The sequence below is a fragment of the Heterodontus francisci genome, chromosome 46 (genome assembly GCF_036365525.1).
Source record: "Heterodontus francisci isolate sHetFra1 chromosome 46, sHetFra1.hap1, whole genome shotgun sequence".
NCBI classification, from domain to species: Eukaryota; Metazoa; Chordata; class Chondrichthyes; order Heterodontiformes; family Heterodontidae; genus Heterodontus; species Heterodontus francisci.
The window spans coordinates 8,511,059-8,580,112 of NC_090416.1; positions in this window are offsets into that span (position 1 = coordinate 8,511,059).

Below are 69,054 nucleotides of genomic sequence, written 5' to 3' on the forward strand. Positions count from 1 at the left end.
GTGTCAGTCGTCCCTCTGTTTGGTGTCACAGCGTCAGTGGTCCCTGAATTTGGTGTCACAGCGTCAGTGGTCCCTGAATTTGGTGTGACAGTGTCAGTGGTCCCTGGATTTGGTGTGACAGTGTCAATGGTCCCTAGATTTGGTGCGTCAGCGTCAGTGGTCCCTGGAGTTGGTGTGACAGCGTCACTGGTCCCTGGATTTGGTATGACAGTGTCAGTGGTCCCTAGATTTGGTGTGTCAGTGTCAGTGGTCCCTGGATTTGGTGTGACAGTGTCAGTGGTCCCTGAATTTGATGTGACAGCGTTAGTGGTACCTAGATTTGGTGCGTCAGCGTCAGTAGTCCCTGGATTTGGTGTGAAAGCGTTAGTGGTCCCTAGATTTGGTGTGTCAGTGTCAGTGGTCCCTGGATTTGGTGTGACAGTGTCACTGGTCCCTGGATTAGGTGTGTCAGAGTCAGTGGTCCCTGGATTTGGTGTGTCCGCCTCCGTGGTCCCTGGATTTGGTGTGTCAGCATCAGTGGTCCCTGGATTTGGTGTGACAGCGTCAGTGGTGCCGGGATTTAGTGTCACAGCGTCATTGGGCCCTGAATTTGATGTGACAGTTTCAGTGGTCCCTGAATTTGGTGTGACAGCGTTAGTGGTCCCGAGATTTGGTGTGACAGTTTCAGTGGTCCCTGTGTTTGGTGTCACAGTGTCAGTGGTCCCTGAATTTGGTGTGACAGTGTCAGTGTTCCCTGGATTTGGTGTGTCAGTGGTCCCTAGATTTGGTGTGACAGCGTCAGTGTCCCTGGATTTGGTGTGACAGCGTCAGTGGTCCCTGGATTTGGTGTGACAGTTTCAGTGGTCCCTGTGTTTGGTGTCACAGTGTCAGTGGTCCCTGAATTTGATGTGACAGCGTTAGTGGTCCCGTGATTTGGTGTGACTGTTTCAGTGGTCCCTGTGTTTGGTGTCACAGTGTCAGTGGTCCCTGAATTTGGTGTGGCAGCGTCTGTGGTCCCTGGATTTGGTGTGTCAGCGTCAGTGGTCCCTGAATTTGATGAGACAGCGTCAGTGGTCCCTGAATTTGATGTGACAGTGTCAGTGGTCCCTGAATTTGGTGTGACAGCGTCAGTGGTCCCTGGATTTGGTGTGACATTTTCAGTGGTCCCTGTGTTTGGTGTCACAGTGTCAGTGGTCCCTGAATTTGATGTGACAGCGTTAGTGGTCCCGTGATTTGGTGTGACTGTTTCAGTGGTCCCTGTGTTTGGTGTCACAGTGTCAGTGGTCCCTGAATTTGGTGTGGCAGCGTCTGTGGTCCCTGGATTTGGTGTGTCAGCGTCAGTGGTCCCTGAATTTGATGAGACAGCGTCAGTGGTCCCTGAATTTGATGTGACAGTGTCAGTGGTCCCTGAATTTGGTGTGACAGCGTCAGTGGTCCCTGGATTTGGTGTGACATTTTCAGTGGTCCCTGTGTTTGGTGTCACAGTGTCAGTGGTCCCTGAATTTGATGTGACAGCGTCAGTGGTCCCTAGATTTGGTGTGTCAGGGTCAGTGGTCCCTGGATTTGGTGTGACAGCGTCAGTGGTCCCTGAATTTGGTGTCACACCGTCAGTGGTCTCTGATTTAGTGTGACACCGTCAGTGGTCTCTGGATTTAGTGTGACAGCGTCAGTGGTCCCTGGATTTGGTGTGACAGCATCAGTGGTCCCTAGATTTGGTGTGTCAGTGTCAATGGTCCATAGATTTGGTGTGTCAGCATCAGTGGTCCCTGAATTTGGTGTCACACCGTCAGTGGTCCCTAAATTTGGTGTGTCAGCGTCAGTGGTCCCTGGATTTGGTGTGACAGTGTCAATGGTCCCTGGATTTGGTGTGTCAGCATCAGTGGTCCCTGGATTTGGTGTGACAGTGTCATTGGTCCCTAGATTTGGTGTGTCAGCGTCAGTGGTCCCTGGATTTGGTGTGACAATGTCAGTGGTCCCTAGATTTGGTGTGTGTCAGTGGTCCCTGGATTTGGTGTGACAGTGTCAGTGGTCCCTGGATTTGATGTGACAGCGTTAGTGCTCCCTGGATTTGGTGTCACAGTGTCACTGGTCCCTGTGTTTGGTGTCACAGTGTCAGTGGTCCCTAGAATTGGTGTGTCTGTGTTAGCGGTCCATGCATTTGGTGTGACAGTGTCAGTGGTCCCTGAATTTGGTGTGAAAGCATCAGTAGTCCCTGGATTTGGTGTGGAAGCGTTAGTGGTCCCGAGATTTGGTGTGACAGCGTCAGTGGTCCCTGTGTTTGGTGTCACAGTGTCAGTGGTCCCTGGATTTGGTGTGACAGTGTCAATGGTCCCTAGATTTGGTGTGTCAGCGTCAGTGATCCCTGGATTTGGTGTGACAGCGTTAGTGGTCCCTCGATTTAGTGTGACAGTGTCAGTCGTCCCTCTGTTTGGTGTCACAGCGTCAGTGGTCCCTGAATTTGGTGTCACAGCGTCAGTGGTCCCTGAATTTGGTGTGACAGTGTCAGTGGTCCCTGGATTTGGTGTGACAGTGTCAATGGTCCCTAGATTTGGTGCGTCAGCGTCAGTGGTCCCTGGAGTTGGTGTGACAGCGTCACTGGTCCCTGGATTTGGTATGACAGTGTCAGTGGTCCCTAGATTTGGTGTGTCAGTGTCAGTGGTCCCTGGATTTGGTGTGACAGTGTCAGTGGTCCCTGAATTTGATGTGACAGCGTTAATGGTACCTAGATTTGGTGCGTCAGCGTCAGTAGTCCCTGGATTTGGTGTGAAAGCGTTAGTGGTCCCTAGATTTGGTGTGTCAGTGTCAGTGGTCCCTGGATTTGGTGTGACAGTGTCACTGGTCCCTGGATTAGGTGTGTCAGAGTCAGTGGTCCCTGGATTTGGTGTGTCCGCCTCCGTGGTCCCTGGATTTGGTGTGTCAGCATCAGTGGTCCCTGGATTTGGTGTGACAGCGTCAGTGGTGCCGGGATTTAGTGTCACAGCGTCATTGGGCCCTGAATTTGATGTGACAGTTTCAGTGGTCCCTGAATTTGGTGTGACAGCGTTAGTGGTCCCGAGATTTGGTGTGACAGTTTCAGTGGTCCCTGTGTTTGGTGTCACAGTGTCAGTGGTCCCTGAATTTGGTGTGACAGTGTCAGTGTTCCCTGGATTTGGTGTGTCAGTGGTCCCTAGATTTGGTGTGACAGCGTCAGTGTCCCTGGATTTGGTGTGACAGCGTCAGTGGTCCCTGGATTTGGTGTGACAGTTTCAGTGGTCCCTGTGTTTGGTGTCACAGTGTCAGTGGTCCCTGAATTTGATGTGACAGCGTTAGTGGTCCCGTGATTTGGTGTGACTGTTTCAGTGGTCCCTGTGTTTGGTGTCACAGTGTCAGTGGTCCCTGAATTTGGTGTGGCAGCGTCTGTGGTCCCTGGATTTGGTGTGTCAGCGTCAGTGGTCCCTGAATTTGATGAGACAGCGTCAGTGGTCCCTGAATTTGATGTGACAGTGTCAGTGGTCCCTGAATTTGGTGTGACAGCGTCAGTGGTCCCTGGATTTGGTGTGACATTTTCAGTGGTCCCTGTGTTTGGTGTCACAGTGTCAGTGGTCCCTGAATTTGATGTGACAGCGTTAGTGGTCCCGTGATTTGGTGTGACAGTTTCAGTGGTCCCTGTGTTTGGTGTCACAGTGTCAGTGGTCCCTGAATTTGGTGTGGCAGCGTCTGTGGTCCCTGGATTTGGTGTGTCAGGGTCAGTGGTCCCTGAATTTGATGAGACAGCGTCAGTGGTCCCTGAATTTGATGTGACAGTGTCAGTGGTCCCTGAATTTGGTGTGACAGCGTTAGTGGTCCCGAGATTTGGTGTGACAGTTTCAGTGGTCCCTGTGTTTGGTGTCACAGTGTCAGTGGTCCCTGAATTTGGTGTGACAGTGTCAGTGTTCCCTGGATTTGGTGTGTCAGTGGTCCCTAGATTTGGTGTGTCAGTGCCAGTGGTCCCTGAATTTGGTGTGACAGCGTCAGTGGTCCCTGGATTTGGTGTGACAGCGTCAGTGGTCCCTAGATTTGGTGTGTCAGTGTCAGTGGTCCCTGGATTTGGTGTGACAGTGTCAGTGGTCCCTGAATTTGATGTGACAGCGTCAGTGGTCCCTGGATTTGGTGTGACAGTTTCAGTGGTCCCTGTATTTGGTGTCACAGTGTCAGTGGTCCCTGAATTTGATGTGACAGCGTTAGTGGTCCCGTGATTTGGTGTGACAGTTTCAGTGGTCCCTGTGTTTGGTGTCACAGTGTCAGTGGTCCCTGAATTTGATGTAGCAGCGTCTGTGGTCCCTGGATTTGGTGTGTCAGCGTCAGTGGTCCCTGGATTTGGTGTGTCAGTGTCAGTGCTCCCGGGATTTGGTGTCACTGCGTTAGTGGCCCCGAGATTTGGTATGACAGCGTCAGTGGTCCCTGGATTTGGTGTGTCAGCGTCAGTGGTCCCTGGATTTGGTGTGACATCGTCAGTGGTCCCTGGATTTGGTGTGTCAGCGTCAGTGGTCCCTGGATTTGGTGTGACATCGTCAGTGTTCCCTGGATTTGGTGTGTCAGTGGTCCCTAGATTTGGTGTGTCAGTGTCAGTGGTCCCTGGATTTGGTGTGACAGCGTCAGTGGTCCCTGGATTTGGTGTGACAGCGTCAGTGGTCCCTAGATTTGGTCTGTCAGTGTCAGTGGTCCCTGGATTTGGTGTGGCAGCGTCAGTGGTCCCTGGATTTGGTGTGACAGCGTCAGTGGTCCCGAGATTTGGTGTGTCAGGGTCAGTGGTCCCTGGATTTGGTGTGACAGCGTCAGTGGTCCCTGAATTTGGTGTCACACCGTCAGTGCTCTCTGGATTTAGTGTGACACCGTCAGTGGTCTCTGGATTTAGTGTGACAGCGTCAGTGGTCCCTGGATTTGGTGTGACAGCATCAGTGGTCCCTAGATTTGGTGTGTCAGTGTCAATGGTCCATAGATTTGGTGTGTCAGCATCAGTGGTCCCTGGAATTGGTGTGTCAGCGTCAGTGGTCCCTGGATTTGGTGTGACAGTGTCATTGGTCCCTTGATTTGGTGTGTCAGCGTCAGTGGTCCCTGGATTTGGTGTGAAAATGTCAGTGGTCCCTAGATTTGGTGTGTGTCAGTGGTCCCTGGATTTGGTGTGACAGTGTCAGTGGTCCCTGGATTTGATGTGACAGCGTTAGTGCTCCCTAGATTTGGTGTCACAGTGTCACTGGTCCGTGTGTTTGGTGTCACAGTGTCAGTGGTCCCGAGAATTGGTGTGTCTGTGTTAGCGGTCCATGCATTTGGTGTGACAGTGTCAGTGGTCCCTGAATTTGGTGTGAAAGCATCAGTAGTCCCTGGATTTGGTGTGGAAGCGTTAGTGGTCCCGAGATTTGGTGTGACAGCGTCAGTGGTCCCTGTGTTTGGTGTCACAGTGTCAGTGGTCCCTGGATTTGGTGTGACAGTGTCAATGGTCCCTAGATTTGGTGTGTCAGCGTCAGTGATCCCTGGATTTGGTGTGACAGCGTCAGTGGTCCCTGGATTTGGTGTGTCAGCGTCAGTGTTCCCTGGATTTGGTGTGTCAGTGGTCCCTAGATTTGGTGTGTCAGTGTCAGTGGTCCCTGGATTTGGTGTGACAGCGTCAGTGGTCCCTGGATTTGGTGTGACAGCATCAGTGGTCCCTAGATTTGGTCTGTCAGTGGCAGTGGTCCCTGGATTTGGTGTGACAGCGTCAGTGGTCCCTGGATTTGGTGTGACAGCGTCAGTGGTCCCTAGATTTGGTGTGTCAGGGTCAGTGGTCCCTGGATTTGGTATGACAGCGTCCGTGGTCCCTGAATTTGATGTCACACCGTCAGTGGTCTCTGGATTTAGTGTGACACCATCAGTGGTCTCTGGATTTAGTGTGACAGCGTCAGTGGTCCCTGGATTTGGTGTGACAGCATCAGTGGTCCCTAGATTTGGTGTGTCATTGTCAATGGTCCCTAGATTTGGTGTGTCAGCATCAGTGGTCCCTGAATTTGATGTCACACCGTCAGTGGTCCCTAAATTTGGTTTGTCAGCATCAGTGGTCCCTGAAATTGATGTGTCAGCGTCAGTGGTCCCTGGATTTGGTGTGACAGTGTCAATGGTCCCTGGATTTGGTGTGTCAGCATCAGTGGTCCCTGGATTTGGTGTGACAGTGTCATTGGTCCCTAGATTTGGTGTGTCAGCGTCAGTGGTCCCTGGATTTGGTGTGACAATGTCAGTGGTCCCTAGATTTGGTGTGTGTCAGTGGTCCCTGGATTTGGTGTGACAGTGTCAGTGGTCCCTGGATTTGATGTGACAGCGTTAGTGCTCCCTAGATTTGGTGTCACAGTGTCACTGGTTCCTGTGTTTGGTGTCACAGTGTCAGTGGTCCCTAGAATTGGTGTGTCTGTGTTAGCGGTCCATGCATTTTGTGTGACAGTGTCAGTGGTCCCTGAATTTGGTGTGAAAGCATCAGTAGTCCCTGGATTTGGTGTGGAAGCGTTAGTGGTCCCGAGATATGGTGTGACAGCGTCAGTGGTCCCTGTGTTTGGTGTCACAGTTTCAGTGGTCCCTGTATTTGGTGTCACAGTGTCAGTGGTCCCTGAATATGATGTGACAGCGTTAGTGGTCCCGTGATTTGGTGTGACAGTTTCAGTGGTCCCTGTGTTTGGTGTCACAGTGTCAGTGGTCCCTGAATTTGGTGTAGCAGCGTCTGTGGTCCCTGGATTTGGTGTGTCAGCGTCAGTGGTCCCTGGATTTGGTGTGTCAGTGTCAGTGGTCCCGGGATTTGGTGTCACAGCGTTAGTGGCCCCGAGATTTGGTATGACAGCGTCAGTGGTCCCTGGATTTAGTGTGTCAGCGTCAGTGGTCCCTGGATTTGGTGTGACATCGTCAGTGGTCCCTGGATTTGGTGTGTCAGCGTCAGTGTTCCCTGGATGTGGTGTGTCAGTGGTCCCTAGATTTGGTGTGTCAGTGTCAGTGGTCCCTGGATTTGGTGTGACAGCGTCAGTGGTCCCTAGATTTGGTCTGTCAGTGTCAGTGGTCCCTGGATTTGGTGTGACAGCGTCAGTGGTCCCTGGATTTGGTGTGACAGCGTCAGTGGTCCCGAGATTTGGTGTGTCAGGGTCAGTGGTCCCTGGATTTGGTGTGACAGCGTCAGTGGTCCCTGAATTTGGTGTCACACCGTCAGTGCTCTCTGGATTTAGTGTGACACCGTCAGTGGTCTCTGGAATTAGTGTGACAGCGTCAGTGGTCCCTGGATTTGGTGTGACAGCATCAGTGGTCCCTAGATTTGGTGTGTCAGTGTCAATGGTCCATAGATTTGGTGTGTCAGCATCAGTGGTCCCTGAATTTGGTGTCACACCGTCAGTGGTCCCTAAATTTGGTTTGTCAGCATCAGTGGTCCCTGGAATTGGTGTGTCAGCGTCAGTGGTCCCTGGATTTGGTGTGACAGTGTCATTGGTCCCTGGATTTGGTGTGTCAGCGTCAGTGGTCCCTGGATTTGGTGTGACAATGTCAGTGGTCCCGAGATTTGGTGTGTGTCAGTGGTCCCTGGATTTGGTGTGACAGTGTCAGTGGTCCCTGGATTTGATGTGACAGCGTTAGTGCTCCCTAGATTTGGTGTCACAGTGTCACTGGTCCCTGTGTTTGGTGTCACAGTGTCAGTGGTCCCTAGAATTGGTGAGTCTGTGTTAGCGGTCCATGCATTTGGTGTGACAGTGTCAGTGGTCCCTGAATTTGGTGTGAAAGCATCAGTAGTCCCTGGATTTGGTGTGGAAGCGTTAGTGGTCCCGAGATTTGGTGTGACAGCGTCAGTGGTCCCTGTGTTTGGTGTCACAGTGTCAGTGGTCCCTGGATTTGGTGTGACAGTGTCAATGGTCCCTAGATTTGGTGTGTCAGCGTCAGTGATCCCTGGATTTGGTGTGACAGCGTTAGTGGTCCCTGACTTTGGTGTGACAGTGTCAGTGGTCCCTGGATTTGGTGTCACAGCGTCAGTGGTCCCTGAATTTGGTGTGACAGTGTCAGTGGTCCCTGGATTTGGTGTGACAGTGTCAATGGTTCCTAGATTTGGTGCGTCAGCGTCAGTGGTCCCTGGAGTTGGTGTGACAGCGTCACTGGTCCCTGGATTTGGTATGACAGTGTCAGTGGTCCCTAGATTTGGTGTGTCAGTGTCAGTGGTCCCTGGATTTGGTGTGACAGTGTCAGTGGTCCCTGAATTTGATGTGACAGCGTTAGTGGTACCTAGATTTGGTGCGTCAGCGTCAGTGGTCCCTGGATTTGGTGTGAAAGCGTTAGTGGTCCCTAGATTTGGTGTGTCAGTGTCAGTGGTCCCTGGATTTGGTGTGACAGTGTCACTGGTCCCTGGATTAGGTGTGTCAGAGTCAGTGGTCCCTGGATTTGGTGTGTCCGCCTCCGTGGTCCCTGGATTTGGTGTGTCAGCGTCAGTGGTCCCTGGATTTAGTGTGACAGCGTCAGTGGTGCCGGGATTTAGTGTCACAACGTCATTGGGCCCTGAATTTGATGTGACAGTTTCAGTGGTCCCTGAATTTGGTGTGACAGCGTTAGTGGTCCCGAGATTTGGTGTGACAGTTTCAGTGGTCCCTGTGTTTGGTGTCACAGTGTCAGTGGTCCCTGAATTTGGTGTGACAGTGTCAGTGTTCCCTGGATTTGGTGTGTCAGTGGTCCCTAGATTTGGTGTGACAGCGTCAGTGTCCCTGGATTTGGTGTGACAGCGTCAGTGGTCCCTAGATTTGGTGTGTCAGTGTCAGTGGTCCCTGGATTTGGTGTCACAGTGTCAGTGGTCCCTGAATTTGATGTGACAGCGTCAGTGGTCCCTGGATTTGGTGTGACAGTTTCAGTGGTCCCTGTGTTTGGTGTCACAGTGTCAGTGGTCCCTGAATTTGGTGTGGCAGCGTCTGTGGTCCCTGGATTTGGTGTGTCAGCGTCAGTGTCCCTGAATTTGATGAGACAGCGTCAGTGGTCCCTGAATTTGATGTGACAGTGTCAGTGGTCCCTGAATTTGGTGTGACTGCGTTAGTGGTCCCGAGATTTGGTGTGACAGTTTCAGTGGTCCCTGTGTTTGGTGTCACAGTGTCAGTGGTCCCTGAATTTGGTGTGACAGTGTCAGTGTTCCCTGGATTTGGTGTGTCAGTGGTCCCTAGATTTGGTGTGTCAGTGCCAGTGGTCCCTGAATTTGGCGTGACAGCGTCAGTGGTCCCTGGATTTGGTGTGACAGCGTCAGTGGTCCCTAGATTTGGTGTGTCAGTGTCAGTGGTCCCTGGATTTGGTGTGACAGTGTCAGTGGTCCCTGAATTTGATGTGACAGCGTCAGTGGTCCCTGCATTTGGTGTGACAGTTTCAGTGGTCCCTGTATTTGGTGTCACAGTGTCAGTGGTCCCTGAATATGATGTGACAGCGTTAGTGGTCCCGTGATTTAGTGTGACAGTTTCAGTGGTCCCTGTGTTTGGTGTCACTTTGTCAGTGGTTGCTGAATTTGGTGTAGCAGCGTCTGTGGTCCCTGGATTTGGTGCGTCAGCGTCAGTGGTCCCTGGATTTGGTGTGTCCGTGTCAGTGGTCCCGGGATTTGGTGTCACAGCGTTAGTGGCCCCGAGATTTGGTATGACAGCGTCAGTGGTCACTGGATTTGGTGTGTCAGCGTCAGTGGTCCCTGGATTTGGTGTGACATCGTCAGTGGTCCCTGGATTTGGTGTGTCAGAGTCAGTGTTCCCTGGATTTGGTGTGTCAGTGGTCCCTAGTTTTGGTGTGTCAGTGTCAGTGGTCCCTGGATTTGGTGTGACAGCGTCAGTGGTCCCTGGATTTGGTGTGACAGCGTCAGTGGTCCCTAGATTTGGTCTGTCTGTGTCAGTGGTCCCTGGATTTGGCGTGACAGCGTCAGTGGTCCCTGGATTTGGTGTGACAGCGTCAGTGGTCCCGAGATTTGGTGTGTCAGGGTCAGTGGTCCCTGGATTTGGTGTGACAGCGTCAGTGGTCCCTGAATTTGGTGTCACACCGTCCGTGCTCTCTGGATTTAGTGTGATACCGTCAGTGGTCTCTGGATTTAGTGTGACAGCGTCAGTGGTCCCTGGATGTGGTGTGTCAGTGGTCCCTAGATTTGGTGTGTCAGTGTCAGTGGTCCCTGGATTTGGTGTGACAGCGTCAGTGGTCCCTAGATTTGGTCTGTCAGTGTCAGTGGTCCCTGGATTTGGTGTGACAGCGTCAGTGGTCCCTGGATTTGGTGTGACAGCGTCAGTGGTCCCGAGATTTGGTGTGTCAGGGTCAGTGGTCCCTGGATTTGGTGTGACAGCGTCAGTGGTCCCTGAATTTGGTGTCACACCGTCAGTGCTCTCTGGATTTAGTGTGACACCGTCAGTGGTCTCTGGAATTAGTGTGACAGCGTCAGTGGTCCCTGGATTTGGTGTGACAGCATCAGTGGTCCCTAGATTTGGTGTGTCAGTGTCAATGGTCCATAGATTTGGTGTGTCAGCATCAGTGGTCCCTGAATTTGGTGTCACACCGTCAGTGGTCCCTAAATTTGGTTTGTCAGCATCAGTGGTCCCTGGAATTGGTGTGTCAGCGTCAGTGGTCCCTGGATTTGGTGTGACAGTGTCATTGGTCCCTGGATTTGGTGTGTCAGCGTCAGTGGTCCCTGGATTTGGTGTGACAATGTCAGTGGTCCCGAGATTTGGTGTGTGTCAGTGGTCCCTGGATTTGGTGTGACAGTGTCAGTGGTCCCTGGATTTGATGTGACAGCGTTAGTGCTCCCTAGATTTGGTGTCACAGTGTCACTGGTCCCTGTGTTTGGTGTCACAGTGTCAGTGGTCCCTAGAATTGGTGAGTCTGTGTTAGCGGTCCATGCATTTGGTGTGACAGTGTCAGTGGTCCCTGAATTTGGTGTGAAAGCATCAGTAGTCCCTGGATTTGGTGTGGAAGCGTTAGTGGTCCCGAGATTTGGTGTGACAGCGTCAGTGGTCCCTGTGTTTGGTGTCACAGTGTCAGTGGTCCCTGGATTTGGTGTGACAGTGTCAATGGTCCCTAGATTTGGTGTGTCAGCGTCAGTGATCCCTGGATTTGGTGTGACAGCGTTAGTGGTCCCTGACTTTGGTGTGACAGTGTCAGTGGTCCCTGGATTTGGTGTCACAGCGTCAGTGGTCCCTGAATTTGGTGTGACAGTGTCAGTGGTCCCTGGATTTGGTGTGACAGTGTCAATGGTTCCTAGATTTGGTGCGTCAGCGTCAGTGGTCCCTGGAGTTGGTGTGACAGCGTCACTGGTCCCTGGATTTGGTATGACAGTGTCAGTGGTCCCTAGATTTGGTGTGTCAGTGTCAGTGGTCCCTGGATTTGGTGTGACAGTGTCAGTGGTCCCTGAATTTGATGTGACAGCGTTAGTGGTACCTAGATTTGGTGCGTCAGCGTCAGTGGTCCCTGGATTTGGTGTGAAAGCGTTAGTGGTCCCTAGATTTGGTGTGTCAGTGTCAGTGGTCCCTGGATTTGGTGTGACAGTGTCACTGGTCCCTGGATTAGGTGTGTCAGAGTCAGTGGTCCCTGGATTTGGTGTGTCCGCCTCCGTGGTCCCTGGATTTGGTGTGTCAGCGTCAGTGGTCCCTGGATTTAGTGTGACAGCGTCAGTGGTGCCGGGATTTAGTGTCACAACGTCATTGGGCCCTGAATTTGATGTGACAGTTTCAGTGGTCCCTGAATTTGGTGTGACAGCGTTAGTGGTCCCGAGATTTGGTGTGACAGTTTCAGTGGTCCCTGTGTTTGGTGTCACAGTGTCAGTGGTCCCTGAATTTGGTGTGACAGTGTCAGTGTTCCCTGGATTTGGTGTGTCAGTGGTCCCTAGATTTGGTGTGACAGCGTCAGTGTCCCTGGATTTGGTGTGACAGCGTCAGTGGTCCCTAGATTTGGTGTGTCAGTGTCAGTGGTCCCTGGATTTGGTGTCACAGTGTCAGTGGTCCCTGAATTTGATGTGACAGCGTCAGTGGTCCCTGGATTTGGTGTGACAGTTTCAGTGGTCCCTGTGTTTGGTGTCACAGTGTCAGTGGTCCCTGAATTTGGTGTGGCAGCGTCTGTGGTCCCTGGATTTGGTGTGTCAGCGTCAGTGTCCCTGAATTTGATGAGACAGCGTCAGTGGTCCCTGAATTTGATGTGACAGTGTCAGTGGTCCCTGAATTTGGTGTGACTGCGTTAGTGGTCCCGAGATTTGGTGTGACAGTTTCAGTGGTCCCTGTGTTTGGTGTCACAGTGTCAGTGGTCCCTGAATTTGGTGTGACAGTGTCAGTGTTCCCTGGATTTGGTGTGTCAGTGGTCCCTAGATTTGGTGTGTCAGTGCCAGTGGTCCCTGAATTTGGCGTGACAGCGTCAGTGGTCCCTGGATTTGGTGTGACAGCGTCAGTGGTCCCTAGATTTGGTGTGTCAGTGTCAGTGGTCCCTGGATTTGGTGTGACAGTGTCAGTGGTCCCTGAATTTGATGTGACAGCGTCAGTGGTCCCTGCATTTGGTGTGACAGTTTCAGTGGTCCCTGTATTTGGTGTCACAGTGTCAGTGGTCCCTGAATATGATGTGACAGCGTTAGTGGTCCCGTGATTTAGTGTGACAGTTTCAGTGGTCCCTGTGTTTGGTGTCACTTTGTCAGTGGTTGCTGAATTTGGTGTAGCAGCGTCTGTGGTCCCTGGATTTGGTGCGTCAGCGTCAGTGGTCCCTGGATTTGGTGTGTCCGTGTCAGTGGTCCCGGGATTTGGTGTCACAGCGTTAGTGGCCCCGAGATTTGGTATGACAGCGTCAGTGGTCCCTGGATTTGGTGTGTCAGCGTCAGTGGTCCCTGGATTTGGTGTGACATCGTCAGTGGTCCCTGGATTTGGTGTGTCAGAGTCAGTGTTCCCTGGATTTGGTGTGTCAGTGGTCCCTAGTTTTGGTGTGTCAGTGTCAGTGGTCCCTGGATTTGGTGTGACAGCGTCAGTGGTCCCTGGATTTGGTGTGACAGCGTCAGTGGTCCCTAGATTTGGTCTGTCTGTGTCAGTGGTCCCTGGATTTGGCGTGACAGCGTCAGTGGTCCCTGGATTTGGTGTGACAGCGTCAGTGGTCCCTAGATTTGGTGTGTCAGGGTCAGTGGTCCCTGGATTTGGTGTGACAGCGTCAGTGGTCCCTGAATTTGGTGTCACACCGTCCGTGCTCTCTGGATTTAGTGTGATACCGTCAGTGGTCTCTGGATTTAGTGTGACAGCGTCAGTGGTCCCTGGATTTGGTGTGACAGCATCAGTGGTCCCTAGATTTGGTGTGTCAGTGTCGATGGTCCATAGATTTGGTGTGTCAGCATCAGTGGTCCCTGAATTTGGTGTCACACCGTCAGTGGTCCCTAAATTTGGTTTGTCAGCATCAGTGGTCCCTGGAATTGGTGTGTCAGCGTCAGTGGTCCCTGGATTTGGTGTGACAGTGTCATTGGTCCCTAGATTTGGTGTGTCAGCGTCAGTGGTCCCTGGATTTGGTGTGATAATGTCAGTGGTCCCGAGATTTGGTGTGTGTCAGTGGTCCCTGGATTTGGTGTGACAGTGTCAGTGGTCCCTGGATTTGATGTGACAGCGTTAGTGCTCCCTAGATTTGGTGTCACAGTGTCACTGGTCCCTGTGTTTGGTGTCACAGTGTCAGTGGTCCCTAGAATTGGTGTGTCTGTGTTAGCGGTCCATGCATTTGGTGTGACAGTGTCAGTGGTCCCTGAATTTGGTGTGAAAGCATCAGTAGTCCCTGGATTTGGTGTGGAAGCGTTAGTGGTCCCGAGATTTGGTGTGACAGCGTCAGTGGTCCCTGTGTTTGGTGTCACAGTGTCAGTGGTCCCTGGATTTGGTGTGACAGTGTCAATGGTCCCTAGATTTGGTGTGTCAGCGTCAGTGATCCCTGGATTTGGTGTGACAGCGTTAGTGGTCCCTCGATTTAGTGTGACAGTGTCAGTCGTCCCTCTGTTTGGTGTCACAGCGTCAGTGGTCCCTGAATTTGGTGTCACAGCGTCAGTGGTCCCTGAATTTGGTGTGACAGTGTCAGTGGTCCCTGGATTTGGTGTGACAGCGTCACTGGTCCCTGGATTTGGTATGACAGTGTCAGTGGTCCCTAGATTTGGTGTGTCAGTGTCAGTGGTCCCTGGATTTGGTGTGACAGTGTCAGTGGTCCCTGAATTTGATGTGACAGCGTTAGTGGTACCTAGATTTGGTGCGTCAGCGTCAGTGGTCCCTGGATTTGGTGTGACAGCGTTAGTGGTCCCTAGATTTGGTGTGTCAGTGTCAGTGGTCCCTGGATTTGGTGTGACAGTGTCACTGGTCCCTGGATTTGGTGTGTCAGAGTCAGTGGTCCCTGGATTTGGTGTGTCCGCCTCCGTGGTCCCTGGATTTGGTGTGTCAGCGTCAGTGGTCCCTGGATTTGGTGTGACAGCGTCAGTGGTGCCGGGATTTAGTGTCACAGCGTCATTGGGCCCTGGATTTGGTGTCTCAGCATCAGTGGTCCCTGGATTTGGTGTGACAGTGTCAGTGGTCCCTAGATTTCGTGTTACAGTGGTCAGTGGTCCCTCGATTTGGTGTGTCAGTGTTCCCTGGATTTGGTGTGTCAGTGGTCCCTAGATTTTGTGTGCCAGTGTCAGTCATCCCTGGATTTGGTGTCACAGCGTCAGTGGTCCCTGGATTTGGTGTCACAGCGTCAGTGGTCCCTGGATTTCGTGTGTCAGTGGTCCCTGGATTTGGTGTGCCAGCATCAGTGGTCCCTAGATTTGGTGTGTCAGTGGTCCGTAGATTTGGTGTCACAGTGTCAGTGGTCCCTAGACTTTTTGTGACAGTGTCAGTGGTCCATGGATTTGGTGTGACAGCGTCAGTGGTCCCTAGACTTTTTGTGACAGCGTCAGTGCTCCATGGATTTGGTGTGACAGCGTCAGTGGTCCCTAGACTTTTTGTGACAGCGTCACTGGTCCATAGATTTGGTGTCACAGTGTCAGTGGTCCCTCGGCTTTTTGTGGCAGCGTCAGTGGTCCATGGATTTGGTGTGACAGCGTCAGTGGTCCCTGGATTTGGTGTGTTAGTGGTCACTGGATTTGGTGTGACAGTGTCAGTGGTCACTGGATTTGGTGTGTCAGTGGTCCCTGTATTTGGTGTTACAGTGTCAATGGTCCTTAGATTTGGTGTGTCAGTGTCAGTGGTCCCTAGATTTGGTGTCACAGCGTCAGTGGTCCCTGAATTTGGTGTGACAGCGTCAATGGTCCCTTGATTTGTTGTGACAGCGTCAGTGGTCTCTGGATTTGGTGTCACTGCGTCAGTGGTCCCTGAATTTGGTGTGACAGTGTCAGTGGTCCCTTGATTTGTTGTGACAGTGTCAGTGCTCCCTCGATTTGGTGTCACAGCATCAGTGGTCCCTGGATTTGGTGTGACAGCGTCTGTGGTCCCTCGATTTGGTGTGACAGCGTCATCGTCCCTGGATTTGGTGTATCAGCATCAGTGGTCCCTGGATTTGGTGTGGCAGCGTCAGTGGTCCCGAGATTTGGTGTGACAGCGTCAGTGGTCCCTGTGTTTGGTGTCACAGTGTCAGTGGTCCCTGGATTTGGTGTGACATTGTCAATGGTCCCTAGATTTGGTGTGTCAGTGTCAGTGATCCCTGGATTTGGTGTGACAGCGTTAGTGGTCCCTAGATTTGGTGTGACAGTGTCAGTCGTCCCTCTGTTTGGTGTCACAGCGTCAGTGGTCCCTGAATTTGGTGTGACAGTGTCAGTGGTCCCTGAATTTGGTGTGACAGTGTCACTGGTCCCTAGATTTGGTGCGTCAGCGTCAGTGGTCCCTGGAGTTGGTGTGACAGCGTCACTGGTCCCTGGATTTGGTGTGACACTGTCAGTGGTCCCTCGATTTGGTGTGTCAGTGTCAGTGGTCCCTGGATTTGGTGTGACATTGTCAGTGGTCGCTGAAATTTAATGTGACAGCGTTAGCGGTACCTAGATTTGGTGCGTCAGCGTCAGTGGTCCCTGGATTTGGTGTGACAGCGTTAGTGGTCCCTAGATTTGGTGCGTCAGTGTCAGTGGTCCCTGGATATGGTGTGACAGTGTCACTGGTCCCTGGATTTGGTGTGTCAGAGTCAGTGGTCCCTGGATTTGGTGTGTCCGCCTCCGTGGTCCCTGGATTTGGTGTGTCAGCGTCAGTGGTCCCTGGATTTGGTGTGACAGCGTCAGTGGTGCCGAGATTTAGTGTCACAGCGTCATTGGACCCTGGATTTGGTGTCACAGCATCAGTGGTCCCTGGATGTGGTGTGACAGTGTCAGTGGTCCCTAGATTTCGTGTTGCAGTGTCAGTGGTCCCTCGATTTGGTGTGTCAGTGTTCCCTGGATTTGGTGTGTCAGTGGTCCCTAGATTTTGTGTGCCAGTGTCAGTCATCCCTGGATTTGGTGTCACAGCGTCAGTGGTCCCTGGATTTGCTGTCACAGCGTCAGTGGTCCCTGGATTTAGTGTGTCAGTGGTCCCTTGCTTTGGTGTGTCAGCATCAGTGGTCCCTAGATTTGGTGTGTCAGTGGTCCGTAGATTTGGTGTCACAGTGTCAGTGGTCCCTAGACCTTTTGTGACAGTGTCAGTGGTCCCTGGATTTGGTGTGTCCGCCTCCGTGGTCCCTGGATTTGGTGTGTCAGCGTCAGTGGTCCCTGGATTTGGTGTGACAGCGTCAGTGGTGCCGAGATTTAGTGTCACAGCGTCATTGGACCCTGGATTTGGTGTCACAGCATCAGTGGTCCCTGGATGTGGTGTGACAGTGTCAGTGGTCCCTAGATTTCGTGTTGCAGTGTCAGTGGTCCCTCGATTTGGTGTGTCAGTGTTCCCTGGATTTGGTGTGTCAGTGGTCCCTAGATTTTGTGTGCCAGTGTCAGTCATCCCTGGATTTGGTGTCACAGCGTCAGTGGTCCCTGGGTTTGGTGTCACAGCGTCAGTGGTCCCTGGATTTAGTGTGTCAGTGGTCCCTGGATTTGGTGTGTCAGCATCAGTGGTCCCTAGATTTGGTGTGTCAGTGGTCCGTAGATTTGGTGTCACAGTGTCAGTGGTCCCTAGACCTTTTGTGACAGTGTCAGTGGTCCATGGATTTGGTGTGACAGCGTCAGTGGTCCCTAGACGTTTTGTGACAGTGTCAGTGCTCCATGGATTTGGTGTGACAGCGTCAGTGGTCCCTAGACTTTTTGTGACAGCGTCAGTGGTCCATAGATTTGGTCTCACAGTGTCAGTGCTCCCTAGGCTTTTTGTGGCAGCGTCAGTGGTCCAGGGATTTGGTGTGTTAGTGGTCACTGGATTTGGTGTGACAGTGTCAGTGGTCACTGGATTTGGTGTGTCAGTTGTCCCTGTATTTGCTGTGACAGTGTCAATGGTCCTTAGATTTGGTGTGTCAGTGTCAGTGGTCACAGGATCTGGTGTGACAGCGTCAGTGGTCCCTGGATTTGGTGTGACAGTGTCAGTGGTCCCTAGATTCGGTGTGTCAGCGTCAGTGGTCCCTCCATTTGGTGTGTCAGCGTCAGTGGTCCCTGAATTTGGTGTGACAGTGTCAGTGGTCCCTAGATTTGGTGTGACAGCGTCAGTGGTCCCTAGATTTGGTGTGACAGCGTCAGTGGTCCTTGGATTTGATGTGACAGCGTCAGTGGTCCCTGGATTTGGTGTGACAGCGTCAGTGGTCCCTAGATTTGGTGTGACAGCGTCGGTGCTCCCTAGGCTTTTTGTGACAGCGTCAGTGGTCCATAGACTTGGTGTCACAGTGTCAGTGGTCCCTAGGCTTTTTGTGGCAGCGTCAGTGGTCCATGGATTTGGTGTGACAGCGTCAGTGGTGCCTGGATTTGGTGTGACAGCGTCAGTGGTCCCTGGATTTGGTGTGACAGCGTTAGTGGTCCCTAGATTTGGTGTGTCAGTGTCAGTGGTCCCTGGATTTGGTGTGACAGTGTCACTGGTCCCTGGATTTGGTGTGTCAGAGTCAGTGGTCCCTGGATTTGGTGTGTCCGCCTCCGTGGTCCCTGGATTTGGTGTGTCAGCGTCAGTGGTCCCTGGATTTGGTGTGACAGCGTCAGTGGTGCCGGGATTTAGTGTCACAGCGTCATTGGGCCCTGGATTTGGTGTCTCAGCATCAGTGGTCCCTGGATTTGGTGTGACAGTGTCAGTGGTCCCTAGATTTCGTGTTACAGTGGTCAGTGGTCCCTCGATTTGGTGTGTCAGTGTTCCCTGGATTTGGTGTGTCAGTGGTCCCTAGATTTTGTGTGCCAGTGTCAGTCATCCCTGGATTTGGTGTCACAGTGTCAGTGGTCCCTGGATTTGGTGTCACAGCGTCAGTGGTCCCTGGATTTCGTGTGTCAGTGGTCCCTGGATTTGGTGTGCCAGCATCAGTGGTCCCTAGATTTGGTGTGTCAGTGGTCCGTAGATTTGGTGTCACAGTGTCAGTGGTCCCTAGACTTTTTGTGACAGTGTCAGTGGTCCATGGATTTGGTGTGACAGCGTCAGTGGTCCCTAGACTTTTTGTGACAGCGTCAGTGCTCCATGGATTTGGTGTGACAGCGTCAGTGGTCCCTAGACTTTTTGTGACAGCGTCACTGGTCCATAGATTTGGTGTCACAGTGTCAGTGGTCCCTCGGCTTTTTGTGGCAGCGTCAGTGGTCCATGGATTTGGTGTGACAGCGTCAGTGGTCCCTGGATTTGGTGTGTTAGTGGTCACTGGATTTGGTGTGACAGTGTCAGTGGTCACTGGATTTGGTGTGTCAGTGGTCCCTGTATTTGGTGTTACAGTGTCAATGGTCCTTAGATTTGGTGTGTCAGTGTCAGTGGTCCCTAGATTTGGTGTCACAGCGTCAGTGGTCCCTGAATTTGGTGTGACAGCGTCAATGGTCCCTTGATTTGTTGTGACAGCGTCAGTGGTCTCTGGATTTGGTGTCACTGCGTCAGTGGTCCCTGAATTTGGTGTGACAGTGTCAGTGGTCCCTTGATTTGTTGTGACAGTGTCAGTGCTCCCTCGATTTGGTGTCACAGCATCAGTGGTCCCTGGATTTGGTGTGACAGCGTCTGTGGTCCCTCGATTTGGTGTGACAGCGTCATCGTCCCTGGATTTGGTGTATCAGCATCAGTGGTCCCTGGATTTGGTGTGGCAGCGTCAGTGGTCCCGAGATTTGGTGTGACAGCGTCAGTGGTCCCTGTGTTTGGTGTCACAGTGTCAGTGGTCCCTGGATTTGGTGTGACATTGTCAATGGTCCCTAGATTTGGTGTGTCAGTGTCAGTGATCCCTGGATTTGGTGTGACAGCGTTAGTGGTCCCTAGATTTGGTGTGACAGTGTCAGTCGTCCCTCTGTTTGGTGTCACAGCGTCAGTGGTCCCTGAATTTGGTGTGACAGTGTCAGTGGTCCCTGAATTTGGTGTGACAGTGTCACTGGTCCCTAGATTTGGTGCGTCAGCGTCAGTGGTCCCTGGAGTTGGTGTGACAGCGTCACTGGTCCCTGGATTTGGTGTGACACTGTCAGTGGTCCCTCGATTTGGTGTGTCAGTGTCAGTGGTCCCTGGATTTGGTGTGACATTGTCAGTGGTCGCTGAAATTTAATGTGACAGCGTTAGCGGTACCTAGATTTGGTGCGTCAGCGTCAGTGGTCCCTGGATTTGGTGTGACAGCGTTAGTGGTCCCTAGATTTGGTGCGTCAGTGTCAGTGGTCCCTGGATATGGTGTGACAGTGTCACTGGTCCCTGGATTTGGTGTGTCAGAGTCAGTGGTCCCTGGATTTGGTGTGTCCGCCTCCGTGGTCCCTGGATTTGGTGTGTCAGCGTCAGTGGTCCCTGGATTTGGTGTGACAGCGTCAGTGGTGCCGAGATTTAGTGTCACAGCGTCATTGGACCCGGGATTTGGTGTCACAGCATCAGTGGTCCCTGGATGTGGTGTGACAGTGTCAGTGGTCCCTAGATTTCGTGTTGCAGTGTCAGTGGTCCCTCGATTTGGTGTGTCAGTGTTCCCTGGATTTGGTGTGTCAGTGGTCCCTAGATTTTGTGTGCCAGTGTCAGTCATCCCTGGATTTGGTGTCACAGCGTCAGTGGTCCCTGGATTTGCTGTCACAGCGTCAGTGGTCCCTGGATTTAGTGTGTCAGTGGTCCCTTGCTTTGGTGTGTCAGCATCAGTGGTCCCTAGATTTGGTGTGTCAGTGGTCCGTAGATTTGGTGTCACAGTGTCAGTGGTCCCTAGACCTTTTGTGACAGTGTCAGTGGTCCCTGGATTTGGTGTGTCCGCCTCCGTGGTCCCTGGATTTGGTGTGTCAGCGTCAGTGGTCCCTGGATTTGGTGTGACAGCGTCAGTGGTGCCGAGATTTAGTGTCACAGCGTCATTGGACCCTGGATTTGGTGTCACAGCATCAGTGGTCCCTGGATGTGGTGTGACAGTGTCAGTGGTCCCTAGATTTCGTGTTGCAGTGTCAGTGGTCCCTCGATTTGGTGTGTCAGTGTTCCCTGGATTTGGTGTGTCAGTGGTCCCTAGATTTTGTGTGCCAGTGTCAGTCATCCCTGGATTTGGTGTCACAGCGTCAGTGGTCCCTGGGTTTGGTGTCACAGCGTCAGTGGTCCCTGGATTTAGTGTGTCAGTGGTCCCTGGATTTGGTGTGTCAGCATCAGTGGTCCCTAGATTTGGTGTGTCAGTGGTCCGTAGATTTGGTGTCACAGTGTCAGTGGTCCCTAGACCTTTTGTGACAGTGTCAGTGGTCCATGGATTTGGTGTGACAGCGTCAGTGGTCCCTAGACGTTTTGTGACAGTGTCAGTGCTCCATGGATTTGGTGTGACAGCGTCAGTGGTCCCTAGACTTTTTGTGACAGCGTCAGTGGTCCATAGATTTGGTCTCACAGTGTCAGTGCTCCCTAGGCTTTTTGTGGCAGCGTCAGTGGTCCAGGGATTTGGTGTGTTAGTGGTCACTGGATTTGGTGTGACAGTGTCAGTGGTCACTGGATTTGGTGTGTCAGTTGTCCCTGTATTTGCTGTGACAGTGTCAATGGTCCTTAGATTTGGTGTGTCAGTGTCAGTGGTCACAGGATCTGGTGTGACAGCGTCAGTGGTCCCTGGATTTGGTGTGACAGTGTCAGTGGTCCCTAGATTCGGTGTGTCAGCGTCAGTGGTCCCTCCATTTGGTGTGTCAGCGTCAGTGGTCCCTGAATTTGGTGTGACAGTGTCAGTGGTCCCTAGATTTGGTGTGACAGCGTCAGTGGTCCCTAGATTTGGTGTGACAGCGTCAGTGGTCCTTGGATTTGATGTGACAGCGTCAGTGGTCCCTGGATTTGGTGTGACAGCGTCAGTGGTCCCTAGATTTGGTGTGACAGCGTCGGTGCTCCCTAGGCTTTTTGTGACAGCGTCAGTGGTCCATAGACTTGGTGTCACAGTGTCAGTGGTCCCTAGGCTTTTTGTGGCAGCGTCAGTGGTCCATGGATTTGGTGTGACAGCGTCAGTGGTGCCTGGATTTGGTGTGACAGCGTCAGTGGTCCCTGGATTTGGTGTGACAGCGTTAGTGGTCCCTAGATTTGGTGTGTCAGTGTCAGTGGTCCCTGGATTTGGTGTGACAGTGTCACTGGTCCCTGGATTTGGTGTGTCAGAGTCAGTGGTCCCTGGATTTGGTGTGTCCGCCTCCGTGGTCCCTGGATTTGGTGTGTCAGCGTCAGTGGTCCCTGGATTTGGTGTGACAGCGTCAGTGGTGCCGGGACTTAGTGTCACAGCGTCATTGGGCCCTGGATTTGGTGTCACAGCATCAGTGGTCCCTGGATTTGGTGTGACAGTGTCAGTGGTCCCTAGATTTCGTGTTACAGTGGTCAGTGGTCCCTCGATTTGGTGTGTCAGTGTTCCCTGGATTTGGTGTGTCAGTGGTCCCTAGATTTTGTGTGCCAGTGTCAGTCATCCCTGGATTTGGTGTCACAGCGTCAGTGGTCCCTGGATTTGGTGTCACAGCGTCAGTGGTCCCTGGATTTCGTGTGTCAGTGGTCCCTGGATTTGGTGTGTCAGCATCAGTGGTCCCTAGATTTGGTGTGTCAGTGGTCCGTAGATTTGGTGTCACAGTGTCAGTGGTCCCTAGACTTTTTGTGACAGTGTCAGTGGTCCATGGATTTGGTGTGACAGCGTCAGTGGTCCCTAGACTTTTTGTGACAGCGTCAGTGCTCCATGGATTTGGTGTGACAGTGTCAGTGGTCCCTAGACTTTTTGTGACAGCGTCACTGGTCCATAGATTTGGTGTCACAGTGTCAGTGGTCCCTCGGCTTTTTGTGGCAGCGTCAGTGGTCCATGGATTTGGTGTGACAGCGTCAGTGGTCCCTGGATTTGGTGTGTTAGTGGTCACTGGATTTGGTGTGACAGTGTCAGTGGTCACTGGATTTGGTGTGTCAGTGGTCCCTGTATTTGGTGTTACAGTGTCAATGGTCCTTAGATTTGGTGTGTCAGTGTCAGTGGTCCCTAGATTTGGTGTCACAGCGTCAGTGGTCCCTGAATTTGGTGTGACAGCGTCAATGGTCCCTTGATTTGTTGTGACAGCGTCAGTGGTCTCTGGATTTGGTGTCACTGCGTCAGTGGTCCCTGAATTTGGTGTGACAGTGTCAGTGGTCCCTGGATTTGTTGTGACAGTGTCAGTGCTCCCTCGATTTGGTGTCACAGCATCAGTGGTCCCTGGATTTGGTGTGACAGCGTCTGTGGTCCCTCGATTTGGTGTGACAGCGTCATCGTCCCTGGATTTGGTGTATCAGCATCAGTGGTCCCTGGATTTGGTGTGGCAGCGTCAGTGGTCCCGAGATTTGGTGTGACAGCGTCAGTGGTCCCTGTGTTTGGTGTCACAGTGTCAGTGGTCCCTGGATTTGGTGTGACATTGTCAATGGTCCCTAGATTTGGTGTGTCAGCGTCAGTGATCCCTGGATTTGGTGTGACAGCGTTAGTGGTCCCTAGATTTGGTGTGACAGTGTCAGTCGTCCCTCTGTTTGGTGTCACAGCGTCAGTGGTCCCTGAATTTGGTGTGACAGTGTCAGTGGTCCCTGAATTTGGTGTGACAGTGTCACTGGTCCCTAGATTTGGTGCGTCAGCGTCAGTGGTCCCTGGAGTTGGTGTGACAGCGTCACTGGTCCCTGGATTTGGTGTGACACTGTCAGTGGTCCCTCGATTTGGTGTGTCAGTGTCAGTGGTCCCTGGATTTGGTGTGACATTGTCAGTGGTCGCTGAAATTTAATGTGACAGCGTTAGCGGTACCTAGATTTGGTGCGTCAGCGTCAGTGGTCCCTGGATTTGGTGTGACAGCGTTAGTGGTCCCTAGATTTGGTGCGTCAGTGTCAGTGGTCCCTGGATATGGTGTGACAGTGTCACTGGTCCCTGGATTTGGTGTGTCAGAGTCAGTGGTCCCTGGATTTGGTGTGTCCGCCTCCGTGGTCCCTGGATTTGGTGTGTCAGCGTCAGTGGTCCCTGGATTTGGTGTGACAGCGTCAGTGGTGCCGAGATTTAGTGTCACAGCGTCATTGGACCCTGGATTTGGTGTCACAGCATCAGTGGTCCCTGGATGTGGTGTGACAGTGTCAGTGGTCCCTAGATTTCGTGTTGCAGTGTCAGTGGTCCCTCGATTTGGTGTGTCAGTGTTCCCTGGATTTGGTGTGTCAGTGGTCCCTAGATTTTGTGTGCCAGTGTCAGTCATCCCTGGATTTGGTGTCACAGCGTCAGTGGTCCCTGGATTTGCTGTCACAGCGTCAATGGTCCCTGGATTTAGTGTGTCAGTGGTCCCTTGATTTGGTGTGTCAGCATCAGTGGTCCCTAGATTTGGTGTGTCAGTGGTCCGTAGATTTGGTGTCACAGTGTCAGTGGTCCCTAGACCTTTTGTGACAGTGTCAGTGGTCCCTGGATTTGGTGTGTCCGCCTCCGTGGTTCCTGGATTTGGTGTGTCAGCGTCAGTGGTCCCTGGATTTGGTGTGACAGCGTCAGTGGTGCCGAGATTTAGTGTCACAGCGTCATTGGACCCTGGATTTGGTGTCACAGCATCAGTGGTCCCTGGATGTGGTGTGACAGTGTCAGTGGTCCCTAGATTTCGTGTTGCAGTGTCAGTGGTCCCTCGATTTGGTGTGTCAGTGTTCCCTGGATTTGGTGTGTCAGTGGTCCCTAGATTTTGTGTGCCAGTGTCAGTCATCCCTGGATTTGGTGTCACAGCGTCAGTGGTCCCTGGGTTTGGTGTCACAGCGTCAGTGGTCCCTGGATTTAGTGTGTCAGTGGTCCCTGGATTTGGTGTGTCAGCATCAGTGGTCCCTAGATTTGGTGTGTCAGTGGTCCGTAGATTTGGTGTCACAGTGTCAGTGGTCCCTAGACCTTTTGTGACAGTGTCAGTGGTCCATGGATTTGGTGTGACAGCGTCAGTGGTCCCTAGACGTTTTGTGACAGTGTCAGTGCTCCATGGATTTGGTGTGACAGCGTCAGTGGTCCCTAGACTTTTTGTGACAGCGTCAGTGGTCCATAGATTTGGTCTCACAGTGTCAGTGCTCCCTAGGCTTTTTGTGGCAGCGTCAGTGGTCCATGGATTTGGTGTGACAGCGTCAGTGGTCCCTAGACTTTTTGTGACAGCGTCAGTGGTCCATAGATTTGGTCTCACAGTGTCAGTGCTCCCTAGGCTTTTTGTGACAGCGTCAGTGGTCCATGGATTTGGTGTGTTAGTGGTCACTGGATTTGGTGTGACAGTGTCAGTGGTCACTGGATTTGGTGTGTCAGTTGTCGCTGTATTTGCTGTGACAGTGTCAATGGTCCTTAGATTTGGTGTGTCAGTGTCAGTGGTCACAGGATCTGGTGTGACAGCGTCAGTGGTCCCTGGATTTGGTGTGACAGTGTCAGTGGTCCCTAGATTTGGTGTGTCAGCGTCAGTGGTACCTCCATTTGGTGTGTCAGCGTCAGTGGTCCCTGAATTTGGTGTGACAGTGTCAGTGGTCCCTGAATTTGGTGTGACAGTGTCAGTGGTCCCTGGATTTGTTGTGACAGTGTCAGTGCTCCCTCGATTTGGTGTCACAGCATCAGTGGTCCCTGGATTTGGTGTGACAGCGTCTGTGGTCCCTCGATTTGGTGTGACAGCTTCATCGTCCCTGGATTTGGTGTATCAGCATCAGTGGTCCCTGGATTTGGTGTGGCAGCGTCAGTGGTCCCGAGATTTGGTGTGACAGCGTCAGTGGTCCCTGTGTTTGGTGTCACAGTGTCAGTGGTCCCTGGATTTGGTGTGACATTGTCAATGGTCCCTAGATTTGGTGTGTCAGCGTCAGTGATCCCTGGATTTGGTGTGACAGCGTTAGTGGTCCCTAGATTTGATGTGACAGTGTCAGTCGTCCCTCTGTTTGGTGTCACAGCGTCAGTGGTCCCTGAATTTGGTGTGACAGTGTCAGTGGTCCCTGAATTTGGTGTGACAGTGTCACTGGTCCCTAGATTTGGTGCGTCAGCGTCAGTGGTCCCTGGATTTGGTGTGACATTGTCAGTGGTCGCTGAATTTTAATGTGACAGCGTTAGCGGTACCTAGATTTGGTGCGTCAGCTTCAGTGGTCCCTGGATTTGGTGTGACAGCGTTAGTGGTCCCTAGATTTGGTGCGTCAGTGTCAGTGGTCCCTGGATATGGTGTGACAGTGTCACTGGTCCCTGGATTTGGTGTGTCAGAGTCAGTGGTCCCTGGATTTGGTGTGTCCGCCTCCGTGGTCCTGGATTTGGTGTGTCAGCGTCAGTGGTCCCTGGATTTGGTGTGACAGCGTCAGTGGTGCCGAGATTTAGTGTCACAGCGTCATTGGACCCTGGATTTGGTGTCACAGCATCAGTGGTCCCTGGATGTGGTGTGACAGTGTCAGTGGTCCCTAGATTTCGTGTTGCAGTGTCAGTGGTCCCTCGATTTGGTGTGTCAGTGTTCCCTGGATTTGGTGTGTCAGTGGTCCCTAGATTTTGTGTGCCAGTGTCAGTCATCCCTGGACTTGGTGTCACAGCGTCAGTGGTCCCTGGATTTGGTGTCACAGCGTCAGTGGTCCCTGGATTTAGTGTGTCAGTGGTCCCTTGATTTGGTGTGTCAGCATCAGTGGTCCCTAGATTTGGTGTGTCAGTGGTCCGTAGATTTGGTGTCACAGTGTCAGTGGTCCCTAGACCTTTTGTGACAGTGTCAGTGGTCCCTGGATTTGGTGTGTCCGCCTCCGTGGTCCCTGGATTTGGTGTGTCAGCGTCAGTGGTCCCTGTATTTGGTGTGACAGCGTCAGTGGTGCCGAGATTTAGTGTCACAGCGTCATTGGACCCTGGATTTGGTGTCACAGCATCAGTGGTCCCTGGATGTGGTGTGACAGTGTCAGTGGTCCCTAGATTTCGTGTTGCAGTGTCAGTGGTCCCTCGATTTGGTGTGTCAGTGTTCCCTGGATTTGCTGTGTCAGTGGTCCCTAGATTTTGTGTGCCAGTGTCAGTCATCCCTGGATTTGGTGTCACAGCGTCAGTGGTCCCTGGGTTTGGTGTCACAACGTCAGTGGTCCCTGGATTTAGTGTGTCAGTGGTCCCTGGATTTGGTGTGTCAGCATCAGTGGTCCCTAGATTTGGTGTGTCAGTGGTCCGTAGATTTGGTGTCACAGTGTCAGTGGTCCCTAGACCTTTTGTGACAGTGTCAGTGGTCCATGGAGTTGGTGTGACAGCGTCAGTGGTCCCTAGACGTTTTGTGACAGCGTCAGTGCTCCATGGATTTGGTGTGACAGCGTCAGTGGTCCCTAGACTTTTTGTGACAGCGTCAGTGGTCTATAGATTTGGTCTCACAGTGTCAGTGCTCCCTAGGCTTTTTGTGGCAGCGTCAGTGGTCCATGGATTTGGTGTGTTAGTGGTCACTGGATTTGGTGTGACAGTGTCAGTGGTCACTGGATTTGGTGTGTCAGTTGTCCCTGTATTTGCTGTGACAGTGTCAATGGTCCTTAGATTTGGTGTGTCAGTGTCAGTGGTCACAGGATCTGGTGTGACAGCGTCAGTGGTCCCTGGATTTGGTGTGACAGTGTCAGTGGTCCCTAGATTTGGTGTGTCAGCGTCAGTGGTCCCTCCATTTGGTGTGTCAGCGTCAGTGGTCCCTGAATTTGGTGTGACAGTGTCAGTGGTCCCTAGATTTGGTGTGACAGCGTCAGTGGTCCCTAGATTTGGTGTGACAGCGTCAGTGGTCCTTGGATTTGATGTGACAGCGTCAGTGGTCCCTGGATTTGGTGTGACAGCGTCAGTGGTCCCTAGATTTGGTGTGACAGCGTCAGTGCTCCCTAGGCTTTTTGTGACAGCGTCAGTGGTCCATAGACTTGGTGACACAGTGTCAGTGGTCCCGAGGCTTTTTGTGACAGCGTCAGTGGTCCATAGACTTGGTGTCACAGTGTCAGTGGTCCCTAGGCTTTTTGTGGCAGCGTCAGTGGTCCATGGATTTGGTGTGACAGCGTCAGTGGTGCCTGGATTTGGTGTGACAGCGTCAGTGGTCCCTGGAATTGGTGTGTCAGTTGCACCTGTATTTGGTGTGACAGTGTCAATGGTCCGTGGATTTGGTGTGTTAGCGTCACTGGTCCCTGGATTTGGTGTGACAGTGTCAGTGGTCCCTGAATTTGATGTGACAGTGTCAGTGGTCCCTGAATTTGGTGTGACAGCGTTAGTGGTCCCGAGATTTGGTGTGACAGTTTCAGTGGGCCCTGTGTTTGGTGTCACAGTGTCAGTGGTCCCTGAATTTGGTATGACAGTGTCAGTGTTCCCTGGATTTGGTGTGTCAGTGGTCCCTCGATTTGGTGTGTCAGTGTCATTGGTCCCTGGCTTTGGTGTGACAGCGTCAGTGGTCCCTGGATTTGGTGTGTCAGCATCAGTGGTCCCTGGATGTGGTGTGACAGTGTCATTGGTCCCTAGATTTGGTGTGTCAGCGTCAGTGGTCCCTGGATTTGGTGTGTCAGTGTCAGTGTTCCCTGGATTTGGTGTGTCAGTGGTCCCTCGATTTGGTGTGTCAGTGTCATTGGTCCCTGGCTTTGGTATGACAGCGTCAGTGGTCCCTGGATTTGGTGTGACAGTGTCAATGGTCCCTGAATTTGGTGTGTCAGCATCAGTGGTCCCTGGATGTGGTGTGACAGTGTCATTGGTCCCTAGATTTGGTGTGTCAGCGTCAGTGGTCCCTGGATTTGGTGTGATAATGTCAGTGGTCCCTAGATTTGGTGTGTGTCAGTGGTCCCTGGATTTGGTGTGACAGTGTCAGTGGTCCCTAGATTTGGTGTGTCAGCGTCAGTGGTCCCTGGATTTGGTGTGATAATGTCAGTGGTCCCTAGATTTGGTGTGTGTCAGTGGTCCCTGGATTTGGTGTGACAATGTCAGTGGTCCCTAGATTTGGTGTGTGTCAGTGGTCCCTGGATTTGATGTGACGGCGTTAGTGCTCCCTAGATTTGGTGTCACAGTGTCACTGGTCCCTGTGTTTGGTGTCACAGTGTCAGTGGTCCCTAGAATTGGTGTGTCTGTGTTAGCGGTCCATGCATTTGGTGTGACAGTGTCAGTGGTCCCTGAATGTGGTGTGAAAGCATCAGTAGTCCCTGGATTTGGTGTGGAAGCGTTAGTGGTCCCGAGATTTGGTGTGACAGCGTCAGTGGTCCCTGTGTTTGGTGTCACAGTGTCAGTGGTCCCTGGATTTGGTGTGACAGTGTCAATGGTCCCTAGATTTGGTGTGTCAGCGTCAGTGATCCCTGGATTTGGTGTGACAGCGTTAGTGGTCCCTCGATTTGGTGTGACAGTGTCAGTCGTCCCTCTGTTTGGTGTCACAGCGTCAGTGGTCCCTGAATTTGGTGTCACAGCATCAGTGGTCCCTGAATTTGGTGTGACAGTGTCAGTGGTCCCTGGATTTGGTGTGACAGCGTCAGTGGTCCCTGGATTTGGTGTGACAGTGTCAATGGTCCCTAGATTTGGTGCGTCAGCGTCAGTGGTCCCTGGAGTTGGTGTGACAGCGTCACTGGTCCCTGGATTTGGTATGACAGTGTCAGTGGTCCCTAGATATGGTGTGTCAGTGTCAGTGGTCCCTGGATTTGGTGTGACAGTGTCAGTGGTCCCTGAATTTGATGTGACAGCGTTAGTGGTACCTAGATTTGGTGCGTCAGCGTCAGTGGTCCCTGGATTTGGTGTGACAGCGTTAGTGGTCCCTAGATTTGGTGTGTCAGTGTCAGTGGTCCCTGGATTTGGTGTGACAGTGTCACTGGTCCCTGGATTTGGTGTGTCAGAGTCAGTGGTCCCTGGATTTGGTGTGTCCGCCTCCGTGGTCCCTGGATTTGGTGTGTCAGCGTCAGTGGTCCCTAGATTTGGTGTGACAGCGTCAGTGGTGCCGAGATTTAGTGTCACAGCGTCATTGGACCCTGGATTTGGTGTCACAGCATCAGTGGTCCCTGGATCTGGTGTGACAGTGTCAGTGGTCCCTAGATTTCGTGTTACAGTGTCAGTGCTCTCTCGATTTGGTGTGTCAGTGTTCCCTGGATTTGGTGTGTCAGTGGTCCCTAGATTTTGTGTGCCAGTGTCAGTCATCCCTGGATTTGGTGTCACAGCGTCAGTGGTCCCTGGATTTGGTGTCACAGCATCAGTGGTCCCTGGATTTAGTGTGTCAGTGGTCCCTGGATTTGGTGTGTCAGCATCAGTGGTCCCTAGATTTGGTGTGTCAGTGGTCCCTAGACCTTTTGTGACAGTGTCAGTGGTCCATGGATTTGGTGTGACAGCGTCAGTGGTCCCTAGACTTTTTGTGACAGTGTCAGTGGTCCATAGATTTGGTCTCACAGTGTCAGTGCTCCCCAGGCTTTTTGTGGCAGCGTCAGTGGTCCATGGATTTGGTGTGACAGCGTCAGTGGTCCCTGGATTTGGTGTGTTAGTGGTCACTGGAGTTGGTGTGACAGTGTCAGTGGTCACTGGATTTGGTGTGTCAGTGTCAGTGGTCACAGGATCTGGTGTGACAGCGTCAGTTGTCCTTGGATTTGGTGTGACAGCGTCAGTGGTCCCTGGATTTGGTGTGACAGTGTCAATGGTCCCTAGATTTGGTGCGTCAGCGTCAGTGGTCCCTGGAGTTGGTGTGACAGCGTCACTGGTCCCTGGATTTGGTATGACAGTGTCAGTGGTCCCTAGATATGGTGTGTCAGTGTCAGTGGTCCCTGGATTTGGTGTGACAGTGTCAGTGGTCCCTGAATTTGATGTGACAGCGTTAGTGGTACCTAGATTTGGTGCGTCAGCGTCAGTGGTCCCTGGATTTGGTGTGACAGCGTTAGTGGTCCCTAGATTTGGTGTGTCAGTGTCAGTGGTCCCTAGATTTGGTGTGACAGTGTCACTGGTCCCTGGATTTGGTGTGTCAGAGTCAGTGGTCCCTGGATTTGGTGTGTCCGCCTCCGTGGTCCCTGGATTTGGTGTGTCAGCGTCAGTGGTCCCTAGATTTGGTGTGACAGCGTCAGTGGTGCCGAGATTTAGTGTCACAGCGTCATTGGACCCTGGATTTGGTGTCACAGCATCAGTGGTCCCTGGATCTGGTGTGACAGTGTCAGTGGTCCCTAGATTTCGTGTTACAGTGTCAGTGCTCTCTCGATTTGGTGTGTCAGTGTTCCCTGGATTTGGTGTGTCAGTGGTCCCTAGATTTTGTGTGCCAGTGTCAGTCATCCCTGGATTTGGTGTCACAGCGTCAGTGGTCCCTGGATTTGGTGTCACAGCGTCAGTGGTCCCTGGATTTAGTGTGTCAGTGGTCCCTGGATTTGGTGTGTCAGCATCAGTGGTCCCTAGATTCGGTGTGTCAGTGGTCCCTAGACCTTTTGTGACAGTGTCAGTGGTCCATGGATTTGGTGTGACAGCGTCAGTGGTCCCTAGACTTTTTGTGACAGCGTCAGTGGTCCATAGATTTGGTCTCACAGTGTCAGTGCTCCCCAGGCTTTTTGTGGCAGCGTCAGTGGTCCATGGATTTGGTGTGACAGCGTCAGTGGTCCCTGGATTTGGTGTGTTAGTGGTCACTGGAGTTGGTGTGACAGTGTCAGTGGTCACTGGATTTGGTGTGTCAGTGTCAGTGGTCACAGGATCTGGTGTGACAGCGTCAGTTGTCCTTGGATTTGGTGTGACAGCGTCAGTGGTCCCTGGATTTGGTGTGTTAGTGGTCACTGGATTTGGTGTGACTGTGTCAGTGGTCACTGGATTTGGTGTGTCAGTTGTCCCTGTATTTGGTGTGACAGTGTCAATGGTCCTTAGATTTGGTGTGTCAGTGTCAGTGGTCACAGGATCTGGTGTGACAGCGTCAGTGGTCCCTGGATTTGGTGTGACAGTGTCAGTGGTCCCTAGATTTGGTGTGTTAGTGCTCACTGGATTTGGTGTCACAGTGTCAGTGGTCACTGGATTTGGTGTGTCAGTTGTCCCTGTATTTGGTGTGACAGTGTCAATGGTCCTTAGATTTGGTGTGTCAGTGTCAGTGGTCACAGGATCTGGTGTGTCAGCATCAGTGGTCCCTGGAGTTGTTGTGACAGCGTCAGTGGTCCCTGAATTTGGTGTGACAGTGTCAGAGGTCCCTGGATTTGGTGCCACAGCATCAGTGGTCCCTGGATTTGGTGTGTCAGCGTCAGTGGTCCCTCCATTTGGTGTGTCAGCGTCAGTGGTCCTTGGATTTGATGTGACAGCGTCAGTGGTCCCTAGATTTGGTGTGACAGCGTCGGTGGACCTTGGATTTGGTGTGACCGTATCAGTGGTCCCTGGATTTGGTGTGACAGCGTCAGTGGTCCTTGGATTTGATGTGACAGCGTCAGTGGTCCCTGGATTTGGTGTGACAGCGTCAGTGGTCCCTAGATTTGGTGTGACAGCGTCAGTGGTCCTTGGATTTGATGTGACAGCGTCAGTGGTCCCTGGATTTGGTGTGACCGTATCAGTGGTCCCTGGATTGGTGTGACAGCGCCAGTGGTCCCTAGGCTTTTTGTGGCAGCGTCAATGGTCCTTAGATTTGGTGTGTCAGTGTCAGTGGTCACAGGATCTGGTGTGACAGCGTCAGTGGTCCCTGGATTTGGTGTGACAGCGTCAGTGGTCCCTAGATTTGGCGTGTCAGCATCAGTGGTCCCTGGAGTTGTTCTGACAGCGTCAGTGGTCCCTGGATTTGGTGTGACCGTATCAGTGGTCCCTGAATTTGATGTGACAGCGTCAGTGGTCCCTGAATTTGGTGTGACAGTGTCAGTGGTCCCTAGATTTGGTGCTTCAGCGTCAGTGGTCCCTGGATTTGGTGTGACAGCGTCACTGGTCCCTGGATTTGGTGTGACAGCGTCAGTGGTCCTTGGATTTGATGTGACAGCGTCAGTGGTCCCTGGATTTGGTGTGACCGTATCAGTGGTCCCTGGATTTGGTGTGACAGCGTCAGTGGTCCCTAGGCTTTTTGTGGCAGCGTCAATGGTCCTTAGATTTGGTGTGTCAGTGTCAGTGGTCACAGGATCTGGTGTGACAGCGTCAGTGGTCCCTGGATTTGGTGTGACAGCGTCAGTGGTCCCTAGATTTGGTGCGTCAGCGTCAGTGGTCCCTGGATTTGGTGTGAGAGTGTCACTGGTCCCTGGATTTGGTGTGACAGTGTCAGTGGTCCCTGAATTTGATGTGACAGCGTCAGTGTTCCCTGAATTTGGTGTGACAGTGTCAGTGGTCCCTAGATTTGGTGCGTCAGCCTCAGTGGTCCCTGGATTTGGTGTGACAGCGTCACTGGTCCCTGGATTTGGTGTGACAGTGTCAGTCGTCCCTGTGTTTGGTGTCACAGTGTCAGTGGTCCCTGAATTTGGTGTCACAGTGTCAGTGTTCCCTGGATTTGGTGTGTCAGTGGCTCTAGATTTGGTGTGTCAGTGTCAGTGGTCCCTGGATTTGGTGTGACAGCGTCAGTGGTCCCTGGATTTGGTGTGACAGCGTCAGTGGTCCCTGGATTTGGTATGGTCAGTGGCCCCTAGATTTTGTGTGCCAGTGGCAGTCATCCCTGGATTTGGTGTGACAGCGTCAGTGGTCCCTGGATTGGTTTGTCAGTGTCGGTAGTCCCTGGATTTGGTGTGTCAGCGTCAGTGGTCCCTGGATTTGGTGTCACAGCGTCAGTGATCCCTGGATTTGGTGTCACAGCGTCAGTGGTCCCTGGATTTGGTGTCACAGCGTCAGTGGTCCCTGGATTTAGTTTGTCAGTGGTCCCTGGATTTGGTGTGTCAGTGTCAGTGGTCCCTAGATTTGGTGCGTCAGTGGTCCGTAGATTTGGTGTCACAGTTTCAGTGGTCCCTAGACTTTTTGTGTCAGTGTCAGTGCTCCATGGATTTGGTGTGACAGCGTCAGTGGTCCCTAGACTTTTTGTGACAGCGTCAGTGGTCCATGGATTTGTTGTCACAGTGTCAGTGGTCCCGAGGCTTTTTGTGGCAGCGTCATTGGTCCATGGATTTGGTGTGACAGCGTCAGTGATCCCTGCATTTGGTGTGTTAGTGGTCCCTGTATTTGGTGTGTCAGTTGTCCCTGTATTTGGTGTGACAGTGTCAAAGGTCCTTAGATTTGGTGTGTCAGTGTCAGTGGTCACAGGATCTGGTGTGACAGCGTCAGTGTTCCCTAGATTTGGCGTGTCAGCATCAGTGGTCCCTGGAGTTGTTGTGACAGCATCAGTGGTCCCTGGATTTGGTGTGACAGCGTCAGTGGTCCCTGGAATTGGTGTGTCAGTTGTACCTGTATTTGGTGTGACAGTGTCAATGGTCCTTAGATTTGGTGTGTCAGTGTCAGTGGTCACAGGATCTGGTGTGTCAGTGTCAGTGGTCACAGGATCTAGTGTGACAGCGTCAGTGGTCCCTAGATTTGGCGTGTCAGCATCATTGATCCCTGGAGTTGTTGTGACAGCGTCGGTGGTCCCTGAATTTGGTGTGACAGCGTCAGTGGTCCCTAGATTTGGTGCGTCAGCGTCAGTGGTCCCTGGATTTGGTGTGACAGTGTCAGTGGTCCCTAGATTTGGTGCGTCAGCGTCAGTGGTCCCTGGATTTGGTGTGACAGCGTCACTGGTCCCTGGATTTGGTGTGACAGTGTCAGTGGTCCCTGAATTTGATGTGACAGTGTCAGTGGTCCCTGAATTTGGTGTGACAACGTTAGTGGTCCCGAGATTTGGTGTGACAGTTTCAGTGGTCCCTGTGTTTGGTGTCACAGTGTCAGTGGTCCCTGAATTTGGTGTGACAGTGTCAGTGTTCCCTGGATTTGGTGTGTCAGTGGTCCCTAGATTTGGTGTGTCACTGTCAGTGGTCCCTGGATTTGGTGTGACAGCGCCAGTGGTCCCTGGATTTGGTGTGACAGCGTCAGTGGTCCCTAGATTTGGTGTGTCAGTGTCAGTGGTCCCTGGATTTGGTGCGACAGTGTCAGTGGTCCCTGAATTTGATGTGACAGCGTCAGTGGTCCCTGGATTTGGTGTGACAGTTTCAGTGGTCCCTGTGTTTGGTGTCACAGTGTCAGTGGTCCTTGAATTTGATGTGACAGTGTTAGTGGTCCCGTGATTTAGTGTGACAGTTTCAGTGGTCCCTGTGTTTGGTGTCACAGTGTCAGTGGTCCCTGAATTTGGTGTGACAGTGTCAATGGTCCGTGGATTTGGTGTGTTAGCGTCACTGGTCCCTGGATTTGGTGTGACAGTGTCAGTGGTCCCTGAATTTGATGTGACAGTGTCAGTGGTCCCTGAATTTGGTGTGACAGCGTTAGTGGTCCCGAGATTTGGTGTGACAGTTTCAGTGGGCCCTGTGTTTGGTGTCACAGTGTCAGTGGTCCCTGAATTTGGTATGACAGTGTCAGTGTTCCCTGGATTTGGTGTGTCAGTGGTCCCTCGATTTGGTGTGTCAGTGTCATTGGTCCCTGGCTTTGGTGTGACAGCGTCAGTGGTCCCTGGATTTGGTGTGTCAGCATCAGTGGTCCCTGGATGTGGTGTGACAGTGTCATTGGTCCCTAGATTTGGTGTGTCAGCGTCAGTGGTCCCTGGATTTGGTGTGTCAGTGTCAGTGTTCCCTGGATTTGGTGTGTCAGTGGTCCCTCGATTTGGTGTGTCAGTGTCATTGGTCCCTGGCTTTGGTGTGACAGCGTCAGTGGTCCCTGGATTTGGTGTGACAGTGTCAATGGTCCCTGGATTTGGTGTGTCAGCATCAGTGGTCCCTGGATGTGGTGTGACAGTGTCATTGGTCCCTAGATTTGGTGTGTCAGCGTCAGTGGTCCCTGGATTTGGTGTGATAATGTCAGTGGTCCCTAGATTTGGTGTGTGTCAGTGGTCCCTGGATTTGGTGTGACAGTGTCAGTGGTCCCTAGATTTGGTGTGTCAGCGTCAGTGGTCCCTGGATTTGGTGTGATAATGTCAGTGGTCCCTAGATTTGGTGTGTGTCAGTGGTCCCTGGATTTGGTGTGACAATGTCAGTGGTCCCTAGATTTGGTGTGTGTCAGTGGTCCCTGGATTTGATGTGACGGCGTTAGTGCTCCCTAGATTTGGTGTCACAGTGTCACTGGTCCCTGTGTTTGGTGTCACAGTGTCAGTGGTCCCTAGAATTGGTGTGTCTGTGTTAGCGGTCCATGCATTTGGTGTGACAGTGTCAGTGGTCCCTGAATGTGGTGTGAAAGCATCAGTAGTCCCTGGATTTGGTGTGGAAGCGTTAGTGGTCCCGAGATTTGGTGTGACAGCGTCAGTGGTCCCTGTGTTTGGTGTCACAGTGTCAGTGGTCCCTGGATTTGGTGTGACAGTGTCAATGGTCCCTAGATTTGGTGTGTCAGCGTCAGTGATCCCTGGATTTGGTGTGACAGCGTTAGTGGTCCCTCGATTTGGTGTGACAGTGTCAGTCGTCCCTCTGTTTGGTGTCACAGCGTCAGTGGTCCCTGAATTTGGTGTCACAGCATCAGTGGTCCCTGAATTTGGTGTGACAGTGTCAGTGGTCCCTGGATTTGGTGTGACAGCGTCAGTGGTCCCTGGATTTGGTGTGACAGTGTCAATGGTCCCTAGATTTGGTGCGTCAGCGTCAGTGGTCCCTGGAGTTGGTGTGACAGCGTCACTGGTCCCTGGATTTGGTATGACAGTGTCAGTGGTCCCTAGATATGGTGTGTCAGTGTCAGTGGTCCCTGGATTTGGTGTGACAGTGTCAGTGGTCCCTGAATTTGATGTGACAGCGTTAGTGGTACCTAGATTTGGTGCGTCAGCGTCAGTGGTCCCTGGATTTGGTGTGACAGCGTTAGTGGTCCCTAGATTTGGTGTGTCAGTGTCAGTGGTCCCTGGATTTGGTGTGACAGTGTCACTGGTCCCTGGATTTGGTGTGTCAGAGTCAGTGGTCCCTGGATTTGGTGTGTCCGCCTCCGTGGTCCCTGGATTTGGTGTGTCAGCGTCAGTGGTCCCTAGATTTGGTGTGACAGCGTCAGTGGTGCCGAGATTTAGTGTCACAGCGTCATTGGACCCTGGATTTGGTGTCACAGCATCAGTGGTCCCTGGAACTGGTGTGACAGTGTCAGTGGTCCCTAGATTTCGTGTTACAGTGTCAGTGCTCTCTCGATTTGGTGTGTCAGTGTTCCCTGGATTTGGTGTGTCAGTGGTCCCTAGATTTTGTGTGCCAGTGTCAGTCATCCCTGGATTTGGTGTCACAGCGTCAGTGGTCCCTGGATTTGGTGTCACAGCATCAGTGGTCCCTGGATTTAGTGTGTCAGTGGTCCCTGGATTTGGTGTGTCAGCATCAGTGGTCCCTAGATTTGGTGTGTCAGTGGTCCCTAGACCTTTTGTGACAGTGTCAGTGGTCCATGGATTTGGTGTGACAGCGTCAGTGGTCCCTAGACTTTTTGTGACAGCGTCAGTGGTCCATAGATTTGGTCTCACAGTGTCAGTGCTCCCCAGGCTTTTTGTGGCAGCGTCAGTGGTCCATGGATTTGGTGTGACAGCGTCAGTGGTCCCTGGATTTGGTGTGTTAGTGGTCACTGGAGTTGGTGTGACAGTGTCAGTGGTCACTGGATTTGGTGTGTCAGTGTCAGTGGTCACAGGATCTGGTGTGACAGCGTCAGTTGTCCTTGGATTTGGTGTGACAGCGTCAGTGGTCCCTGGATTTGGTGTGACAGTGTCAATGGTCCCTAGATTTGGTGCGTCAGCGTCAGTGGTCCCTGGAGTTGGTGTGACAGCGTCACTGGTCCCTGGATTTGGTATGACAGTGTCAGTGGTCCCTAGATATGGTGTGTCAGTGTCAGTGGTCCCTGGATTTGGTGTGACAGTGTCAGTGGTCCCTGAATTTGATGTGACAGCGTTAGTGGTACCTAGATTTGGTGCGTCAGCGTCAGTGGTCCCTGGATTTGGTGTGACAGCGTTAGTGGTCCCTAGATTTGGTGTGTCAGTGTCAGTGGTCCCTGGATTTGGTGTGACAGTGTCACTGGTCCCTGGATTTGGTGTGTCAGAGTCAGTGGTCCCTGGATTTGGTGTGTCCGCCTCCGTGGTCCCTGGATTTGGTGTGTCAGCGTCAGTGGTCCCTAGATTTGGTGTGACAGCGTCAGTGGTGCCGAGATTTAGTGTCACAGCGTCATTGGACCCTGGATTTGGTGTCACAGCATCAGTGGTCCCTGGATCTGGTGTGACAGTGTCAGTGGTCCCTAGATTTCGTGTTACAGTGTCAGTGCTCTCTCGATTTGGTGTGTCAGTGTTCCCTGGATTTGGTGTGTCAGTGGTCCCTAGATTTTGTGTGCCAGTGTCAGTCATCCCTGGATTTGGTGTCACAGCGTCAGTGGTCCCTGGATTTGGTGTCACAGCGTCAGTGGTCCCTGGATTTAGTGTGTCAGTGGTCCCTGGATTTGGTGTGTCAGCATCAGTGGTCCCTAGATTCGGTGTGTCAGTGGTCCCTAGACCTTTTGTGACAGTGTCAGTGGTCCATGGATTTGGTGTGACAGCGTCAGTGGTCCCTAGACTTTTTGTGACAGCGTCAGTGGTCCATAGATTTGGTCTCACAGTGTCAGTGCTCCCCAGGCTTTTTGTGGCAGCGTCAGTGGTCCATGGATTTGGTGTGACAGCGTCAGTGGTCCCTGGATTTGGTGTGTTAGTGGTCACTGGAGTTGGTGTGACAGTGTCAGTGGTCACTGGATTTGGTGTGTCAGTGTCAGTGGTCACAGGATCTGGTGTGACAGCGTCAGTTGTCCTTGGATTTGGTGTGACAGCGTCAGTGGTCCCTGGATTTGGTGTGTTAGTGGTCACTGGATTTGGTGTGACAGTGTCAGTGGTCACTGGATTTGGTGTGTCAGTTGTCCCTGTATTTGGTGTGACAGTGTCAATGGTCCTTAGATTTGGTGTGTCAGTGTCAGTGGTCACAGGATCTGGTGTGACAGCGTCAGTGGTCCCTGGATTTGGTGTGACAGTGTCAGTGGTCCCTAGATTTGGTGTGTTAGTGCTCACTGGATTTGGTGTCACAGTGTCAGTGGTCACTGGATTTGGTGTGTCAGTTGTCCCTGTATTTGGTGTGACAGTGTCAATGGTCCTTAGATTTGGTGTGTCAGTGTCAGTGGTCACAGGATCTGGTGTGTCAGCATCAGTGGTCCCTGGAGTTGTTGTGACAGCGTCAGTGGTCCCTGAATTTGGTGTGACAGTGTCAGAGGTCCCTGGATTTGGTGCCACAGCATCAGTGGTCCCTGGATTTGGTGTGTCAGCGTCAGTGGTCCCTCCATTTGGTGTGTCAGCGTCAGTGGTCCTTGGATTTGATGTGACAGCGTCAGTGGTCCCTAGATTTGGTGTGACAGCGTCGGTGGACCTTGGATTTGGTGTGACCGTATCAGTGGTCCCTGGATTTGGTGTGACAGCGTCAGTGGTCCTTGGATTTGATGTGACAGCGTCAGTGGTCCCTGGATTTGGTGTGACAGCGTCAGTGGTCCCTAGATTTGGTGTGACAGCGTCAGTGGTCCTTGGATTTGATGTGACAGCGTCAGTGGTCCCTGGATTTGGTGTGACCGTATCAGTGGTCCCTGGATTGGTGTGACAGCGCCAGTGGTCCCTAGGCTTTTTGTGGCAGCGTCAATGGTCCTTAGATTTGGTGTGTCAGTGTCAGTGGTCACAGGATCTGGTGTGACAGCGTCAGTGGTCCCTGGATTTGGTGTGACAGCGTCAGTGGTCCCTAGATTTGGCGTGTCAGCATCAGTGGTCCCTGGAGTTGTTCTGACAGCGTCAGTGGTCCCTGGATTTGGTGTGACCGTATCAGTGGTCCCTGAATTTGATGTGACAGCGTCAGTGGTCCCTGAATTTGGTGTGACAGTGTCAGTGGTCCCTAGATTTGGTGCTTCAGCGTCAGTGGTCCCTGGATTTGGTGTGACAGCGTCACTGGTCCCTGGATTTGGTGTGACAGCGTCAGTGGTCCTTGGATTTGATGTGACAGCGTCAGTGGTCCCTGGATTTGGTGTGACCGTATCAGTGGTCCCTGGATTTGGTGTGACAGCGTCAGTGGTCCCTAGGCTTTTTGTGGCAGCGTCAATGGTCCTTAGATTTGGTGTGTCAGTGTCAGTGGTCACAGGATCTGGTGTGACAGCGTCAGTGGTCCCTGGATTTGGTGTGACAGCGTCAGTGGTCCCTAGATTTGGTGCGTCAGCGTCAGTGGTCCCTGGATTTGGTGTGAGAGTGTCACTGGTCCCTGGATTTGGTGTGACAGTGTCAGTGGTCCCTGAATTTGATGTGACAGCGTCAGTGTTCCCTGAATTTGGTGTGACAGTGTCAGTGGTCCCTAGATTTGGTGCGTCAGCTTCAGTGGTCCCTGGATTTGGTGTGACAGCGTCACTGGTCCCTGGATTTGGTGTGACAGTGTCAGTCGTCCCTGTGTTTGGTGTCACAGTGTCAGTGGTCCCTGAATTTGGTGTGACAGTGTCAGTGTTCCCTGGATTTGGTGTGTCAGTGGCTCTAGATTTGGTGTGTCAGTGTCAGTGGTCCCTGGATTTGGTGTGACAGCGTCAGTGGTCCCTGGATTTGGTGTGACAGCGTCAGTGGTCCCTGGATTTGGTATGGTCAGTGGCCCCTAGATTTTGTGTGCCAGTGGCAGTCATCCCTGGATTTGGTGTGACAGCGTCAGTGGTCCCTGGATTGGTTTGTCAGTGTCGGTAGTCCCTGGATTTGGTGTGTCAGCGTCAGTGGTCCCTGGATTTGGTGTCACAGCGTCAGTGATCCCTGGATTTGGTGTCACAGCGTCAGTGGTCCCTGGATTTGGTGTCACAGCGTCAGTGGTCCCTGGATTTAGTGTGTCAGTGGTCCCTGGATTTGGTGTGTCAGTGTCAGTGGTCCCTAGATTTGGTGCGTCAGTGGTCCGTAGATTTGGTGTCACAGTTTCAGTGGTCCCTAGACTTTTTGTGTCAGTGTCAGTGCTCCATGGATTTGGTGTGACAGCGTCAGTGGTCCCTAGACTTTTTGTGACAGCGTCAGTGGTCCATAGATTTGTTGTCACAGTGTCAGTGGTCCCGAGGCTTTTTGTGGCAGCGTCATTGGTCCATGGATTTGGTGTGACAGCGTCAGTGATCCCTGCATTTGGTGTGTTAGTGGTCCCTGTATTTGGTGTGTCAGTTGTCCCTGTATTTGGTGTGACAGTGTCAAAGGTCCTTAGATTTGGTGTGTCAGTGTCAGTGGTCACAGGATCTGGTGTGACAGCGTCAGTGTTCCCTAGATTTGGCGTGTCAGCATCAGTGGTCCCTGGAGTTGTTGTGACAGCATCAGTGGTCCCTGGATTTGGTGTGACAGCGTCAGTGGTCCCTGGAATTGGTGTGTCAGTTGTACCTGTATTTGGTGTGACAGTGTCAATGGTCCTTAGATTTGGTGTGTCAGTGTCAGTGGTCACAGGATCTGGTGTGTCAGTGTCAGTGGTCACAGGATCTAGTGTGACAGCGTCAGTGGTCCCTAGATTTGGCGTGTCAGCATCATTGATCCCTGGAGTTGTTGTGACAGCGTCGGTGGTCCCTGAATTTGGTGTGACAGCGTCAGTGGTCCCTAGATTTGGTGCGTCAGCGTCAGTGGTCCCTGGATTTGGTGTGACAGTGTCAGTGGTCCCTAGATTTGGTGCGTCAGCGTCAGTGGTCCCTGGATTTGGTGTGACAGCGTCACTGGTCCCTGGATTTGGTGTGACAGTTTCAGTGGTCCCTGAATTTGATGTGACAGTGTCAGTGGTCCCTGAATTTGGTGTGACAACGTTAGTGGTCCCGAGATTTGGTGTGACAGTTTCAGTGGTCCCTGTGTTTGGTGTCACAGTGTCAGTGGTCCCTGAATTTGGTGTGACAGTGTCAGTGTTCCCTGGATTTGGTGTGTCAGTGGTCCCTAGATTTGGTGTGTCACTGTCAGTGGTCCCTGGATTTGGTGTGACAGCGCCAGTGGTCCCTGGATTTGGTGTGACAGCGTCAGTGGTCCCTAGATTTGGTGTGTCAGTGTCAGTGGTCCCTGGATTTGGTGCGACAGTGTCAGTGGTCCCTGAATTTGATGTGACAGCGTCAGTGGTCCCTGGATTTGGTGTGACAGTTTCAGTGGTCCCTGTGTTTGGTGTCACAGTGTCAGTGGTCCTTGAATTTGATGTGACAGTGTTAGTGGTCCCGTGATTTAGTGTGACAGTTTCAGTGGTCCCTGTGTTTGGTGTCACAGTGTCAGTGGTCCCTGAATTTGGTGTGGCAGCGTCTGTGGTCCCTGGATTTGGTGTGTCAGCGTCAGTGGTCCCTGGATTTGGTGTGTCAGTGTCAGTGGTCCCTGGATTTGGTGTCACAGCGTTAGTGGCCCCGAGATTTGTTATGACAGCGACAGTGGTCCCTGCATTTGGTGTGTCAGCGTCAGTGGTCCCTGGATTTGGTGTCACAGCGTCAGTGGTCACTGGATTTGGTGTGTCAGCGTCAGTGTTCCCTGGATTTGGTGTGTCAGTGGTCCCTAGATTTGGTGTGTCAGTGTCAGTGGTCCCTGGATTTGGTGTGACAGCGGCAGCGGTCCCTAGATTTGGTCTGTCAGTGTCAGTGGTCCCTGGATTTGGTGTGACAGCGTCAGTGGTCCCTGGAATTGGTGTGACAGCGTCAGTGGTCCCTGGATTTGGTGTTTCAGGGTCAGTGGTCCCTGGATTTGTTGTGACAGCGTCAGTGGTCCCTGAATTTGGTGTGAAACCGTCAGTGGTCCCTGGATTTGGTGTGACAGCGTCAGTGGTCCCTGGATTTGGTGTGACAGCATCAGTGGTCCCTGGAGTTGGTGTGACAGTGTCAATGGTCCCTAGATTTGGTGTGTCAGCATCAGTGGTCCCTGAATTTGGTGTCACACCGTCAGTGGTCCCTAAATTTGGTGTGTCAGCGTCAGTGGTCCCTGGAATTGGTGTGTCAGCGTCAGTGGTCCCTGAATTTGGTGTCACACCGTCAGTGGTCCCTAAATTTGGTGTGTCAGCGTCAGTGGCCCCGGAATTGGTGTGTCAGCGTCAGTGGTCCCTTGATTTGGTGTGACAGTGTCAATGGTCCCTGGATTTGGTGTGTCAGCATCAGTGGTCCCTGGATTTGGTGTGACAGTGTCAATGGTCCCTAGATTTGGTGTGTCAGCGTCAGTGGTCTCTGGATTTGGTGTGTCAGTGTCAGTAGTCCCTGGATTTGATGTGACAGCGTTAGTGGTCCCTGGATTTGGTGTGACAGTGTCAATGGTCCCTAGGTTTGGTGTGTCAGCGTCAGTGGTCCCTGGATTTGGTGTGACAATGTCAGTGGTCCCTAGATTTGGTGTGTGTCAGTGGTCCCTGGATTTGGTGTGACAGTGTCAGTGGTCCCTGGATTTGATGTGACAGCGTTAGTGCTCCCTAGATTTGGTGTCACAGTGTCACTGGTCCCTGTGTTTGGTGTCACTGCGTCAGTGGTCCCTGAATTTGGTCTGTCACCGTCAGTGGTCCCTTGATTTGTTGTGACAGCGTCAGTGGTCTCTGGATTTGGTGTCACTGCGTCAGTGGTCCCTGGATTTGTTGTGACAGCGTCAGTGGTCCTTCGATTTGGTGTCACAGCGTCAGTGGTCCCTGGATTTGGTGTGACAGCGTCTGTGGTCCCTCGATTTGGTGTGACAGCGTCAGGCGTCCCTGGATTTGGTGTGACAGCGTCAGTGGTCCCTGGATTTGGTGTGTCAGGGTCAGTGGTCCCTGGATTTGTTGTGACAGCGTCAGTGGTCCCTGAATTTGGTGTGAAACCGTCAGTGGTCCCTGGATTTGGTGTGACAGCGTCAGTGGTCCCTGGATTTGGTGTGACAGCATCAGTGGTCCCTGGATTTGGTGTGACAGTGTCAATGGTCCCTAGATTTGGTGTGTCAGCATCAGTGGTCCCTGAATTTGGTGTCACACCGTCAGTGGTCCCTAAATTTGGTGTGTCAGCGTCAGTGGTCCCTGGAATTGGTGTGTCAGCGTCAGTGGTCCCTGAATTTGGTGTCACACCGTCAGTGGTCCCTAAATTTGGTGTGTCAGCGTCAGTGGCCCCGGAATTGGTGTGTCAGCGTCAGTGGTCCCTTGATTTGGTGTGACAGTGTCAATGGTCCCTGGATTTGGTGTGTCAGCATCAGTGGTCCCTGGATTTGGTGTGACAGTGTCAATGGTCCCTAGATTTGGTGTGTCAGCGTCAGTGGTCTCTGGATTTGGTGTGTCAGTGTCAGTAGTCCCTGGATTTGATGTGACAGCGTTAGTGGTCCCTGGATTTAGTGTGACAGTGTCAATGGTCCCTAGGTTTGGTGTGTCAGCGTCAGTGGTCCCTGGATTTGGTGTGACAATGTCAGTGGTCCCTAGATTTGGTGTGTGTCAGTGGTCCCTGGATTTGGTGTGACAGTGTCAGTGGTCCCTGGATTTGATGTGACAGCGTTAGTGCTCCCTAGATTTGGTGTCACAGTGTCACTGGTCCCTGTGTTTGGTGTCACTGCGTCAGTGGTCCCTGAATTTGGTCTGTCACCGTCAGTGGTCCCTTGATTTGTTGTGACAGCGTCAGTGGTCTCTGGATTTGGTGTCACTGCGTCAGTGGTCCCTGGATTTGTTGTGACAGCGTCAGTGGTCCTTCGATTTGGTGTCACAGCGTCAGTGGTCCCTGGATTTGGTGTGACAGCGTCTGTGGTCCCTCGATTTGGTGTGACAGCATCAGGCGTCCCTGGATTTGGTGTATCAGCATCAGTGGTCCCTGAATTTGGTGTCACATCGTCAGTGGTCCCTAGATTTGGTGTGTCAGCGGCAGTGGTCCCTGGATTTGGTGTGTCAGCGTATGTGGTCCCTGGAATTGGTGTGTCAGCGTATGTGGTCCCTGGATTTGGTGTGACAGTGTCAATGGTCCCTAAATTTGTTGTGGCAGCGTCAGTGGTCCCTGGATTTGGTGTGACAGTGTCAGTGGTCCCTGGATTTGATGTGACAGTGTCAGTGGTCCCTGGATTTGGTGTGACAGCGTCAGTGGTCCCTGGATTTGGTGTGACAGTTTCAGTGGTCCCTGTGTTTGGTGTCACAGTGTCAGTGGTCCTTGAATTTGATGTGACAGTGTTAGTGGTCCCGTGATTTGGTGTGACAGTTTCAGTGGTCCCTGTGTTTGGTGTCACAGTGTCAGTGGTCCCTGAATTTGGTGTGGCAGCGTCTGTGGTCCCTGGATTTGGTGTGTCAGCGTCAGTGGTCCCTGGATTTGGTGTGTCAGTGTCAGTGGTCCCTGGATTTGGTGTCACAGCGTTAGTGGCCCCGAGATTTGGTATGACAGCGTCAGTGGTCCCTGCATTTGGTGTGTCAGCGTCAGTGGTCCCTGGATTTGGTGTCACAGCGTCAGTGGTCACTGGATTTGGTGTGTCAGCGTCAGTGTTCCCTGGATTTGGTGTGTCAGTGGTCCCGAGATTTGGTGTGTCAGTGTCAGTGGTCCCTGGATTTGGTGTGACAGCGGCAGCGGTCCCTAGATTTTGTCTGTCAGTGTCAGTGGTCCCTGGATTTGGTGTGACAGCGTCAGTGGTCCCTGGAATTGGTGTGACAGCGTCAGTGGTCCCTGGATTTGGTGTGTCAGGGTCAGTGGTCCCTGGATTTGTTGTGACAGCGTCAGTGGTCCCTGGATTTGGTGTGACAGCGTCAGTGGTCCCTGGATTTGGTGTGACAGTGTCAATGGCCCTAGTTTTGGTGTGTCAGCATCAGTGGTCCCTGAATTTGGTGTCACACCGTCAGTGGTCCCTAAATTTGGTGTGTCAGCGTCAGTGGTCCCTGGAATTGGTGTGTCAGCGTCAGTGGTCCCTGAATTTGGTGTCACACCGTCAGTGGTCCCTAAATTTGGTGTGTCAGCGTCAGTGGCCCCGGAATTGGTGTGTCAGCGTCAGTGGTCCCTTGATTTGGTGTGACAGTGTCAATGGTCCCTGGATTTGGTGTGTCAGCATCAGTGGTCCCTGGATTTGGTGTGACAGTGTCAATGGTCCCTAGATTTGGTGTGTCAGCGTCAGTGGTCTCTGGATTTGGTGTGTCAGTGTCAGTAGTCCCTGGATTTGATGTGACAGCGTTAGTGGTCCCTGGATTTGGTGTGACAGTGTCAATGGTCCCTAGGTTTGGTGTGTCAGCGTCAGTGGTCCCTGGATTTGGTGTGACAATGTCAGTGGTCCCTAGATTTGGTGTGTGTCAGTGGTCCCTGGATTTGGTGTGACAGTGTCAGTGGTCCCTGGATTTGATGTGACAGCGTTAGTGCTCCCTAGATTTGGTGTCACAGTGTCACTGGTCCCTGTGTTTGGTGTCACTGCGTCAGTGGTCCCTGAATTTGGTCTGTCACCGTCAGTGGTCCCTTGATTTGTTGTGACAGCGTCAGTGGTCTCTGGATTTGGTGTCACTGCGTCAGTGGTCCCTGGATTTGTTGTGACAGCGTCAGTGGTCCTTCGATTTGGTGTCACAGCGTCAGTGGTCCCTGGATTTGGTGTGACAGCGTCAGTGGTCCCTGGATTTGGTGTGTCAGGGTCAGTGGTCCCTGGATTTGTTGTGACAGCGTCAGTGGTCCCTGAATTTGGTGTGAAACCGTCAGTGGTCCCTGGATTTGGTGTGACAGCGTCAGTGGTCCCTGGATTTGGTGTGACAGAATCAGTGGTCCCTGGATTTGGTGTGACAGTGTCAATGGTCCCTAGATTTGGTGTGTCAGCATCAGTGGTCCCTGAATTTGGTGTCACACCGTCAGTGGTCCCTAAATTTGGTGTGTCAGCGTCAGTGGTCCCTGGAATTGGTGTGTCAGCGTCAGTGGTCCCTGAATTTGGTGTCACACCGTCAGTGGTCCCTAAATTTGGTGTGTCAGCGTCAGTGGCCCTGGAATTGGTGTGTCAGCGTCAGTGGTCCCTTGATTTGGTGTGACAGTGTCAATGGTCCCTGGATTTGGTGTGTCAGCATCAGTGGTCCCTGGATTTGGTGTGACAGTGTCAATGGTCCCTAGATTTGGTGTGTCAGCGTCAGTGGTCTCTGGATTTGGTGTGTCAGTGTCAGTAGTCCCTGGATTTGATGTGACAGCGTTAGTGGTCCCTGGATTTAGTGTGACAGTGTCAATGGTCCCTAGATTTGGTGTGTCAGCGTCAGTGGTCCCTGGATTTGGTGTGACAATGTCAGTGGTCCCTAGATTTGGTGTGTGTCAGTGGTCCCTGGATTTGGTGTGACAGTGTCAGTGGTCCCTGGATTTGATGTGACAGCGTTAGTGCTCCCTAGATTTGGTGTCACAGTGTCACTGGTCCCTGTGTTTGGTGTCACTGCGTCAGTGGTCCCTGAATTTGGTCTGTCACCGTCAGTGGTCCCTTGATTTGTTGTGACAGCGTCAGTGGTCTCTGGATTTGGTGTCACTGCGTCAGTGGTCCCTGGATTTGTTGTGACAGCGTCAGTGGTCCTTCGATTTGGTGTCACAGCGTCAGTGGTCCCTGGATTTGGTGTGACAGCGTCTGTGGTCCCTCGATTTGGTGTGACAGCATCAGGCGTCCCTGGATTTGGTGTATCAGCATCAGTGGTCCCTGAATTTGGTGTCACATCGTCAGTGGTCCCTAGATTTGGTGTGTCAGCGGCAGTGGTCCCTGGATTTGGTGTGTCAGCGTATGTGGTCCCTGGAATTGGTGTGTCAGCGTATGTGGTCCCTGGATTTGGTGTGACAGTGTCAATGGTCCCTAAATTTGTTGTGGCAGCGTCAGTGGTCCCTGGATTTGGTGTGACAGTGTCAGTGGTCCCTGGATTTGATGTGACAGTGTCAGTGGTCCCTGGATTTGGTGTGACAGCGTCAGTGGTCCCTGGATTTGGTGTGACAGTTTCAGTGGTCCCTGTGTTTGGTGTCACAGTGTCAGTGGTCCTTGAATTTGATGTGACAGTGTTAGTGGTCCCGTGATTTGGTGTGACAGTTTCAGTGGTCCCTGTGTTTGGTGTCACAGTGTCAGTGGTCCCTGAATTTGGTGTGACAGTGTCAGTGGTCCCTGGATTTGGTGTGTCAGCGTCAGTGGTCCCTGGATTTGGTGTGTCAGTGTCAGTGGTCCCTGAATTTGGTGTCACACCGTCAGTGGTCCCTAGATTTGGTGTGTGTCAGTGGTCCCTGGATTTGGTGTGACAGTGTCAGTGGTCCCTGGATTTGATGTGACAGCGTTAGTGCTCCCTAGATTTGGTGTCACAGTGTCACTGGTCCCTGTGTTTGGTGTCACTGCGTCAGTGGTCCCTGAATTTGGTCTGTCACCGTCAGTGGTCCCTCGATTTGGTGTGACAGCATCAGGCGTCCCTGGATTTGGTGTATCAGCATCAGTGGTCCCTGAATTTGGTGTCACATCGTCAGTGGTCCCTAGATTTGGTGTGTCAGCGGCAGTGGTCCCTGGATTTGGTGTGTCAGCGTATGTGGTCCCTGGAATTGGTGTGTCAGCGTATGTGGTCCCTGGATTTGGTGTGAAAGTGTCAATGGTCCCTAAATTTGTTGTGGCAGCGTCAGTGGTCCCTGGATTTGGTGTGACAGTGTCAGTGGTCCCTGGATTTGATGTGACAGTGTCAGTGGTCCCTGGATTTGGTGTGACAGTGTCAATGGTCCCTAAATTTGTTGTGGCAGCGTCAGTGGTCCCTGGATTTGGTGTGATAATGTCAGTGGTCCCTGGATTTGGTGTGACTGTGTCAGTGGTCCCTGGATTTGATGTGACAGTGTCAGTGGTCCCTGGATTTGATGTGACAGTGTCAGTGGTCCCTGAATTTGGTGTGACAGTGTCAGTTGTCCCTGGATTTGGTGTGTCAGCGTATGTTGTGCCTGGATTTGGTGTGGCAACGTTAGTGGTCCCGAGATTTGGTGTGACAGCGTCAGTGGTCCCTGTGTTTGGTGTCACAGTGTCAGTGGTCCCTGAATTTGGTGTGACAGCGTCAGTGGTCCCAAATTTGGTGTGTCAGCGTCAGTGGTCCCTGGATTTGGTGTCACAGCGTCAGTGGTCCCTGAATTTTGTATCACAGTGTCAGTGGTCCCTGAATTTGGTGTGACAGCGTCAGTGGTCCCACATTTGGTGTGTCAGCGTCAGTGGTCTCTGGATTTGGTGTGACAGTGTCAGTGGTCCCTGGATTTGGTGTTGCAGCTTCAATGGTCTCTGGATTTGGTGTGACAGCGTTAGTGGTCCCTGGATTTGGTGTGACAGTGTCAGTGGTCCCTAGATTTGGTGCGTCAGCGTCAGTGGTCCCTGGATTTGGTGTGACAGCGTCAGTGGTCCCTGAATTTGATGTGACAGCGTCAGTGGTCCCTGAATTTGGTGTGACAGCGTTAGTGGTCCCTGGATTTGGTGTGACAGTGTCAGTGGTCCCTAGATTTGGTGCGTCAGCGTCAGTGGTCCCTGGATTTGGTGTGACAGCGTCACTGGTCCCTGGATTTGGTGTGACAGTGTCAGTGGTCCCTGGATTTGATGTGACAGTGTCAGTGGTCCCTACATTTGGTGTGTCAGTGTTAGTGGTCCATGCATTTGATGTGACAGTGTCAGTTGTCCCTGGAATTGGTGTGTCAGCGTATGTGGTCCCTGGATTTGGTGTGGCAGCGTTAGTGGTCCCGAGATTTGGTGTGACAGCGTCAGTGGTCCCTGTGTTTGGTGTCACAGTGTCAGTGGTCCCTGAATTTGGTGTGACAGCGTCAGTGGTCCCAAATTTGGTGTGTCAGCGTCAGTGGTCCCTGGATTTGGTGTCACAGCGTCAGTGGTCCCTGAAGTTTGTGTCACAGTGTCAGTGGTCCCTGAATTTGGTGTGACAGCGTCAGTGGTCCCAAATTTGGTGTGTCAGCATCAGTGGACCCTAAATTTGGTGTGTCAGCGTCAGTGGTCCCTGGAATTGGTGTGTCAGCGTCAGTGGTCCCTTGATTTGGTGTGACAGTGTCAATGGTCCCTGGATTTGGTGTGTCAGCATCAGTGGTCCCTGGATTTGGTGTGACAGTGTCAATGGTCCCTAGATTTGGTGTGTCAGCGTCAGTGGTCCCTGGATTTGGTGTGTCAGTGTCAGTAGTCCCTGGATTTGATGTGACAGCGTTAGTGGTCCCTGGATTTGGTGTGACAGTGTCAATGGTCCCTAGATTTGGTGTGTCAGCGTCAGTGGTCCCTGGATTTGGTGTGACAATGTCAGTGGTTCCTAGAATGGTGTGTGTCAGTGGTCCCTGGATTTGGTGTGACAGTGTCAGTGGTCCCTGGATTTGATGTGGCAGCGTTAGTGCTCCCTGGATTTGATGTGACAGTGTCAGTGGTCCCTAGATTTGGTGTGTCAGTGTTAGTGGTCCATGCATTTGGTGTGACAGTGTCAGTTGTCCCTGGAATTGGTGTGTCAGCGTATGTGGTCCCTGGATTTGGTGTGGCAGCGTTAGTGGTCCCGAGATTTGGTGTGACAGCGTCAGTGGTCCCTGTGTTTGGTGTCACAGTGTCAGTGGTCCCTGAATTTGGTGTGACAGCGTCAGTGGTCCCAAATTTGGTGTGTCAGCGTCAGTGGTCCCTGGATTTGGTGTCACAGCGTCAGTGGTCCCTGAATTTAGTGTCACAGTGTCAGTGGTCCCTGAATTTGGTGTGACAGCGTCAGTGGTCCCAAATTTGGTGTGTCAGCATCAGTGGTCCCTGAATTTGGTGTCACACCGTCAGTGGTCCCTAAATTTGGTGTGTCAGCGTCAGTGGTCCCTGGAATTGGTGTGTCAGAGTCAGTGGTCCCTGAATTTGGTGTCACACCGTCAGTGGTCCCTAAATTTAGTGTGTCAGCGTCAGTGGTCCCTGGAATTGGTGTGTCAGCGTCAGTGGTCCCTTGATTTGGTGTGACAGTGTCAATGGTCCCTGGATTTGGTGTGTCAGCATCAGTGGTCCCTGGATTTGGTGTGACAGTGTCAATGGTCCCTAGATTTGGTGTGTCAGCGTCAGTGGTCCCTGGATTTGGTGTGTCAGTGTCAGTAGTCCCTGGATTTGATGTGACAGCGTTAGTGGTCCCTGGATTTGGTGTGACAGTGTCAATGGTCCCTAGATTTGGTGTGTCAGCGTCAGTGGTCCCTGGATTTGGTGTGACAATGTCAGTGGTCCCTAGATTTGGTGTGTGTCAGTGGTCCCTGGATTTGGTGTGACAGTGTCAGTGGTCCCTGGATTTGATGTGGCAGCGTTAATGCTCCCTAGATTTGGTGTCACAGTGTCACTGGTCCCTGTGTTTGGTGTCACTGCGTCAGTGGTCCCTGAATTTGGTCTGTCACCGTCAGTGGTCCCTTGATTTGTTGTGACAGCGTCAGTGGTCTCTGGATTTGGTGTCACTGCGTCAGTGGTCCCTGGATTTGTTGTGACAGCGTCAGTAGTCCTTCGATTTGGTGTCACAGCGTCAGTGGTCCCTGGATTTGGTGTGACAGCGTCTGTGGTCCCTCGATTTGGTGTGACAGCGTCAGGCGTCCCTGGATTTGGTGTATCAGCATCAGTGGTCCCTGAATTTGGTGTCACAGCGTCAGTGGTCCCTAGATTTGGTGTGTCAGCGGCAGTGGTCCCTGGATTTGGTGTGTCAGCGTATGTGGTCCCTGGAATTGGTGTGTCAGCGTATGTGGTCCCTGGATTTGGTGTGACAGTGTCAATGGTCCCTAAATTTGTTGTGGCAGCGTCAGTGGTCCCTGGATTTGGTGTGACAGTGTCAGTGGTCCCTGGATTTGATGTGACAGTGTCAGTGGTCCCTGGATTTGGTGTGACAGTGTCAATGGTCCCTAAATTTGTTGTGGCAGCGTCAGTGGTCCCTGGATTTGGTGTGACAGTGTCAGTGGTCCCTGGATTTGGTGTTGCAACTTCAATGGTCTCTGGATTTGGTGTGACAGTGTCAGTGGTCCCTGAATTTGATGTGACAGTGTCAGTGGTCCCTGAATTTGGCGTGACAGCGTTAGTGGTCCCGAGATTTGGTGTGACAGTTTCAGTGGTCCCTGTGTTTGGTGTCACAGTGTCAGTTGTCCCTGAATTGGGTGTGTCAGTGGTCCCTAGATTTGGTGTGTCAGTGTCAGTGGTCCCTGGATTTGGTGTGACAGTGTCAGTGGTCCCTGGATTTGATGTGACAGTGTCAGTGGTCCCTAGATTTGGTGTGTCAGTGTTAGTGGTCCATGCATTTGGTGTGACAGTGTCAGTTGTCCCTGGAATTGGTGTGTCAGCGTATGTGGTCCCTGGATTTGGTGTGGCAGCGTTAGTGGTCCCTGAATTTGGTGTGACAGCGTCAGTGGTCCCAAATTTGGTGTGTCAGCGTCAGTGGTCCCTGGATTTGGTGTCACAGCGTCAGTGGTCCCTGAATTTTGTGTCACAGTGACAGTGGTCCCTGAATTTGGTGTGACAGCGTCAGTGGTCCCAAATTTGGTCTGTCAGCGTCAGTGGTCCCTGGATTTGGTGTGACAGTGTCAGTGGTCCCTGGATTTGGTATTGCAGCTTCAATGGTCTCTGGATTTGGTGTGACAGCGTCAGTGGTCCCTGAATTTGGTGTGACAGTGTCAGTGGTCCCTGAATTTGGTGTGACAGTGTCAGTGGTCCCTAGATTTGGTGCGTCAGCGTCAGTGGTCCCTGGATTTGGTGTGACAGCGTCACTGGTCCCTGGATTTGGTGTGACAGTGTCAGTGGTCCCTGAATTTGATGTGACAGTGTCAGTGGTCCCTGAATTTGGTGTCACAGCGTCACTGGTCCCGAGATTTGGTGTGACAGTTTCAGTGGTCCCTGTGTTTGGTGTCACAGTGTCAGTGGTCCCTGAATTTGGTGTGACAGTGTCAGTGTTCCCTGGATTTGGTGTGTCAGTGGTCCCTAGATTTGGTGTGTCTGTGTCTTTGGTCCCTGGATTTGGTGTCACAGTGTCAGTGGTCCCTGAATTTGATGTGACAGCGTCAGTGGTCCCTGGATTTGGTGTGACAGTTTCAGTGCTCCCTGTGTTTGGTGTCACAGTGTCAGTGGTCCCTGAATTTGATGTGACAGCGTTAGTGTTCCCGTGATTTGGTGTGACAGTTTCAGTGGTCCCTGTGTTTGGTGTCACTGCGTCAGTGGTCCCTGAATTTGGTCTGTCACCGTCAGTGGTCCCTTGATTTGTTGTGACAGCGTCAGTGGTCTCTGGATTTGGTGTCACTGCGTCAGTGGTCCCTGGATTTGTTGTGACAGCGTCAGTGGTCCTTCGATTTGGTGTCACAGCGTCAGTGGTCCCTGGATTTGGTGTGACAGCGTCTGTGGTCCCTCGATTTGGTGTGACAGCGTCAGGCGTCCCTGGATTTGGTGTATCAGCATCAGTGGTCCCTGAATTTGGTGTCACAGCGTCAGTGGTCCCTAGATTTGGTGTGTCAGCGGCAGTGGTCCCTGGATTTGGTGTGTCAGCGTATGTGGTCCCTGGAATTGGTGTGTCAGCGTATGTGGTCCCTGGATTTGGTGTGACAGTGTCAATGGTCACTAAATTTGTTGTGGCAGCGTCAGTGGTCCCTGGATTTGGTGTGACAGTGTCAGTGGTCCCTGGATTTGATGTGACAGTGTCAGTGGTCCCTGGATTTGGTGTGACAGTGTCAATGGTCCCTAAATTTGTTGTGGCAGCGTCAGTGGTCCCTGGATTTGGTGTGACAGTGTCAGTGGTCCCTGGATTTGGTGTTGCAACTTCAATGGTCTCTGGATTTGGTGTGACAGCGTCAGTGGTCCCTGAATTTGATGTGACAGCGTCAGTGGTCCCTGAATTTGGTGTGACAGCGTCTGTGGTCCCTCGATTTGGTGTGACAGCGTCAGGCGTCCCTGGATTTGGTGTATCAGCATCAGTGGTCCCTGAATTTGGTGTCACAGCGTCAGTGGTCCCTAGATTTGGTGTGTCAGCGGCAGTGGTCCCTGGATTTGGTGTGTCAGCGTATGTGGTCCCTGGAATTGGTGTGTTAGCGAATGTGGTCCCTGGATTTGGTGTGACAGTGTCAATGGTCCCTAAATTTGTTGTGGCAGCGTCAGTGGTCCCTGGATTTGGTGTGACAGTGTCAGTGGTCCCTGGATTTGATGTGACAGTGTCAGTGGTCCCTAGATTTGGTGTGACAGTGTCAGTTGTCCCTGGATTTGGTGTGTCAGCGTTAGTGGACCCGAGATTTGGTGTGACAGCGTCAGTGGTCCCTGTGTTTGGTGTCACAGTGTCAGTGGTCCCTGAATTTGGTGTGACAGCGTCAGTGGTCCCAAATTTGGTGTGTCAGCCTCAGTGGTCCCTGAATTTGGTGTCACACCGTCAGTGGTCCCTAAATTTGGTGTGTCAGCGTCAGTGGTCCCTGGAATTGGTGTGTCAGCGTCAGTGGTCCCTGAATTTGGTGTCACACCGTCAGTGGTCCCTAAATATTGTGTGTCAGCGTCAGTGGTCCCTGGAATTGGTGTGTCAGCGTCAGTGGTCCCTTGATTTGGTGTGACAGTGTCAATGGTCCCTGGATTTGGTGTGTCAGCATCAGTGGTCCCTGGATTTGGTGTGACAGTGTCAGTAGTCCCTGGATTTGATGTGACAGCGTTCGTGGTCCCTGGATTTGGTGTGACAGTGTCAATGGTCCCTCGATTTGGTGTGTCAGCGTCAGTGGTCCCTGGATTTGGTGTGACAATGTCAGTGGTCCCTAGATTTGGTGTGTGTCAGTGGTCCCGGGATTTGGTGTGACAGTGTCAGTGGTCCCTGGATTTGATGTGGCAGCGTTCGTCCTCCCTAGATTTGGTGTCACAGTGTCACTGGTCCCTGTGTTTGGTGTCACTGCGTCAGTGGTCCCTGAATTTGGTCTGTCACCGTCAGTGGTCCCTTGATTTGTTGTGACAGCGTCAGTGGTCTCTGGATTTGGTGTCACTGCGTCAGTGGTCCCTGGATTTGTTGTGACAGCGTCAGTGGTCCTTCGATTTGGTGTCACAGCGTCAGTGGTCCCTGGATTTGGTGTGACAGCGTCTGTGGTCCCTCGATTTGGTGTGACAGCGTCAGGCGTCCCTGGATTTGGTGTATCAGCATCAGTGGTCCCTGAATTTGGTGTCACAGCGTCAGTGGTCCCTAGATTTGGTGTGTCAGCGGCAGTGGTCCCTGGATTTGGTGTGACAGCGTATGTGGTCCCTGGAATTGGTGTGTCAGCGTATGTGGTCCCTGGATTTGGTGTGACAGTGTCAATGGTCCCTAAATTTGTTGTGGCAGCATCAGTGGTCCCTGGATTTGGTGTGACAGTGTCAGTGGTCCCTGGATTTGATGTGACAGTGTCAGTGGTCCCTGGATTTGGTGTGACAGTGTCAATGGTCCCTAAATTTGTTGTGGCAGCGTCAGTGGTCCCTGGATTTGGTGTGACAGTGTCAATGGTCCCTAAATTTGTTGTGGCAGCGTCAGTGGTCCCTGGATTTGGTGTGACAGTGTCAGTGGTCCCTGGATTTGATGTGACAGTGTCAGTGGTCCCTGGATTTGGTGTGACAGTGTCAGTTGTCCCTGGATTTGGTGTGTCAGCGTTAGTGGTCCCGAGATTTGGTGTGACAGCGTCAGTGGTCCCTGTGTTTGGTGCCACAGTGTCAGTGGTCCCTGAATTTGGTGTGACAGCGTCAGTGGTCCCAAATTTGGTGTGTCAGCATCAGTGGTCCCTGAATTTGGTGTCACACCGTCAGTGGTCCCTAGATTTGGTGCGTCAGCGTCAGTGGTCCCTGGATTTGGTGTGACAGCGTCACTGGTCCCTGGATTTGGTGTGACAGTGTCAGTGGTCCCTGAATTTGATGTGACATTGTCAGTGGTCCCTGAATTTGGTGTGACAGCGTTAGTGGTCCCGAGATTTGGTGTGACCGTTTCAGTGGTCCCTGTGTTTGGTGTCACAGTGTCAGTTGTCCCTGAATTGGGTGTGTCAGTGGTCCCTAGATTTGGTGTGTCAGTGTCAGTGGTCCCTGGATTTGGTGTGACAGTGTCAGTGGTCCCTGGATTTGATGTGACAGTGTCAGTGGTCCCTAGATTTGGTGTGTCAGTGTTAGTGGTCCATGCATTTGGTGTGACAGTGTCAGTTGTCCCTGGAATTGGTGTGTTAGCGTATGTGGTCCCTGGATTTGGTGTGACAGTGTCAATGGTCCCTAAATTTGTTGTGGCAGCGTCAGTGGTCCCTGGATTTGGTGTGACAGTGTCAGTGGTCCCTGGATTTGATGTGACAGTGTCAGTGGTCCCTGGATTTGGTGTGACAGTGTCAGTGGTCCCTGGATTTGGTGTGACAGTGTCAATGGTCCCTACATTTGTTGTGGCAGCGTCAGTGGTCCCTGGATTTGGTGTGACAGTGTCAGTGGTCCCTGGATTTGATGTGACAGTGTCAGTGGTCCCTGGATTTGATGTGACAGTGTCAGTGGTCCCTAGATTTCGTGCGACAGTGTCAGTTGTCCCTGGATTTGGTGTGTCAGCGTATGTGGTCCCTGGATTTGGTGTGGCAGCGTTAGTGGTCCCGAGATTTGGTGTGACAGCGTCAGTGGTCCCTGTGTTTGGTGTCACAGTGTCAGTGGTCCCTGAATTTGGTGTGTCAGCGTCAGTGGTCCCTGGATTTGGTGTCACAGCGTCAGTGGTCCCTGAATTTTGTATCACAGTGTCAGTGGTCCCTGAATTTGGTGTGACAGCGTCAGTGGTCCCACATTTGGTGTGTCAGCGTCAGTGGTCCCTGGATTTGGTGTGACAGTGTCAGTGGTCCCTGGATTTGGTGTTGCAACTTGAATGGTCTCTGGATTTGGTGTGACAGTCTCAGTGGTCCCTGAATTTGGTGTGACAGTGTCAGTGGTCCCTGAATTTGGTGTGACACCGATAGTGGTCCCTGGATTTGGTGTGACAGCGTCAGTGGTCCCTGAATTTGATGTGACAGCGTCAGTGGTCCCTGAATTTGGTGTGACAGCGTTAGTGGTCCCTGGATTTGGTGTGACAGTGTCAGTGGTCCCTAGATTTGGTGCGTCAGCGTCAGTGGTCCCTGGATTTGGTGTGACAGCGTCACTGGTCCCTGGATTTGGTGTGACAGTGTCAGTGGTCCCTGAATTTGATGTGACAGTGTCAGTGGTCCCTGAATTTGGCGTGACAGCGTTAGTGGTCCCGAGATTTGGTGTGACAGTTTCAGTGGTCCCTGTGTTTGGTGTCACAGTGTCAGTTGTCCCTGAATTGGGTGTGTCAGTGGTCCCTAGATTTGGTGTGTCAGTGTCAGTGGTCCCTGGATTTGGTGTGACAGTGTCAGTGGTCCCTGGATTTGATGTGACAGTGTCAGTGGTCCCTAGATTTGGTGTGTCAGTGTTAGTGGTCCATGCATTTGGTGTGACAGTGTCAGTTGTCCCTGGAATTGGTGTGTCAGCGTATGTGGTCCCTGGATTTGGTGTGGCAGCGTTAGTGGTCCCTGAATTTGGTGTGACAGCGTCAGTGGTCCCAAATTTGGTGTGTCAGCGTCAGTGGTCCCTGGATTTGGTGTCACAGCGTCAGTGGTCCCTGAATTTTGTGTCACAGTGTCAGTGGTCCCTGAATTTGGTGTGACAGCGTCAGTGGTCCCAAATTTGGTCTGTCAGCGTCAGTGGTCCCTGGATTTGGTGTGACAGTGTCAGTGGTCCCTGGATTTGGTATTGCAGCTTCAATGGTCTCTGGATTTGGTGTGACAGCGTCAGTGGTCCCTGAATTTGGTGTGACAGTGTCAGTGGTCCCTGAATTTGGTGTGACAGTGTCAGTGGTCCCTAGATTTGGTGCGTCAGCGTCAGTGGTCCCTGGATTTGGTGTGACAGCGTCACTGGTCCCTGGATTTGGTGTGACAGTGTCAGTGGTCCCTGAATTTGATGTGACAGTGTCAGTGGTCCCTGAATTTGGTGTCACAGCGTCACTGGTCCCGAGATTTGGTGTGACAGTTTCAGTGGTCCCTGTGTTTGGTGTCACAGTGTCAGTGGTCCCTGAATTTGGTGTGACAGTGTCAGTGTTCCCTGGATTTGGTGTGTCAGTGGTCCCTAGATTTGATGTGTCAGTGTCAGTGGTCCCTGGATTTGGTGTGACAGCGTCAGTGGTCCCTAGATTTGGTGTGTCTGTGTCAGTGGTCCCTGGATTTGGTGTCACAGTGTCAGTGGTCCCTGAATTTGATGTGACAGCGTCAGTGGTCCCTGGATTTGGTGTGACAGTTTCAGTGCTCCCTGTGTTTGGTGTCACAGTGTCAGTGGTCCCTGAATGTGATGTGACAGCGTTAGTGTTCCCGTGATTTGGTGTGACAGTTTCAGTGGTCCCTGTGTTTGGTGTCACTGCGTCAGTGGTCCCTGAATTTGGTCTGTCACCGTCAGTGGTCCCTTGATTTGTTGTGACAGCGTCAGTGGTCTCTGGATTTGGTATCACTGCGTCAGTGGTCCCTGGATTTGTTGTGACAGCGTCAGTGGTCCTTCGATTTGGTGTCACAGCGTCAGTGGTCCCTGGATTTGGTGTGACAGCGTCTGTGGTCCCTCGATTTGGTGTGACAGCGTCAGGCGTCCCTGGATTTGGTGTATCAGCATCAGTGGTCCCTGAATTTGGTGTCACAGCGTCAGTGGTCCCTAGATTTGGTGTGTCAGCGGCATTGGTCCCTGGATTTGGTGTGTCAGCGTATGTGGTCCCTGGAATTGGTGTGTCAGCGAATGTGGTCCCTGGATTTGGTGTGACAGTGTCAATGGTCCCTAAATTTGTTGTGGCAGCGTCAGTGGTCCCTGGATTTGGTGTGACAGTGTCAGTTGTCTCTGGATTTGATGTGACAGTGTCAATGGTCCCTAAATTTGTTGTGGCAGCGTCAGTGGTCCCTGGATCTGGTGTGACAGTGTCAGTGGTCCCTGGATTTGGTGTGACAGTGTCAGTGGTCCCTGGATTTGATGTGACAGTGTCAGTGGTCCCTGGATTTGATGTGACAGTGTCAGTGGTCCCTAGATTTGGTGTGACAGTGTCAGTTGTCCCTGGATTTGGTGTGTCAGCGTTAGTGGACCCGAGATTTGGTGTGACAGCGTCAGTGGTCCCTGTGTTTGGTGTCACAGTGTCAGTGGTCCCTGAATTTGGTGTGACAGCGTCAGTGGTCCCAAATTTGGTGTGTCAGCATCAGTGGTCCCTGAATTTGGTGTCACACCGTCAGTGGTCCCTAAATTTGGTGTGTCAGCGTCAGTGGTCCCTGGAATTGGTGTGTCAGCGTCAGTGGTCCCTGAATTTGGTGTCACACCGTCAGTGGTCCCTAAATTTTGTGTGTCAGCGTCAGTGGTCCCTGGAATTGATGTGTCAGCGTCAGTGGTCCCTTGATTTGGTGTGACAGTGTCAATGGTCCCTGGATTTGGTGTGTCAGCATCAGTGGTCCCTGGATTTGGTGTGACAGTGTCAGTAGTCCCTGGATTTGATGTGACAGCGTTCGTGGTCCCTGGATTTGGTGTGACAGTGTCAATGGTCCCTAGATTTGGTGTGTCAGCGTCAGTGGTCCCTGGATTTGGTGTGACAATGTCAGTGGTCCCTAGATTTGGTGTGTGTCAGTGGTCCCTGGATTTGGTGTGACAGTGTCAGTGGTCCCTGGATTTGATGTGGCAGCGTTAGTGCTCCCTAGATTTGGTGTCACAGTGTCACTGGTCCCTGTGTTTGGTGTCACTGCGACAGTGGTCCCTGAATTTGGTCTGTCACCGTCAGTGGTCCCTTGATTTGTTGTGACAGCGTCAGTGGTCTCTGGATTTGGTGTCACTGCGTCAGTGGTCCCTGGATTTGTTGTGACAGCGTCAGTGGTCCTTCGATTTGGTGTCACAGCGTCAGTGGTCCCTGGATTTGGTGTGACAGCGTCTGTGGTCCCTCGATTTGGTGTGACAGCGTCAGGCGTCCCTGGATTTGGTGTATCAGCATCAGTGGTCCCTGAATTTGGTGTCACAGCGTCAGTGGTCCCTAGATTTGGTGTGTCAGCGGCAGTGGTCCCTGGATTTGGTGTGACAGTGTATGTGGTCCCTGGAATTGGTGTGTCAGCGTATGTGGTCCCTGGATTTGGTGTGACAGTGTCAATGGTCCCTAAATTTGTTGTGGCAGCGTCAGTGGTCCCTGGATTTGGTGTGACAGTGTCAGTGGTCCCTGGATTTGATGTGACAGTGTCAGTGGTCCCTGGATTTGGTGTGACAGTGTCAATGGTCCCTAAATTTGTTGTGGCAGCGTCAGTGGTCCCTGGATTTGGTGTGACAGTGTCAGTGGTCCCTGGATTTGATGTGACAGTGTCAGTGGTCCCTGGATTTGATGTGACAGTGTCAGTGGTCCCTAGATTTGGTGTGACAGTGTCAGTTGTCCCTGGATTTGGTGTGTCAGCGTATGTGGTCCCTGGATTTGTTGTGGCAGCGTCAGTGGTCCCTGGATTTGGTGTGACGGTGTCAGTTGTCTCTGGATTTGATGTGACAGTGTCAGTGGTCCCTGGATTTGGTGTGACAGTGTCAATGGTCCCTAAATTTGTTGTGGCAGCGTCAGTGGTCCCTGGATTTGGTGTGACAGTGTCAGTGGTCCCTGGATTTGGTGTGACAGTGTCAGTGGTCCCTGGATTTGATGTGACAGTGTCAGTGGTCCCTAGATTTGGTGTGACAGTGTCAGTTGACCCTGGATTTGGTGTGTCAGCGTTAGTGGTCCCGAGATTTGGTGTGACAGCGTCAGTGGTCCCTGTGTTTGGTGTCACAGTGTCAGTGGTCCCTGAATTTGGTGTGACAGCGTCAGTGGTCCCAAATTTGGTGTGTCAGCATCAGTGGTCCCTGAATTTGGTGTCACACCGTCAGTGGTCCCTAGATTTGGTGCGTCAGCGTCAGTGGTCCCTGGATTTGGTGTGACAGCGTCACTGGTCCCTGGATTTGGTGTGACAGTGTCAGTGGTCCCTGAATTTGATGTGACATTGTCAGTGGTCCCTGAATTTGGTGTGACAGCGTTAGTGGTCCCGAGATTTGGTGTGACAGTTTCAGTGGTCCCTGTGTTTGGTGTCACAGTGTCAGTTGTCCCTGAATTGGGTGTGTCAGTGGTCCCTAGATTTGGTGTTTCAGTGTCAGTGGTCCCTGGATTTGGTGTGACAGTGTCAGTGGTCCCTGGATTTGATGTGACAGTGTCAGTGGTCCCTAGATTTGGTGTGTCAGTGTTAGTGGTCCATGCATTTGGTGTGACAGTGTCAGTTGTCCCTGGAATTGGTGTGTCAGCGTATGTGGTCCCTGGATTTGGTGTGGCAGCGTTAGTGGTCCCGAGATTTGGTGTGACAGCGTCAGTGGTCCCTGTGTTTGGTGTCACAGTGTCAGTGGTCCCTGAATGTGGTGTGACAGCGTCAGTGGTCCCTGGATTTGGTGTCACAGCGTCAGTGGTCCCTGAATTTTGTGTCACAGTGTTAGTGGTCCCTGAATTTGGTGTGACAGCGTCAGTGGTCCCAAATTTGGTCTGTCAGCGTCAGTGGTCCCTGGATTTGGTGTGACAGCGTCTGTGGTCCCTGGATTTGGTGTGACAGCGTCAGGCGTCCCTGGATTTGGTGTATCAGCATCAGTGGTCCCTGAATTTGGTGTCACAGCGTCAGTGGTCCCTAGATTTGGTGTGTCAGCGGCAGTGGTCCCTGGATTTGGTGTGTCAACGTATGTGGTCCCTGGAATTGGTGTGTCAGCGAATGTGGTCCCTGGATTTGGTGTGACAGTGTCAATGGTCTCTAAATTTGTTGTGGCAGCGTCAGTGGTCCCTGGATTTGGTGTGACAGTGTCGGTTGTCTCTGGATTTGATGTGACAGTGTCAGTGGTCCCTGGATTTGGTGTGACAGTGTCAATGGTCCCTAAATTTGTTGTGGCAGCGTCAGTGGTCCCTGGATTTGGTGTGACAGTGTCAGTGGTCCCTGGATTTGGTGTGACAGTGTCAGTGGTCCCTGGATTTGATGTGACAGTGTCAGTGGTCCCTAGATTTGGTGTGACAGTGTCAGTTGTCCCTGGATTTGGTGTGTCAGCGTTAGTGGTCCCGAGATTTGGTGTGACAGCGTCAGTGGTCCCTGTGTTTGGTGTCACAGTGTCAGTGGTCCCTGAATTTGGTGTGACAGCGTCAGTGGTCCCAAATTTGGTGTGTCAGCATCAGTGGTCCCTGAATTTGGTGTCACACCGTCAGTGGTCCCTAAATTTGGTGTGTCAGCGTCAGTGGTCCCTGGAATTGGTGTGTCAGCGTCAGTGGTCCCTGAATTTGGTGTCACACCGTCAGTGGTCCCTAAATTTGGTGTGTCAGCGTCAGTGGTCCCTGGAATTGGTGTGTCAGCGTCAGTGGTCCCTTGATTTGGTGTGACAGTGTCAATGGTCCCTGGATTTGGTGTGTCAGCATCAGTGGTCCCTGGATTTGGTGTGACAGTGTCAGTAGTCCCTGGATTTGATGTGACAGCGTTAGTGGTCCCTGGATTTGGTGTGACAGTGTCAATGGTCCCTAGATTTGGTGTGTCAGCGTCAGTGGTCCCTGGATTTGGTGTGACAGTGTCAGTGGTCCCTAGATTTGGTGTGTGTCAGTGGTCCCTGGATTTGGTGTGACAGTGTCAGTGGTCCCTGGATTTGATGTGGCAGCGTTAGTGCTCCCTAGATTTGGTGTCACAGTGTCACTGGTCCCTGTGTTTGATGTCACTGCGTCAGTGGTCCCTGAATTTGGTCTGTCACCGTCAGTGGTCCCTTGATTTGTTGTGACAGCGTCAGTGGTCTCTGGATTTGGTGTCACTGCGTCAGTGGTCCCTGGATTTGTTGTGACAGCGTCAGTGGTCCTTCGATTTGGTGTCACAGCGTCAGTGGTCCCTGGATTTGGTGTGACAGCGTCTGTGGTCCCTCGATTTGGTGTGACAGCGTCAGGCGTCCCTGGATTTGGTGTATCAGCATCAGTGGTCCCTGAATTTGGTGTCACAGCGTCAGTGGTCCCTAGATTTGGTGTGTCAGCGGCAGTGGTCCCTGGATTTGGTGTGACAGCGTATGTGGTCCCTGGAATTGGTGTGTCAGCGTATGTGGTCCCTGGATTTGGTGTGACAGTGTCAATGGTCCCTAAATTTGTTGTGGCAGCGTCAGTGGTCCCTGGATGTGATGTGACAGTGTCAGTGGTCCCTGGATTTGGTGTGACAGTGTCAGTTGTCCCTGGATTTGGTGTGTCAGCATATGTGGTCCCTGGATTTGTTGTGGCAGCGTCAGTGGTCCCTGGATTTGGTGTGACAGCGTCTGTGGTCCCTCGATTTGGTGTGACAGCGTCAGGCATCCCTGGATTTGGTGTATCAGCATCAGTGGTCCCTGAATTTGGTGTCACAGCGTCAGTGGTCCCTAGATTTGGTGTGTCAGCGGCAGTGGTCCCTGGATTTGGTGTGACAGCGTATGTGGTCCCTGGATTTGGTGTGACAGTGTCAATGGTCCCTAAATTTGTTGTGGCAGCGTCAGTGGTCCCTGGATTTGGTGTGACAGTGTCAGTGGTCCCTGGATTTGATGTGACAGTGTCAGTGGTCCCTGGATTTGATGTGACAGTGTCAATGGTCCCTAAATTTGTTGTGGCAGCGTCAGTGGTCCCTGGATTTGGTGTGACAGTGTCAGTGGTCCCTGGATTTGATGTGACAGTGTCAGTGGTCCCTGGATTTGGTGTGACAGTGTCAATGGTCCCTAAATTTGTTGTGGCAGCGTCAGTGGTCCCTGGATTTGGTGTGACAGTGTCAGTGGTCCCTGGATTTGATGTGACAGTGTCACTGGTCCCTAGATTTGGTGTGACAGTGTCAGTTGTCCCTGGATTTGGGATGTCAGCGTATGTGGTCCCTGGATTTGTTGTGGCAGCGTCAGTGGTCCCTGGATTTGGTGTGACAGTGTCAGTTGTCTCTGGATTTGATGTGACAGTGTCAGTGGTCCCTGGATTTGGTGTGACAGTGTCAATGGTCCCTAAATTTGTTGTGGCAGCGTCAGTGGTCCCTGGATTTGGTGTGACAGTGTCAGTGGTCCCTGGATTTGGTGTGACAGTGTCAGTGGTCCCTGGATTTGATGTGACAGTGTCAGTGGTCCCTAGATTTGGTGTGACAGTGTCAGTTGTCCCTGGATTTGGTGTGTCAGCGTTAGTGGTCCCGAGATTTGGTGTGACAGCGTCAGTGGTCCCTGTGTTTGGTGTCACAGTGTCAGTGGTCCCTGAATTTGGTGTGACAGCGTCAGTGGTCCCAAATTTGGTGTGTCAGCATCAGTGGTCCCTGAATTTGGTGTCACACCGTCAGTGGTCCCTAAATCTGGTGTGTCAGCGTCAGTGGTCCCTGGAATTGGTGTGTCAGCGTCAGTGGTCCCTGAATTTGGTGTCACACCGTCAGTGGTCCCTAAATTTGGTGTGTCAGCGTCAGTGGTCCCTGGAATTGGTGTGTCAGCGTCAGTGGTCCCTTGATTTGGTGTGACAGTGTCAATGGTCCCTGGATTTGGTGTGTCAGCATCAGTGGTCCCTGGATTTGGTGTGACAGTGTCAGTAGTCCCTGGATTTGATGTGACAGCGTTAGTGGTCCCTGGATTTGGTGTGACAGTGTCAATGGTCCCTAGATTTGGTGTGTCAGCGTCAGTGGTCCCTGGATTTGGTGTGACAATGTCAGTGGTCCCTAGATTTGGTGTGTGTCAGTGGTCCCTGGATTTGGTGTGACAGTGTCAGTGGTCCCTGGATTTGATGTGGCAGCGTTAGTGCTCCCTAGATTTGGTGTCACAGTGTCACTGGTCCCTGTGTTTGGTGTCACTGCGTCAGTGGTCCCTGAATTTGGTCTGTCACCGTCAGTGGTCCCTTGATTTGTTGTGACAGCGTCAGTGGTCTCTGGATTTGGTGTCACTGCGTCAGTGGTCCCTGGATTTGTTGTGACAGCGTCAGTGGTCCTTCGATTTGGTGTCACAGCGTCAGTGGTCCCTGGATTTGGTGTGACAGCGTCTGTGGTCCCTCGATTTGGTGTGACAGCGTCAGGCGTCCCTGGATTTGGTGTATCAGCATCAGTGGTCCCTGAATTTGGTGTCACAGCGTCAGTGGTCCCTAGATTTGGTGTGTCAGCGGCAGTGGTCCCTGGATTTGGTGTGACAGCGTATGTGGTCCCTGGAATTGGTGTGTCAGCGTATGTGGTCCCTGATTTGGTGTGACAGTGTCAATGGTCCCTAAATTTGTTGTGGCAGCGTCAGTCGTCCCTGGATTTGATGTGACAGTGTCAGTGGTCCCTGGATTTGATGTGACAGTGTCAGTGGTCCCTGGATTTGGTGTGACAGTGTCAGTTGTCCCTGGATTTGGTGTGTCAGCATATGTGGTCCCTGGATTTGTTGTGGCAGCGTCAGTGGTCCCTGGATTTGGTGTGACAGCGTCTGTGGTCCCTCGATTTGGTGTGACAGCGTCAGGCGTCCCTGGATTTGGTGTATCAGCATCAGTGGTCCCTGAATTTGGTGTCACAGCGTCAGTGGTCCCTAGATTTGGTGTGTCAGCGGCAGTGGTCCCTGGATTTGGTGTGACAGCGTATGTGGTCCCTGGATTTGGTGTGACAGTGTCAATGGTCCCTAAATTTGTTGTGGCAGCGTCAGTGGTCCCTGGATTTGGTGTGACAGTGTCAGTGGTCCCTGGATTTGATGTGACAGTGTCAGTGGTCCCTGGATTTGATGTGACAGTGTCAATGGTCCCTAAATTTGTTGTGGCAGCGTCAGTGGCCCCTGGATTTGGTGTGACAGTGTCAGTGGTCCCTGGATTTGATGTGACAGTGTCAGTGGTCCCTGGTTTTGATGTGACAGTGTCAGTGGTCCCTAGATTTGGTGTGTCAGCGTATGTGGTCCCTGGATTTGTTGTGGCAGCGTCAGTGGTCCCTGGATTTGGTGTGACAGTGTCAGTTGTCTCTGGATTTGATGTGACAGTGTCAGTGGTCCCTGGATTTGGTGTGACAGTGTCAATGGTCCCTAAATTTGTTGTGGCAGCTTCAGTGGTCCCTGGATTTGGTGTGACAGTGTCAGTGGTCCCTGGATTTGGTGTGACAGTGTCAGTGGTCCCTGGATTTGATGTGACAGTGTCAGTGGTCCCTAGATTTGGTGTGACAGTGTCAGTTGTCCCTGGATTTGGTGTGTCAGCGTTAGTGGTCCCGAGATTTGGTGTGACAGCGTCAGTGGTCCCTGTGTTTGGTGTCACAGTGTCAGTGGTCCCTGAATTTGGTGTGACAGCGTCAGTGGTCCCAAATTTGGTGTGTCAGCATCAGTGGTCCCTGAATTTGGTGTCACACCGTCAGTGGTCCCTAAATCTGGTGTGTCAGCGTCAGTGGTCCCTGGAATTGGTGTGTCAGCGTCAGTGGTCCCTGAATTTGGTGTCACACCGTCAGTGGTCCCTAAATTTGGTTTGTCAGCGTCAGTGGTCCCTGGAATTGGTGTGTCAGCGTCAGTGGTCCCTTGATTTGGTGTGACAGTGTCAATGGTCCCTGGATTTGGTGTGTCAGCATCAGTGGTCCCTGGATTTGGTGTGACAGTGTCAGTAGTCCCTGGATTTGATGTGACAGCGTTAGTGGTCCCTGGATTTGGTGTGACAGTGTCAATGGTCCCTAGATTTGGTGTGTCAGCGTCAGTGGTCCCTGGATTTGGTGTGACAATGTCAGTGGTCCCTAGATTTGGTGTGTGTCAGTGGTCCCTGGATTTGGTGTGACAGTGTCAGTGGTCCCTGGATTTGATGTGGCAGCGTTAGTGCTCCCTAGATTTGGTGTCACAGTGTCACTGGTCCCTGTGTTTGGTGTCACTGCGTCAGTGGTCCCTGAATTTGGTCTGTCACCGTCAGTGGTCCCTTGATTTGTTGTGACAGCGTCAGTGGTCTCTGGATTTGGTGTCACTGCGTCAGTGGTCCCTGGATTTGTTGTGACAGCGTCAGTGGTCCTTCGATTTGGTGTCACAGCGTCAGTGGTCCCTGGATTTGGTGTGACAGCGTCTGTGGTCCCTCGATTTGGTGTGACAGCGTCAGGCGACCCTGGATTTGGTGTATCAGCATCAGTGGTCCCTGAATTTGGTGTCACAGCGTCAGTGGTCCCTAGATTTGGTGTGTCAGCGGCAGTGGTCCCTGGATTTGGTGTGACAGCATATGTGGTCCCTGGAATTGGTGTGTCAGCGTATGTGGTCCCTGGATTTGGTGTGACAGTGTCAATGGTCCCTAAATCTGTTGTGGCAGCGTCAGTGGTCCCTGGATTTGGTGTGACAGTGTCAGTGGTCCCTGGATTTGATGTGACAGTGTCAGTGGTCCCTGGATTTGGTGTGACAGTGTCAATGGTCCCTAAATTTGTTGTGGCAGCGTCAGTGGTCCCTGGATTTGGTGTGACAGTGTCAGTGGTCCCTGGATTTGGTGTGACAGTGTCAGTGGTCCCTGGATTTGATGTGACAGTGTCAGTGGTCCCTGGATTTGGTGTGACAGTGTCAATGGTCCCTAAATTTGTTGTGGCAGCGTCAGTGGTCCCTGGATTTGGTGTGACAGTGTCAGTGGTCCCTGGATTTGATGTGACAGTGTCAGTGGTCCCTGGATTTGGTGTGACAGTGTCAATGGTCCCTAAATTTGTTGTGGCAGCGTCAGTGGTCCCTGGATTTGGTGTGACAGTGTCAGTGGTCCCTGGATTTGATGTGACAGTGTCAGTGGTCCCTGGATTTGATGTGACAGTGTCAGTGGTCCCTAGATTTGGTGTGACAGTGTCAGTTGTCCCTGGATTTGATGTGTCAGCGTATGTGGTCCCTGGATTTGGTGTGGCAGCGTTAGTGGTCCCGAGATTTGGTGTGACAGCGTCAGTGGTCCCTGTGTTTGGTGTCACAGTGTCAGTGGTCCCTGAATTTGGTGTGACAGCGTCAGTGGTCCCAAATTTGGTGTGTCAGCGTCAGTGGTCCCTGGATTTGGTGTCACAGCGTCAGTGGTCCCTGAATTTTGTATCACAGTGTCAGTGGTCCCTGAATTTGGTGTGACAGCGTCAGTGGTCCCACATTTGGTGTGTCAGCGTCAGTGGTCCCTGGATTTGGTGTGACAGTGTCAGTGGTCCCTGGATTTGGTGTTGCAGCTTCAATGGTCTCTGGATTTGGTGTGACAGTGTCAGTGGTCCCTGAATTTGGTGTGACAGTGTCAGCGGTCCCTGAATTTGGTGTGACACCGTTAGTGGTCCCTGGATTTGGTGTGACAGCGTCAGTGGTCCCTGAATTTGATGTGACAGCGTCAGTGGTCCCTGAATTTGGTGTGACAGCGTTAGTGGTCCCTGGATTTGGTGTGACAGTGTCAGTGGTCCCTAGATTTGGTGCGTCAGCGTCAGTCGTCCCTGGATTTGGTGTGACAGCGTCACTGGTCCCTGGATTTGGTGTGACAGTGTCAGTGGTCCCTGAATTTGATGTGACAGTGTCAGTGGTCCCTGCATTTGGTGTGACAGCGTTAGTGGTCCCGAGATTTGGTGTGACAGTTTCAGTGGTCCCTGTGTTTGGTGTCACAGTGTCAGTTGTCCCTGAATTGGGTGTGTCAGTGGTCCCTAGATTTGGTGTGTCAGTGTCAGTGGTCCCTGGATTTGGTGTGACAGTGTCAGTGGTCCCTGGATTTGATGTGACAGTGTCAGTGGTCCCTAGATTTGGTGTGTCAGTGTTAGTGGTCCATGCATTTGGTGTGACAGTGTCAGTTGTCCCTGGAATTGGTGTGTCAGCGTATGTGGTCCCTGGATTTGGTGTGGCAGCGTTAGTGGTCCCGAGATTTGGTGTGACAGCGTCAGTGGTCCCTGTGTTTGGTGTCACAGTGTCAGTGGTCCCTGAATTGGGTGTGACAGCGTCAGTGGTCCCAAATTTGGTGTGTCAGCGTCAGTGGTCCCTGGATTTGGTGTCACAGCGTCAGTGGTCCCTGAATGTTGTGTCACAGTGTCAGTGGTCCCTGAATTTGGTGTGACAGCGTCAGTGGTCCCAAATTTGGTCTGTCAGCGTCAGTGGTCCCTGGATTTGGTGTGACAGTGTCAGTGGTCCCTGGATTTGGTGTTGCAGCTTCAATGGTCTCTGGATTTGGTGTGACAGCGTCAGTGGTCCCTGAATTTGGTGTGACAGTGTCAGTGGTCCCTGAATTTGGTGTGACAGTGTCAGTGTTCCCTGGATTTGGTGTGTCACTGGTCCCTAGATTTGGTGTGTCAGTGTCAGTGGTCCCTGGATTTGGTGTGACAGCGTCAGTGGTCCCTAGATTTGGTGTCACAGTGTCAGTGGTCCCTGAATTTGATGTGACAGCGTCAGTGGTCCCTGGATTTGGTGTGACAGTTTCAGCGGTCCCTGTGTTTGGTGTCACAGTGTCAGTGGTCCCTGGATTTGGTGTGACAGTGTCAGTGGTCCCTGGATTTGATGTGACAGTGTCAGTGGTCCCTAGATTTGGTGTGACAGTGTCAGTTGTCCCTGGATTTGGTGTGTCAGCGTTAGTGGTCCCGAGATTTGGTGTGACAGCGTCAGTGGTCCCTGTGTTTGGTGTCACAGTGTCAGTGGTCCCTGAATTTGGTGTGACAGCGTCAGTGGTCCCAAATTTGGTGTGTCAGCATCAGTGGTCCCTGAATTTGGTGTCACACCGTCAGTGGTCCCTAAATCTGGTGTGTCAGCGTCAGTGGTCCCTGGAATTGGTGTGTCAGCGTCAGTGGTCCCTGAATTTGGTGTCACACCGTCAGTGGTCCCTAAATTTGGTGTGTCAGCGTCAGTGGTCCCTGGAATTGGTGTGTCAGCGTCAGTGGTCCCTTGATTTGGTGTGACAGTGTCAATGGTCCCTGGATTTGGTGTGTCAGCATCAGTGGTCCCTGGATTTGGTGTGACAGTGTCAGTAGTCCCTGGATTTGATGTGACAGCGTTAGTGGTCCCTGGATTTGGTGTGACAGTGTCAATGGTCCCTAGATTTGGTGTGTCAGCGTCAGTGG